This window comes from Liolophura sinensis, chromosome 6 (assembly GCF_032854445.1).
Source record: "Liolophura sinensis isolate JHLJ2023 chromosome 6, CUHK_Ljap_v2, whole genome shotgun sequence".
Taxonomy (NCBI): domain Eukaryota; kingdom Metazoa; phylum Mollusca; class Polyplacophora; order Chitonida; family Chitonidae; genus Liolophura; species Liolophura sinensis.
The window spans coordinates 36,312,185-36,373,324 of NC_088300.1; the positions used below are offsets into that span (position 1 = coordinate 36,312,185).

Here is a 61,140-nt window from a genome sequence, read left to right on the forward strand (position 1 = left end):
GAGGTCCAGACTCTGCTTTTTCTCAGGCTGGGCAAGGTGTGCACCAAAGCTTATTAGCCACGGAATGTTACAGTACTGAGCGATAACATTGTCGCTTATGGAAAATTAATAAGGCCTGGAGCCATATTAAACGATTCAACCAAAATTTCAACAACAACGGTATTCGCGAATCTGTCAGATCTGACTGGAATCAACTACACTTTGCGTCTCAGAACATGGACATTATGGGTACATTTTTTTCTATAAAATGCCACGGTAAAATTTGAGCTTAGCTATGAGCACAGGACAGGCTCATATTGTTGTTCATTTGCTTTTGTAATTTGTTACAGGCATATAAAACAATAACGGCATAAGAAGATTTCACGTGTTCACGTCAAGCTGATTGGATTCCGTGAAGCGAAGACAGAATCTCTTCTCGGTTGACAGGAACGTTGAAGAATAATCATCACCTTGAAACCACTCAATGGACGGCACAGAAACTCTTTCGATCGCCATTTCAGTGTTTATAGTGTGATATTATGTGCTTTATGTACACATGTATATACTGACTCCATTGAATATGTTGCAATTGCTAAAAATGAACAGATTTAATACAAAGTAACTCGGCACAATTTCATGTTGTGTTCTGCAGCCAGTGGAAATTATTCCGACTGGACGAACGCGACTAGCCAGTGGACATTTGCGACATATTCATTGCTTATTCAAGTATTCAAAAACTATTTTGTTTTGCGTACTATTTTAGATTACAAACGTAGCATTAGCTCCATATCCATTTAAATGCTTGGGAAATGCAACCCTTTACATATCTTGGTATGAAATTCGTTCACTCAAAATAAGAAAAGGTATATCATTTCGCACCAGTGGTGTATTTGATTTGACTAATTAATGCGAACTAATAATGTCGGAATTATGACAAAATGTTATTCCCACTTTCAGAAGGGAAAGGAAACTTCACGCACAGGTAAACAGTGTAGAACTTGGTCTTTGTAAAGAAAAGGTGTACATATTTGTATGAAATTAATACATTTAAAGTAACACGTGTAGTATGTTAATGTTATACTTAACTGTTATACAACTTAAAAATGATGCAATACACAAACCAACATTCCAAAACCACGTGATATTTACAGGAAGCAGGTTTTAGTACTGCTGACGGCAAGTTGCGATGTCAGTGAAGTACACATACTGTATATGGTGATGATAAAATTAAAACACATATCTGGTGCAAGATTAAAATTTGTTGCATTTATTTGTCATTATCTGGGTGACATCAATTGACTTTGAAGTTGTCAATCTTGATTCTTCCTCATTTGGCTCCAAGTCGGAAGACCCGTGATCACACCCGGGTCGGGTCACACCAAAGACCTTAAAAATGGTACTAGTTGCTGCCTCGCTTAGCACTCAGCGGTGAGAGGTTAGAGCAAGGAAACATGATTGGTTGGCCCGGTGTCATTATAATGTGACTGGGTTGGGTGTCATGTCTGGTGTTTTCAGTGGCGGCAGCACTTTGGCGGCAAGGACTCGCCCAGCCGCGAGAAAACACAATATATGTACACGCACCTACTGACTCCTCGTAGTCATATGACTGAAAAATTATTAAGTAAACCCCAAACATTCATTCAATCATTCCTCACTTGGCACCGAAGCACTAATCCGCCTGGTGTCAGTATGCTGGTGCACCAGTAGAGTGTTTTCCGCACAGTGTTTTAGTGAGTCAGGTCAATAAATGTATCAGCTTTGAAACCGGTCTGACTCACAACCACGGTGGTACTGTCGAGATATATCCGAAAAATGGTAAAAACGGTGATAAGGGAAATGAGCAGATAACAGAAAAAAGGTTTTGAAACAACTGGACTTTTCACGATGTATCTGCTACAATCACTTTGGTTTAAGACGCTATTGTAACTGAGCCAAAGACCGGAGCAAAAGATTACAGTATCCTGATGTATGTACTTAGAGTTATGTACCGGACTGAAAAAAAAATGTAGTGTAAGACTAGCCTCTGCGGGAAGTTGTCCGGTTCACACCTCAGTCAGAATCCATATATCTGAATGTGGTTGGTAGATTTCACATTGAAGCTTTGGACAGTGGCGATTTTCAGCTGGTTGCGTATCTACTGAACGCGGCGATCGCAAATTTTGCAAAAGACATATTAAAAAGAAATCTCAATATGAATATAATCTGACGTTTTACTTAATTTTTGGATGGGTGCTTAACTCCGCACAATTTTCATTTATACAGCATGTACAGGAAGACCAGCAAATGTGAGATTTGCGGATGGAGGAAAGTGGAATCCCAGGAGTAAAGCCACAGTTGATCGCAGAGTACCTGATAAATACCATGACTCAAAGCGAGAACAGAGCTTGCAAGGAGTGGGCCCACTTGCACGAATCCCTCTTAACGTTAAGAGCTCGTAAATACCGTGACTATCAGCACTGTAGGCATAACGTCGCCATGGTAGTTACGTGTTCTTAATGTTAAGGGCTTTGTGTGAGTGGGCCTGAACTGGAGGTCGAAATCTCTTCTGTCACAAGAACAACGCTTTGCAGACTAGCCAACGCCCCAGTAACTACATACAGCATCAGCGCTTCCCAAAGTCATTTATATGTTCAGTCCTGCAAAAGGTTTCCTGTTGAGGTATATAGCGATGTTAACAATGTGAACAGGCCGTGGTTCTTTGAAATTATTATACACATAAAAGGCAGGTCACAGATTTAACTATTCGTAGGTTTTGTAGTTTGTGAGAGGTTTAATTCATAAATGACATGGTTAGATTCATGGGTGGAGGGAACCTGCCAGGAGTATAAGAGGATGGTTACATTTATGAGTGGAGGAAACCTGCCAGGATTAACCACTAACCTGACAAATTACAGAAAAACTGTCCGACATACAGATATGCACATCACAAAGGACCTAGTATACACTAAGGTGGAGTATCGGCCCTGGAGTGCCGCGATAAGGAAGTGTAAATTTCTAAATCCCAGCACAGTCCTGTAAATATCCGAATCAGGAGTATAAAACTTAGTCAAAACACACACAAAACTTATGTGGCCATAATAGAGATGGTTGCTTATTAGTAATAACCCTCTAAACATGATCAAATCTTTTCGTTCAAACGAATTATGGTGTTTTTAATTTACAGCATGAAGATCAGCGTTAATATATCTTTACTTAAACTTTCATATGTGTATTTATAGGTGCTGTCAAAGTTTCGGTAGGGCGTAAAACACCAATCACCTAAGTAAAAGTTTCGTTTTGATTAATGATTGTCTTCATATGTTCAGTTGTTCAGTTTTACCATATTTTGGAATGTTTGAAATCCGTATTTCTAACGTAGACCTGAGGCATACTTCCCAGTGCAGTAGTTTAACGAAATCATTACTGACGGCAGGTTCCATCACCAGGAAGAATTCGAATCTTACATTTGATATATATTTATTTAATCCATTGGTGAATTTCTTTGTGCTTAAGAGTTTTTCAGAAAGTTACATTTGTGGTGCAGTGATTTTCCTCACTCTACGGGGTTTGATGCCAAAAAAAAAAAAAATTAAACATATTTGAGTGTGACGGGAGCAGGCTACCATTTTCCCACTTTATGACCTATACATCCCTTCACTGCATGTTTGAATCCTTATGAGTCGCACGTTCATCATATAACAGGAAAAAGAAGAGTAATACAAAAAGTGAAAAAAGAAGTAGCCTTTCGAGTGTGTCAGCAGCTGTCACCCAAAGCTATTGTCAGTTTCGCTTCTTGAAGAGCACAGTATCTTGTACTGGTGACCGATTCACCGCCTTACCATATCACGCAGTCAAAATTTTAGTCATTAAAATCGGTATGTTCCTTTTTTCTATTTTAGATCTTTTTTTTTACAGGGACTTGCAAAGAATTTGCGTTGTCAAGCAATATTTTGACCTTGTTACTTAAGAAATAACAATTTTAAAGTAATCTGAAATGTTGACTTAAGTCTAAGATCTCTTCGTGATCCCGGGGACTTGGTGCTTTTCTGGTACACCCGACACACAAGCAGTTAGAGCGGGGGAATCTCCAGATCAATGTCAACGTACCGCTTTGAACCCTCCCCATGTATGTCTAAGAGATTCATAACCAACCAGCGACGGCACACTCACATCAGTCACTGTAGAACACCAAAATGGTAAATGTTCATACAACATAGCGCTATGAAGTTTACGTTGTTACTTAAGTCGTGTGTGGACTTCCGACATAAGCCATTATCGTCCGGTCAGCTCTTTCAGAATACAGTCTATCCAGACAAGTAACATACCGTTAGAGCTTTTATACCACATCCTGAAAAATGCCTAAAAAGAACAGCCAAGGATTAAATGACCTGAGTGGAGAATATGTAATTCACATGTGTATCTCTGTCTATACCTGTTCTTTGACTACAATGGGAGAAACGGTTTTTTGCTAAAGCTAATGAATGTCTTCATGCATTAGTGGTGAGATGAGGTACGTCTATATCAAGGAACGTGCTAACAAACTACTATAGGGTTTACATGTACGCATATATGTCAAATGAAACGCTGAAAACAATGATTCTGAAAATTATCCAAGGCTAAGTGTAGAATTATAAATATCTGAAATCGTTCACTTATATGGCTTTCTTAAAAATTCAGTATTGAGAATTTCCTCATAAATTAAAGCACTTATTTCCTTACGTATGTATTTGGTTACGTAAGGAGTTTCCTTACGTAAGAGTATATCTCGATTCCTTAATCTATTTTGTCTCACAAACCACCGATTTCACTGAACAAACTTTGATCAAGGTAGATTGTCAATGACTAGAATATCATAGTCCGTACCAGGGACAATAAACTCTTTCATGTGCTAGGTTACAGGTCCAGATGTTTTTAAAATCCAAAAACATTTAAATCTTATGACAGCAGATATCAGAACTAATCACCAACGGAAGAATTTACTGATTTATTCCGTAATAACTAAGAAAATTTAGATTCTACTACATTAATGGTTGCGGTATATTCTATCTGCACAGCAAACGTCAGATTGTACGTTTGTTATTATCTGTTGACAGCAGATATCAAAATTAATGACCAATGGAAGAATTTACTGATTTATTCCGTAATAACTAAAATGATTTAGATTCTTCTACGGAAATTCCTTTTATTGGAGGCTACCACAAATGGCGCTAGGCATGAGATAAAATTAAGCATCGATCCTTATATCAACGCATTGTCAGGGAGGCTACTGTTGTAGAGTTGATTCTGAAAGTGAAATATATGCGGGGTGGGTCAAGTCCGAATGATTAAGATGCCTTCTTTCAAACACTTTCAGGGTAAACGAGGTGTTGGTTATATCCCAGATCAGAATCGTAGAGATTTCCCCCTCTCTAATAATGCTTTCTTTATGGGTGAAAACCTGTCTGTCACATTACGACGACCAGAAGGATAAACCTGAGGTGATTTCTTATAATTTAATAAATAACACTGTATGTTTTGGTGTTCTATGGAATGTTCAAGAATGCAAGAGTATATATGTATAAAATACAATAAAGACAAAAATTAATTCCCGAGATAAAGAATCATTACAAAGCACTTTTAGAGTTTTCGTAAATTTCTTAATAATTTACTTTCATCGATTAGGAATAACTCAGTAAACAAGACTTAACTGGAGTTACATGTAGGTGTAAATTTACTTTTAAATTGCTACATTCATGCAGCGTCTCTAAAACGAATAATCACTCATCACAAGAAATTAAAGAGTATATTGAGTCTTGCCAAATTTAAAAAAAAATGCTTGAATAATTTGGATAACGTAAAGGACCAAATCTTGAACAACGTAACAGATGGTTTGGTTTACACGGTCCTTAACAGCAAGATCAGGGACTGAAGAGACTCTCTCTATATATAGGCTAACCTAAGGTCAGTTGTTGCGTTAACTGAACATTTGGAATTTCAACATGTTGCTGTATTTGGGATTAGCGTTGATCCTGTGCCAATCTAATGCACTGTTCTTTGGTAATAACGGGGGTGAGTATACAATATGATCATATAAGGAACATAAGGATATAGTTTAAGATTGTGTAATTTCATATAATAACATTTTGTGTGTTTTAACTCGTGTATATATATATTATTATGTTTGTCCATGTTCAGGAACCTGTTTTGAAGCGAGCAGCCACATATACATACAAGCGTGCCCTGAAACTTATTTTCAATTTTAAACATAGGTTAACGATACAGATATAATTATGAAAAGAGGACGTGTTCTGTGTAAGAGATGAGAATTTCTTTTTCACCAGGTACCGTCCAAACAACCTGGTTAACTACTCTGGATATAACGCTGATATGTGTGACTCCTAAACATGGTTTATCGCTTCCATTCATGTACATGGATCAGTGCTTGCCCGTTTCTATATTTATACTACAGAGAAAGTCTTTGGTTGTATTTAATTTTCATCTAACAAACATATACAACTTACAAGTTTTACATTTATTGTACTTAAGAACGTAGATGTGTGTTAAAAATGCCTGAACATCCACTTTCTCCTTTTCAGACAAATGGGACGCTCTTAAGGGTAAGTCAATCCTTATGATAGTCAGAGAGATGTACATGGTATTGTCAATTTGGATGCTTTGAGTGACCTAATCTCTTTTCAGCCTTGGTCAAAGATTCACCAGAACCGAGTCATCTACCTGGCTAAGCTGTCTATGGAAATATTATGAAACCAGACGGACGATGATGAAAACACACAAAACTCCCTTGATATCCCTTATGTAGCCAATTCCCAGAGATGAAAACTGAAATAGCTATATAAACCTAGTTAATCCGCAGTATGCCTAACCTTGACCTTTTATACCCCGGGTAGATACAGGTAGATGGTAATGGATAAATAACATCACTGTCATTTCTCATCGTTGAAACTTCAGATGTTATCGAGTACTGTACACTTCGAGTTCGATGAGAGTCATGTGTGGCACTGGTCGATTCAAGCTTGTATCTAGCAGATTCAGTGTGCATGATCGAGGACGTGGAGATTTTTGAATCCTTTTCAGCAATGACTGAAGAAAAATGGAGATTACCTCAATTCTAGCCACAATGTCCACCCTTATCTGCAGTTGGCGCCCTGTGGCAAAGACAAAGGCGTTGTTGGACGCCATGGACAAAGAACTGTTCTAGGCGTGGTATAAATATAAGCGTCAAGTCCGACATTCCTAAAGCCGTCAACCAAAATAAAGGTTCCGGGTCAGTAATCGTGCGATCAGTTTCCAAAACAACGTTTAGCACAAGCCACATATATCAAAAGTATATATACAGTAAGAAATTAATATAAGACGGTTTCATGCAAAAAGAAGCTGTCAACAGTTTCCAATGCTCATGAAAAGACGCAAGGATTGTTCCAGGTGTATCTATTAAAGACATAAATTGTTAGAGATTCAATTAAAGATTCATTAGGGACAAATAATTATTTGATTTGTTGTCTCCGGGCAGTTACATGGGACATCAACCCTCTCAGCAGTTTTGCCTTCGCTAGCATGCCTAGGACGGTGGGTGAGGCGAGAAACGAGGGATTCACACAAGAGACGTCCAGATGTGAAGGTGAGTAACAGGATTCTCACAAGAGACGTCCAGATGTAAAGGTGAGTAACAGGATTCTCACAAGAGGCGTCCAGATGTGAAGGTGAGTAACAGGATTCTCACAAGAGACGTCCAGATGTAAAGGTGAGTAACAGGATTCTCACAAGAGACGTCCAGATGTGAAGGTGAGTAACAGGATTCTCACAAGAGACGTCCAGATGTAAAGGTGAGTATCAGGATTCTCACAAGAGGCGTCCAGATGTAAAGGTGAGTAACAGGATTCTCACAAGAGGCGTCCAGGTGTGAAGGTGAGTAACAGGATTCTCACAAGAGGCGTCCAGATGTGAAGGTGAATAACAGGATTCTCACAAGAGACGTCCAGATGTAAAGGTGAGTATCAGGATTCTCACAAGAGGCGTTCAGATGTGAAGGTGAGTAACAGGATTCTCACAAGAGGCGTCCAAATGCGAAGGTGGGTAAGATAGAATTCACACAAGAAACAATCAAATACGAAGGTGAATAACATATCCAAAAAATTCCCACGAAATTATCCATTGTTTATCTTAGTATAACTGTAAAATTGCCAGGCTTAGAAATTATTATACCCAGACCCAAATTTATTAAATAAATAAATGTATGAAATGAGTGTATGATAAACCATATTTATTAAAATAATAGCATGGTCTTAAAGATAACCACTGGAAGGAATACCCTTGAGCATAACAAGAATTAATATATGGAGTAATTGGTAACAAATCGTATTTTATGATCTTCGTTTAGCATCAGCTTCTAAACCCTTCCTCGGCAGTCGTTACCTGAAGGACGGGGACAATGCAGTCATGTTGTTATATGATCGCCATGGTTACATTGCCGGCATCCAAGTTGGTGTGAGTATCCACGTGATTTCAAAAGTAACCCACAGTTTATACATTGTGTTAATCACAACGAAAATGACGTAGACTAGACGTAGACTGCTTGGTCAGCAGTGGGTGAACAGATACGTTGCTTAGGTAAATATAAGGGAATTCCGAATGACTTAATGATGTCTTCTCATCGCATTTATGGCAATAACGCTCGACGCATATGTATACTATAGACAGTCTTCTATATCAGCTCTGTACTTTGGAAGGGGTAATCGCAGGTCAATTGTTTATTAAGGTATGGACGTCGCCTCTATAATTTCGTCTAGAAGTTTCATTTCGATAATTTTGAAAAGCTTCCACATAATCTGGATAGGAAAGGCTTTAACATCAGATCTATACTTTCTAGAGGTTAAAACATCAGCTCGATACTTTGGAAAGGCTAAAACATCAGTTCGGCGATACTTTGGAAAGGATAAAACATCAGCTAGATACTTTGGAAAGGCTAAAATATCAGCTGGAAACATTGGAAAAGCTAAAACATCATTCCTATGCTGTGGATAAGCTAAAAGATCAGCCTGATACTTTAGAAAGGCAAACATCAGCCCGATACTTTGGAAAGCCTAAAACATCAGCCCATTGCTTTTGAAAGGTTAAAATATCACCTGCTTTAGAAAGGAATGTATGATATAACGTGCAAAAATCAAACTTGTAACTAAGGTTTATGTTGAACGTTGTTTTGGAAATTGGCTTCGCTATTTTTGAATACCGGAACTTTCATTGTGGTTGACGTCTGGTACACGAACGTCTGTATCGATGCCAACATTTAAACCCCGAGACAAACCATCACAATACGTCAGTGTGTCGTGTTTCGCTCACTAAAACTGTAAGGAAGAATAGAGGAAGGCGTGTCAGCGGATCACGACCTAGTGTTATGTATCTTGTACCCTCTCTCTCACACCTGGTATTTGTTATACAGTAGACTGGCCTCAACATGCACAAAGACAAGAGGATTTTCTCAATTCACACCTATCTGCAACAAAATTTTCTTTATGGAATTAACACAACTTATTATGCCGCATTTTACCAATTACATTTGACCATTTGGCAACGAACACGTTGTTGTTGCTGTTCCGGTTTTGCTCTCCATGCATGTAATCTTTTACATAGACTAATTTGAGTATAACCCCATCTGTATCACACTATATGATATTTTCTAAATATCATTTCTCTACATTCTTTGGAGAATGCTTTTGATACTTTTAGAACTACGTAAGTAGATATTGCTAGCATAAAAGCAAACAAGTCTTTCTTACTCTCGTATAATACATTCCATTAACTGAGCCTTCTTGTTTTGGAAAATCTTGCGAGTGTCAATATTAAGTTAAAAATAAACCGCAGAATGAAGTTGTTAAAACGATTCTGACAGTTAAAAACAAATTATTAACAACTTTACGTGGGCCCAGTAGTTGGATGTTAATTCTTTTCCTCACAACTGATACATAAGTCACGTGTTTTGTTCTGTAAAACTATACGGAAAAAGGTAATTCAGTTCAGCACCCACCTTGTATTCTATTTCGACCCCCTCCCCCATCCCTACTTCTTACACCTGTTGTTTTTCTGAAGTCACGGGTCAAGCTACGGGTCAGAAAGAAGGCTGACCTGAAACATGCACCCAGATAATGTACTACCTGATATACTCCTACCTATCATTGATTATAGCACGAAAAACCGTTATTAGAAGACTATGTTTATTTCACAAAGCGAAAACATCTGTTAAATAGGTCATTAATCTAGATCATAAAATTACAGAGCACATTGCATTTTTAAGAGCCGTAGATTGATTGGACATAGAGGCATATGATGCTTTGTTATATAGTTTACTTATGTTATGAAACTCTCCCATTAACATACTACAAAACCAACAAACTTTTTATCTGAATATAGTTTCAACATTCTCCTTTACAAAAATTTATTTTCCTTTAATAAAAATCCTTTATTGGCAATATTGGGTTTGGAAGCACATTTTGAAGCCAATAGGACGCTAAAGAAAATATAGTCATTCCATCGAGTCTCCGCCATGGATGTTTCCACTGAGGTCTGCATTTATAGAAAAGGTCCGGATATAAACATCCAGTCTAATGACCTGGTCCTATATTCCATCTAAACTAATCACCAGTGTACTATTTTCATGAATAGGAAGTCAAATACTTGTCCACAGAGTATGAAAGTCAGTTTGCATTATATAGTCCAGTGTTAAATCTGTGTAGTATACTACCGCCGTAAACCATATCAAATCCAGTTTTCATTATATAACCCATTTGTTAAATCTGTGTAGTATACAATCGCCATAAATCATATCAAATCCAGTTTTCATTATATTGTTCAGTGTAAAATCTGTATAGTATACAACCGTCGTAAATCATATCAAATCCAGTTCTCATTATATAGCCCATTTGTTAAATCTGTATAGTATACAACCGCCATAAATCATATCAAATCTAGTTTTCATTATATTGTCCAGTGTTAAATCTGTGTAGTATTCAACCGCCATAAATCATATCAAATCCAGTTTTCATTATATTGTTCAGTGTAAAATCTGTATAGTATACAACCGCCGTAAATCATATCAAATCCAGTTCTCATTATATAGCCCATTTGTTAAATCTGTGTAGTAAAAAACCGCCATAAATCATATCAAATCCAGTTTTCATTATGTTGTCCAGTGTAAAATCTGTATAGTATACAACCGCCGTAAATCATATCAAATCCAGTTTTCATTATATAGCCCATTGTTAAATTTGTGTAGTATACAACCGCCATAAATCATATTCTGTTAGGTAAATTCGTCCTGTACCACACGGAATATCGTAAGCTCTCTCTTGTCCTTGGCCAAATTGGCAATACTTGATGCAGTGCCGGTCATTCTGGTATAACACATGTGTACTACCAAATACTGCTTCCTGATAATTTCCATGTACCTCAGAATAAACTTTATTGTAAATGTTCATATAAATGCTTACATAATGGCAACTTATACACCCCTTAGCCTCATGGCGTAAGCATTTCTATTACGTAGAAATGCTTAAATATGCGAATAATATGCCTTCAGACATCAACCTTGTAAGAGCGTCTGATATTTGAGGAAAGATTCGATATTCAGAGTCAGGGTTTTGTCATTGGTGATTTTCACGTGTTATTATATGAAGGACAACTGCATGAAGAGTTCAACTACAACAACGACGACACTGGGATAGCCATGTTATATACTGTACATGTATTTGAATTTTGCATGCACAGCCATGTTTCGACCCTTACATTAAAATTTCACATGGTTTTCACACCAAGTTTACACAAAGGCTTCATTTTTAGAACAACTGAACCTGTCAGTCGTCTAAGATTTGAAACCTTCGTGAATAACTCTTTTCAAAGACAGGACTGAACGTACGTACCTTGTACTATTTCCAGATTCCGAAAGGCCTTCCTCGTAACTACCCATCCTCCATGATGACTCCTCCGTGGATCGCTGAAGGGAACAGATATATCCTCACGGCCTATTTCGTTGATCCAGGTAGTTTAATCATAATAAATAACTATTTATTTATTTATTTGATTGGTGTTTTACGCCGTACTCAAGAATATTTCACTTATACGATGGCGTCCAGCATTATGGCGAGCGGAAACCGGGCAGAACCCGGGGGGAAAACCCACGACCATCTGCAGGTTCCTGGCAGACCTTCTCACTTACGGCCGGAGAGGAAGCCAGCATGAGCTGGACTTGAACTCACAGCGACCGCATTGGTGAGAGGCTCCTTGGTCTACGCTGCGCTGGCGTCATAAATAACAATTCAGGTTTATTATGATCGATAAAATATTACCGAAGACAAATTTGCTCGGTGCCAGTCTCTTTTGAAGCACCATTAAGCTTGAATTAGCTTTAGGTTTGAATCACACAAAAGGTCAACGTAATCAGAAGTAAGGGAAGAAACTCATTATGGATACAATGTGCTGGCAAATGTCAGTTACATACATATATGCATGTACATACAAAACAAAGCGCCAAGCATCTTCCAAAATCTGTGATTGTACATTGTAAGTACTGAATGGTGTGTTTGGTAAAATTTCAAATATTTGAATGGAGGCGCTTGACGTTTTATAACGTATATAGATTTAAATTCATGTCCGTGTTAATATAACTGGCTTATGTAACTAAAGACGGTTTTCTTCATTCCGGTTTGTTTATTTAGCTTCAATCTGCACCTCTGGTCGTACTTCGGCAATGTACGAATCCCAGGGCACAGGAACTGGACTTTACATTCAGAATGGAACTGACCCAGTACACAATGTCTTAAGCATACCCCATCAAGAGGCCGCAATAGCCAACACAAAGTGGACAAAAGGAAAATGCTTCAAGACGATGGGTAAGATTATGGTATTATTCTACACAGAGAATGAATGAACGATTATGCCTTAACGCCTCAATGGGTAATGGGTAACTTTACGCATAGAAAAGACAGCCTTTTACTTTAGTTCGTGCATGTACTTATAATTCTTATAATGGAATAGACAGTTATAGCCTTAAATAGAATAGACAGTAACAGTCTTACAGTCGAATAGGCAGTTATAGTCTTATAGCCAAATAGACAGTTATAGTTTTATGGTCGAATATACAGTTGCAGTCATATGGTAGAACAGACATATGGTCGGAGAGGCTTCCTCTCCGGCCGTGCATAGGAATGTCTGCCACCAACAGTCGTGGATTTCCCCATGGCTCTGTCCAGTTTCCTCTCACCATATTCTTGAGTCAAATAAACAAATCGCAGAATAGACACTTATAGCCCCATGTCGAATACACAACTATTATAGTCACACAGACAGTTATAATCTTGTGGTCAAATGAATAGTTATATTTCAGTAATAGTCTTACAGTCGAATAGACAGATATATGCCTATTGAGGAACAGACAGTGGGCTGTGACAGGGTGGTAATTGTGATGACCATTAAAATCGGTCGCCAAAGGCACCCGGTTTTCTCTAACCATAAAACTGACCGCCATCCTACCAGTGAAAAATTCTTAAGTGTTATGCAAAACATCAGTAGAATCAATAGATAGACTTAACAGATCAATAATATTAATAAATAAATATATGTGAAATATCCTTCGTGTTCCGCGTTAAATACCAATTAATAGATCAATAATAACAAAGCCTTACACTGAACAGCTAATTCTAATAATAAGCTAAATAATTTGGGCATGCACTGGTTTTGTAGGAATGCACTACTGGTACAATCTTCGTGAGGACATGAGTTGTGACGACTTCCAACCAATCTTCCTTCTCTATAATAACGGGAAATTGAACGCCTTCGGATGGGCCATCAATGCGGATCTCCAGTCACACCGCTTCGAGCATCCTCCACTGGCGTCTATTGGGGTATGGTTTTTAGCTGGATTCAATACGTTTGAAATGTTTTATTTATTTATTTATTTGATTGGTGTTTTACGCCGTACTCAAGAATATTTCACTTATACGACGGCGGCCAGAATTATGGTGGGGGGTGTGTGTGTGGGGGGGGGGGGGACCGGGCATCGCCCGGGGGAAACCCCACGACCATCCGCAGGGTGCTGAGAAACCTTCCACGTACAACCGGAGAAGAAGCCAGCATGAGCGGGACTTGAACTCACAGGGACCACATTGGTGAGACGCTCGTGGGTCATTACGCTGCGCTAGCGCGCTAACCAACTGAGCCACGGAGGCCCCGTTTAAAATGACAAAAAGAGTGCCAGAAAGTTATATACCACTTAATCATATAAATACTAAGTAAATACTAAGTTGTAAATAACACTTCTTTTCACTAGCGGTTCTGCAAATAACACAGTCTTTTATTATACTTAGAATAATAAAAGACTGAAAACATAGAGAGTAAAACCACAGCAGCGACGACAATGAACAGGTGATAATAGTAACAAATTACACGCTTCCCGCACCATGGCTGAATGGTGCGAAACAGACAAGGGAAACTGTGCTGGTTAAGGATTCAGCTGGAAAAAAACTATCAAGAGCATCACTAGCCAGTCAACGAATACAGTTGGAAAAAAAACTACGAACAGCATTACCAGTCAGTGAAAGAATTTAGCTGGAAAAAACTATCAACAGCATCACTAGTTAGTCGGGTTACTAAATAAAGGAACCTCACCCAGCTGAGTCAAACATTTGCTGTGACTTTTTATTCCAGGCGTTCATGGAGGTTCCGCCTAAGTGTCTGGCATCTCAGGGACGTTTGTCCACCATGCACATCTATATGACAGACAACCCTGTCCTGCACGACTGGTGCTAAGTCTCCAGATCGTAGAACACCGACCAGTCTGTATAAGACAATATCTCATGTAAATGAATAAAAATGGAGTTACCAACATTAAGTCGGCGTTTGTTTCATTTGTGCTTATGTTTGACCCTGGCACTTACATATAATACGGCGCCATGATCATAAACATCATTGTTTCATGCTAGAGAATCGTGATGAAATGTCGGGTTCGAACGATCTTCCTGGAGTACCTTTAAAGGTGAAGGTATAAATGAATTAAAACTGTTTTGAGGTAAACCAAGTACATGTATAACGTGTGCTTCATGTAGCGCAACACGCAATTCACGTGCTATCATTGGGCTTACAGCTATATGCTTCCGGCTTTAACCTCAGGCTTTAACCTCATCAGCTAGTCAGCAAGACTTCATCAATCTTTTGATCGGATTTAATTTCACAGTTAGGCCAAACATGTAAATTAGGGTGGAATTATTGTTTCAGCTGTTGTAGCTACAAGGACCCATGGCACTAAACCTTTTAGTCAGTTTTGCTGTAGCTAATTTAGATGTTTTCAGGTTAGACAGGTGTTAATATGTTGGCTTTTGCTCTGCTGTTAGCTGTGCCGCTGACATGTAATGCTGGTTTGTTTGGTAAGTAAAGGCTTTACTTACTTCAAATTCGGACAATATCTAGGAAGCAAGGTTTTTATTTTACCCTTGACTGTAAGGGACTTAAATTACGCATAGTATATACCTAATCTATTTTTAATATATTTCGATATTGTTTTACACCATATGCCATTTAATCACGTCCAGCTAATATTAGAAGGTTGATGACATAATTTTTTGATTCTTTAATAAGACAGAGGCGTGGATTAATAAATAAGTCAGAGGCGTGGATTACTAAATAAGACACAGGCGTGGATTACTAAATAAGACACAGGCGTGGATTAATAAATAAGACACAGGCGTGGATTACTAAATAAGACACAGGCCGTGGATTAATAAATAAGACACAGGCGTGGATTACTAATAAGACACAGGCGTGGATTACTAAATAAGCCACAGGCGTGGATTACTAAATAAGCCACAGGCCGTGGATTAATAAGCTAGAAACATGGATTAATAAGTTAGAAGCATGGGATAATAAAAAAAGTGAGAAGCATGGAGTAATCAGCCAAAAGCATGGATTAGTAAAATAGAAGTATGGGATAATAAATAAGTGAGAAGCATGGAGTAATCAGCCAAAAGCATGGATCAATAAGCTAAAAGTGTGGTGATAATAAATAAGTCAGAAGCATGGATTAATCAGCCAAAAGCATGGATCAATAAGCTAGAAGTGTGGGATAGTAAATAAGTCAGAAGCATGGATTAATCAGCCAAAAGCATGGATCATAAGCTAGAAGTGTGGGATAGTAAATAAGTTAGAAGCATGGATTAATCAGCCAAAAGCATGGGTCAATAAGCTAGAAGTGTGGGATAATAAATAAGTCAGAAGCATGGATTAATCAGCCAAAAAGCATGGATTAATAAGCTAGAAGCGTGGGATAATAAATAAGTCAGAAGCATGATTAATCAGCCAAAAGCATGGGTCAATAAGCTAGAAGTGTGAGATAATAAATAAGTCAGAAGCATGGATTAATCAGCCAAAAGCATGTGATCAATAAGCTAGAAGTGTGGGATAGTAAATAAGTTAGAAGCATGGATTAATCAGCCAAAAGCATGGATCAATAAGCTAGAAGTGTGAGATAATAAATAAGTCAGAAGCATGGATTAATCAGCTCAAAAGCATGGATCAATAAGCTAGAAGTGTGGGATAGTAAATAAGTTAGAAGCATGGATTAATCAGCCAAAAGCATGGACTAGTAAGCTATAGGTGTGGGTTAAATGAACAAGCATGGATTCAGTGACTTAACTGGGCACAACTACGTTCCATAAAATTAAAAATCTATCTTATGGACGACTGGCCTAAATCGGTCTCACAACAAAACATTGGTCAGTTGGGTCGCTTAGCCAGATCTTCTTTTGTATGGATTAGCAAGGATTCCGTTTTTATTTTAAGAACCTTTGTAGGGGACAGGATTATCCAATTTTAGAACCACATGCCCGGGCACATTTGATTGAAAAACACTATAGCCTCTGAGAGACAACAAGTTAGTTTGAAACCTGTTGTTGTGCAATGCTCGTCTGGTGGGAGTATATTGAAGAAAATATTTTGAAAAACTCTCAGCTAATCAAAAACTATGACTTTCTGCAATATTTTCTCATCGATTTCATGTATTATTTTGGTTCAGTCCTCAATTTGTGTCTGATTTTTGAAAGAATATCATTCACTGGTATGCATAAATTAATGATAAAATTAACACCAAATGCTTTGAGATTCTCCCTGAAAAGTTTTCATTTTGTTTAATTCAGACAAATGGAATGATGTACAAGTTAAGGATATTCTTTTATATGTAAGCTGTCATCAACAAAACGTTTGTCTGCAGTTTTTATGGCGCGTTAAACACGTTGAATGTTTGAGCATATACTGTGGGCAGTTTTATACTGTAACTAATCCAGCCCCGACAATTTTACTCACATTTGCAAGATATCACTTTTAATATAGACACACACACTTTCATGAACACACATGCTGGGAGTGTTTTACTGTGTGCCGACATTCACATGGGTTCCATTTAATGGCGTCCATTTTGACAGTATGCCCAGAACACACTAGGATGCTGTGGACGAGGGTTTCATACTGAACCCGGCTTCTTGCGAGGGTAAGTATAGAACGCCGTATCACGTTCACAAAGCAACAGGAAATATGGCGAGTCTATAAAACCCTTGTCCAAAGATAACAGTATTGAATTACACATGATGTAAATTTTGAGGAATTTTAATTCCATGAAAGAAACGCCTTGTCAACTTTCTGTTTTATTACATTCCGAATGTTACAAAGGATGCATATACATATTAAGCTAAAGGACCGCGTCTACTTGACGTCACGAACACACATGGCGACGTGGCGACGTCATGGCGACGAAATTGCACAAAGTGCTGGTTGTCATGGTAGTTACACGTCTTTAGCGACAAGTGGGCTTCACGCAAATGGCCCTGGATGTTGGCATACACGTTACTATACAAGTGTGTTTTTGTTGCTCTGCACAGTTGGTGAAGATCACTCACATGTTTATTGACCAATGTATTGGTGTTGCACATTTGGTAGACTTGGCAATAAGATAATAAATGGCTTCAAGCACAGAGAGTAGAGCAACATGAGTTTTACACTTGGAATATCCTAGCTCAATATAAAAAAAAACAGCAACGACAATGTGATAACCCACAAATGGTCTAACGTCACTGGTGAAGTGCGGCCTCGTGTCAATTTACCTCAGTTTGGGCTTTATTCTATCTGATAATGTAAATGTTTTATTAGAAGAAACTCACACGCCCGTTGCACACTGGGTTTAAAATATCACTTTAGAAAAAATGGACTGTAGTTCGAACTATCTTTAGACTAGAGGCGTTATACAGAGAAACATTAAAACAACATAAAGATGAATGGAAACTACAGGTAGTGTTGTCAACCTTTGCACTGCTGTTATCTCATCAGCTTCATCATCAAAGCCTTTCCCGGGACATCACTAGGTAAAAGATGAAGACACTTCTGTCATGTTGTTGTTTGATAAAAATGGATACATCGCCAGTATACAGGTCGGGGTAGGTCACAATTTCACAGGTAAATAATGGCAAGGCCTGGCGCGCTGCCCCACTTGAATGGTTGCGGATATAAAAGAAAAGAAGACAATACCAACAACTGTGTCTACATGTATGTATGTTTGGGTTTTTACATAGTATCTAACAATTTTGAGTCATATAACGATAAGATGTGTGCACGTAAACTGTGTCTTATTGGGGCAATTCATACCGCAAAAGTGCTACCAGCCCGTTAAGGGTTTAATCTCGGGCATGCCTACATCCAAGCCGGATATCCAACCACTAGACTAACGAAGCGGTTAGTCAACAAGTGCGCATGCATTTATCCAAAGAATTTGTACAGGAAATAACAGCAGTGCGGCGCAATGACCCAGGAACCTCCCACCAATATGACCACTGCGAGCTCAAGTCCAGCTCATGCTGGCTTCCTCTCCGGCTGTACGTGGGAAGTACATCATCGCATAAAGTGGCAAATACAAATCGATTAAAAAATTATGAACGAAATCAACTGATATATCAAATTCGGTACGAATTTATTTGGTACATTAGAAATACATTTCTTATCTTATGTGACGAAGGGTTATAGCTTTGAAGAAGACAGCGATTGTACTTAGTAGGAGTATAGGATAGAAAATGTTTTGGTGAAATACAATAAAATTAGACCAAAGCTACGGCTTCGAACGACCCTGTTCAATCCAGTTTTATGCACTGAAAAAGCGACCGCTATAGTATAAATGAAACAACTATGATGAATATGGCACTGAACAACAGTCAAATGAAAAAATAACAAATAAATTGTTTGAAGGACAGGTGAAATTTTAAAATCTCAAATTATGTTGTTAAAAATTTCGTTCAGACAAAATACATAGGGCCTATATCTGATTGCCATAATGGGCTACCAGTTCATATTCATCTTGAAAATAAATATTCGTTTACTTTACAGCGGAATATAAAACAAAGCCTTTCGCTGCCTTGAAAATTGTGGTTATTCTCATTGCTTATTGATATGTGCCTTGTTTATGTGTATGCATATAGACATATATTGTTGGTAAAACAGTGACGAAATGGCACACGTTTTTCTGTTGTACAACAATCTCAGGCTGGTTGATCCAATTGGATTTGACAAGCTCGGCATGCACGAGATACATCTGTGTTCACAGTTATGTAAGGGCTCGCGTGTGTGTGCGTGTGTGTAGGTGTGGGTGCGCGCGCGTTCACGCGTGTGTGTGTTTACGCGTGTGCGTGTGTGTATTTACAGTATGTAGGGATGTGCGATATGCTTAGGTTACTTACATCGTGCATAACAATTTTTTCATAAAACGACGAAGATTCATTGTGCTCCTATACTGTGTTTTCTTGTGGCAGGGCGGGTCCATGCTGACAAATTAAAGTGCTACCGCCACTGAAGTGTCATTCCGAAGGCATCAGGCACAAAATCTCACACAGTCACATTTTGCTGATAGAGGGCCAAACAGCCCTTGTCCTCACTCTAATCCCTGAGAGCAAAATCTCCGAATATCAGGATGGACGGTCTTACGACTGGATCATCGAAGCGGTTTTTACAATAACGAACAACGAATTTAATATTGGCACACTCAAACATACTTGTTTAGAGCGAAGTTAAATTGCGGTGACCGAGCCTGCGCTCCTCATGAGACATAAATCTCGTGGGTGTTGGGTTGAGTACATAACCGATATACGAAGAGAATCTATAGCATGCACAGCAACATGGACAAAAAGAATAGCAGAAAAACAGATAATTACTAAAGTGATCATATCTGTCCATTTCCGATATAGTGTGTTAATATAGTTGTCATCGCTCAGCATTCCCGCGTATACAATCCGGTTTGCAAACAGTGTAAAAGAAATGACTTATTTTAGGCGAGTATAATGTTGCCTATTAGTATTGCTGCCACATAGCTAGTGCAGTTCGACCTGCGTCCATTTTCACCTCTGGCAGGAGTTTATCTTCCCGTTCATGATAACGTACAACTTATAACGTCCATTAATCATATAGCCTCAATCAACTGACATGGACGGAAGTTTAATTAAGGTTTGTAAATTCCACAGATAAAAATCAAAACTTTCTCGCGGAAACACACCATACAAAAAGGTTCTGAACAACTGATGCATACAAATAACCAAACGATATGCATTACTGCTGCATACAAATAACCAAACGATATGCATTACTGCGCAGAATGTTTCCACACTGACGACCGCATACAAATCGTAGTTCAAAATATTCAATAAATTGCGACAAACTGAACGTTTGCTGTATTGCTTCTTGTTTTTTTTTTTGTTTTTGTTTTTTTTTTTTGTTTTGTTTTGTTTTTGTTTTTTGTTTTTTCATCTACATACGTCTCTGCGTGTTTTGAAGAGGGAAAGTGAGGGAAAATGAATGCACGGAGACATTTAGATCCCACCTTCGTGTTAAGCAGCATTTTACTCTGAATGGTTTTGTTAAACTAGAATATGGATGTATTTCAGGAAGCAGAACTTCCACAGACGAACAAATCATAACGTCAAAATAATTCTAACGACTGACGGTAGCCACTGAGAGGGAATCCCATTCAACCGAATGTTCTATTCGGTGGAGCAGTCATGCAAGATTTCACTGAACCGTGAAGTAAATGAGAGTGCAACTGACCATGGTCCGCTTTACTGGAGGCGTGACTGTGTACCCTTATTAATCTTAATCAAAACGCAAAAAAAGTAAACGTGATCGATGATAAAGACACAAACATTAATTCCGTCCACTGAATTCACAGAACCTGCCAGATCCTTCCCTTTTAATGAACAGATTTTTGCTGCATCTTCACAGCTATGAAAGGCCATCGCACGGAGTAGTCTTGGTCCTTCTTGTACGTGTATTATCCTAGAACAAAATCAAAACTACACGTCACTCAGCACGTAAATGCTATTAACGGGAACGTTTTAATCAGTTAAGATACGTATTTGTCCATTTTGTTCGTGTGATTTGCTGAACAACCGGTGAAGACCCTGCTTGGCCGATCGTATACGTCCATAACCAAGTGGTCTGATTGATCAAGGCCTGTACAGCGATACTACTTTAAAGAAGCTACTGACGATATGCCTCACCCTTGGTAAGTTGTAGTTGAATGAGTAACAAATAAGATGCAAGTTCCCTACTAGGATTTACGATAAAAGTTTCTGGAATTTCATTGCTAATAGAGAAAACAAAAACAGAAATGTAACATGAGATACGCATTAATCTAACGAAGATGGTGTTAAAGGCTTACGTTGAGGTGCACAGCACGCATACTAGCACTGAAGCAGAGATAAGAGGCAAAGGGGCATTTGTTAGACTCCGCGTGTTCTCACTGTTTTTATAAATCATAAATATATATTTCTGCATCCTGTCTCATTGTAAATAATGGAGGCAATCCTGTATCTTTCATTCAGGCAAAAGGCTTTGCCTTGTGTACCTGGTGCGATGCGATGCATAAATATTAAACAATATCTGATTCATCCGCATAGAATACAAAAACAGGACTGCATAAATGTAATGCGGTATTTCTATCACACATTATAGTTATCAAAAGATATACATGTTTTACAGGAGTGTTGGTCTGCGTCTTACGTGTCTGGTTGCCTTGGTAATCTCTGGTTGCTATGGGGCAATGTCGGAGCCGTCCTTTGAGACACTGGATACATTATTTGATGTAGAGGATAGGGTAAACATAAGATTTCTCAGAGGTAATGTCAGCGTGTTCTTCCTTTTGCAGCATGATGTTCTATTGTAAGTACACATGCATTCAACGATTTAGGCCAATAAACTTCCAGTTTAAATCTATTAGTTACTACCTACGTTATTGGTTTTGTTTTAACATTTTTCTTGGTTTCGTCCTGGGTGAAAAACAGTTTTCACCCGGGAAAAAACAATTTTCCCCTGGCGACAAAGGGCACTGTAACTACATGCATATTAATTAACAGCTTGGATATGAAAATATATGATATTTGGTCTTACAACACTTACCTGATCATCTTTCCCTTCATCTTTTCGACTCCTTCACAGTTTCAATCCTGATGATAACATTTATCAGTTCAGTGAAACTCTTTTCACCCATGAGATAACTGTTTCGACACAGATTAAAATTATTTTCACCCATGTGAAAAGCAAAGAAAAAATCTCGCACCTTAAGACTTAGATGTTGTGTGTCGTACTTTAGTCCTTGTTGATCACAAAATACAATTAACAGAAAACTTTTTTTCCTGATGTTTTAATTTTGCATTGTGCGTGACAAGCTGAGATGCATACCATGTGGCGTGCAGAGTAATGTCCCTTTGTCCCTATTCTCACTGCCAACAGGCTGAATGCCGTCATAAAACATATTCTATTTTGCCAAGTGTATAGCATTTATGAAATGTTTATTGAATGTCGCAGTTGTAAAAGAGGCATTTTTCATTCCCATTGTTTCAGATCCTGTGCCTTTACACAGGAAGGATCTTGGAGCTGATTCCATCTCTTACTGGCAGTTTACCGTAAACGACAACGAATACATCATCATATCTGCGTCCCCAAATACAGGTAACAACAGAACAAACAGTGAACTAATTCATGGAAGACGGATGAGGCAAATCTCCAGTAGAATTTTAGTCTCGCGTTTTTGTGCTCTCGAGTCCTGCTTAATACCGCAATTTACACCCTTACTGATATATTTGTTGTTGTTTAGAGAAAACTATGGGCCTTTGGCAAGTTACTGACGAATTTCCCCTCTTGTGACGTACAGGTATGCACACCACATTAGTAAGTGGCCCTCCGCGAATTTAAGACTGCAGAAACGGCCACACATGACACCCTTTACTGTCACTACGAACCGTCAAAAGAACTGAATGCAAAGGAATCTACAAATACGGGGCCCAGTACGGGGCTTGAACCCGCAGGCCTGTATCGTGTATCACCGGCATTGAAGGACAAGTACCTCTTACCCCAGACCACGGCCCGTGCCCTAACTGGCCCATTAAATTTATTTATTTATTTATTTATTTGATTGGTGTTTTACGCCGTACTCAAGAATATTTCACTTATACGACGGCGGCCAGCATTATGGTGGGTGGAAACCGGGCACAGCCCGGGGGAAACCCACGACCATCCGCAGGTTTCTGATAGTCCCCCGCCCCATTAAAGGAGCTAATCTTGCCAAATTTTAATGTAATCAGAATGTTTTTCTAATCACGATTACAGAAAGGGCCCGGGATTGGTACTTTTTTCAAGTTTTTCAGCTACCTGTAGCTTATATTAGCAGGTGCAACCAGTGAAATCTATCTTTTGACCTGGAAAATTCATTTGAAATTTATTATGGATTTCGTTCATGACATCATTTCCTTTTGTTGTTTTTTTCTGCAGTGTGCTAGGAATAAATCTAGTGTCTTTTGGCATTGACGAATGTTATATAGCAATGTTAAAGTCTATTTTGCTTAACTTTCTGAATGTTTGTATCTGTGTCATTTGCTATCAGTTTTTCTTTACATTTTCAAATAATTTTTTGGGCGACTTTTGCTTTTCAAAATAAGAGCAGTAAACTCCCAAAGAGTTGTTTTCGATCAAAGGCCTCCATAGTTTCAAGTTTCTGTAGTATACAAATAAATCGATACACCAGATTTGTCAGGTACCTGTTAAAAATTGGTATGGTCTGCACCAACCATAAGCCCATAATGAATACGGTATTAAATAAACTGTATCCTCTACTCTTCCTTTTTTATATTAATTTCCACAGGAGACTACAAATTGGTGTTTCAAGGTCCTTTACCCAGTATGACTGAGCTACTTGATCAGTCAGCTTGGGTGCGTGCGCAGAAATGTAGCAGATACTTCATGCTATCTCCTGACGTGACATTAGTGTGTGAAGATGAAAACAAGGAAGTCATTGCAACGACCAAGGATCACTACCTAGATTACAAGGTATATTCGCACGAGTACAAAAACGTGCTGGTTATATCTTGATTGCTGAAAAGGTGTTAGTTGTATAGTTGGAATATAATATAAGAGTTAAACAATAGAGAGTAAAACCAGAGCAGTGACGACAGTGTGATAATTGGAAAATGGTCAACAGTAACCGGTGTAATCTGGCCTTTTATAAGGGTAACTCAGTTAGTGTTCTATTCTAATTGATGATGTAAATGCTTGAACTACACATTATATCCCCCGAGCACTATTGCTTAAGTGGAATAAGGTAAAAAAAATACAGCGATGTTGATTGTAATTTATTAGGCGTCTCTGATGTACAATTACTCAAAACGCTGTATTGTCGTCACATTTAACATGCGATAACATTAAAACAATGCAAAAGTACCAGACATGCCAGTCTTAACCTGATTAAGTATGGTACGCATCATAATTATTGGAAATTATAATTATTTAGTTTATCATTTAAAACCAGCTTCTTTGTACCATTTTTGGTGGTGTGGGTTAGGGTGGGGTGGGATGTGTTGGGGTACGAGTTAATTGGTTCCAGTGAGCTCATTCATGTTGCCTAAATTTTTGCCTTCTAAGTTTTATTGCCACTCAGAGCTTTCCAGGGCTGACACGCATAATGACTTCTTCCAGAAAACGCCCTAGTTCTCCACGCTGCAATGAATTACATGTAGCATGTGAGAACCTAGCGTCTGCTCTGTCGTTGTCTTAATTCAGGGTTCCGCTGTAAAAACATATAAATGCAATCGTTCTGCTTCGATTTCAGTCAATGAATTCTCAAGACCCTACGCTACGGTACCGCTTTACTGAGGAACATTTCAAAAAGCTTGAAACTGACTGGGCAGACCGGGTTCGAGACATTGAAGAAGACGGTATCTGGAATGGCCTGAGCGTGATACCGGCCGAGATGATACCACATGTCGACCAGGAGGAGTTACAAGGGGGACAACCCTTCATCCTTCGCCGTGGTCAGACCGTCAAAATAGCATTCACTGGAAGAGAGGAGATCAGATTTCACAGTCTTGATCACGCGGAACAACAGCTTTGTAACATATTTAACGTTTGTACAAGAGACAGGGAAGGACTTGTAAAGACGAGCTTAGCCCAGAAAACTTCCTACGGAGTCTCGTACATTGCACTCACCGTTCCGGTGTCGCTGCGAGGAGAAAACATCCGCTTTAATGTTCACGTGAGGACGGATCTGGGTCTGGTGATCAAGCCCTTTATTATAGACCTCAGCAGGCGGTCTAAGAGGGCCACGTACAGCGACTGGACGGAAATTAGTATTGGTAATGAGGAGCTTTTCCCGGACTATCGTCAGTTTGATATTGACGGATGTTCCGTTGGTTGCGGGGCTGTAGCTTGGTCAATGATATTCGGCTACTTGGACAGGCGGTCTCATTTGCAAGAAAGCATATACGGAAACGGAAGCCAAGGTCTTTTCCGTTGTGACATAGACGGTACCTCCGGAGACAACAACTGCACGGCGCCAGCAAACAACAACAACGCTTTGGAACGGTACATGTATGTGCTGCGAGGCGTGCTTAAAACTTTCTGCCTGTTTGGCGAGGGAGCAACCACACAGGGTAACATGGATAACATCGAAGGCTTTTTCATTGATAGACAAACAACGGGCGCTCCTCGTATCACGTCTCACAAGCGGTTAGTGCTGAGCTTCCTTGGGGCTTACAGTTCTGACATCAGGGACACGGGTTTAGCAGCACTGAGGGCTGGTTGGCCAATTATTCCCGGCATTAAACTTAGTGGGCTCTTCTCTCAGCACTACCCCGTTGCCACCAAGTACAGATCCAGGGTAAAAACGTACAAGAAATGTTTCCTATGGATTTGCAGCGACAAGAGAACAACCGAATACGAGATGTACCTTCATATGGGTTTCGGAGGCATTCAAAATGGTTGGAGAGCTGGGAAAATGTTTTTTGTTACGTATGCTAAATACTAGCCCGCCTTTCGATACTTTTTTTTACTGCTAAGCGCAGCATGTACAACTCACTGCAGCAAACTGCATGTACTTTAAATTACTGATTCCTCCACATTCACCACATTACTTTTCTACTTTTCCATCTATGTAGTTTGTTGGCATTAAACATCACATACTTATGTTCAAAAGAAAAGTTAACCATTTACAAATGTATACGTAAATAAATAAATATGCATGCAATATAATCTGACAATTTAGTTGGTCATAAGATCTTGTCATTGTTTATACTTGCTCAGAAAGGCTTTCTCTGGGAGCTTTGAATATCTCAAAATAATCTCCTGGGAAATGTTTCCTTTCTAAATCAGTTTAGCATCTGTAAAGGCAAGTGAGAGTGTTCCGAACAAAGAAAAGACGAACTAAAACCGCCCAGTATAAGTCAGTGCTTTGTTTTCATCTTTATCTGACATATTGGTGTAAAGCAAAAAAAAATTTGTTGCTTGATCCTAGCTTTTGAGCCCTAAACGGGCATTCCGTTCCTTTTTAAATTATTCTTATTGCTGTTTCACGTCGCTCTCAAAAACTTTTCACTTGTACGACGGAGGACAGGTTAATGGTTGAGGTACGTGGAAAACCTGTTGACTTACAGCCGTAGTCGAACAACCCACCGCTGGATTCGAACTCGTGGCACCAATTGTCGGGAACCCCACTCCAACTGGTCCTCCCATTTTATGTTCAGAATAAAACCCGGATTGAGGTCAACACTTCAGAGGCTCGATTTCACCGGTTACGTGATATCATTTACTATATATATCACACTGCTGTCGCTGCTCTACATGGCTTTACTCTAGTTTTATCTGCATAGAGTTCGTTTAGAATTTGTCCTACGAAATACTGAAAGATATAGGTCACGCAAGTGGTTCATATTTATTCTCTTTCATGAACTGTTCGTTTATTAGTATATTCACCAAATGTACAACCAGACTGATATAGCATTCAGTATACATGCAACATTCAGTTGTACGTTGTATAACAACATTTCACTAATGGGATAGCAAGATCAATGGTAAAGAGTCCTTTATCCTGAAGGTCGTCTATGTCATGGAAAATAAGATGTATACATTCGTTGTAATTCTTTATCTTCTGCTATACACAAAAGATTTCCTGAAATCTAAACCACATCTGTAAGAATTTAAGCTAAGTACATTATTCTCAGAACTCCGTATTTTCAAGCATTTACTGTTTTATGAATAGATTTTTGACTCACTTGTTCAAAAATATGAAAGTCACGTTCTCTTTTTGATAGTATGATTTTTGAGAACGGTCTTTTTATTAATGAGAATTAATAAATCCTCGCTTTAAAATTATAAATGATGTTTCTGAATAACTGAATTAAATATTGTTCAAAAGATGTAAAGGTGTCAATATCTAAACGAATACAACGAGCCAGGGTCATTTCCAAGAAACATTGTGCTCAAAAGTTTCTGTGTAAACACTGTCCCTGTTGTAGACATGCCCTGACTAAAGAAATGCGCGTACGAAGATTAAAGTAAAAGAAAACATCACACAGACACCTGAAAACTATGTGTACAAATACTTCGATTTATTTTTCAGATTTTTTTTCTAAAGTGTTGAAAGACATTCAGATATTTCAATACAATGGTGGGCTTTATGAGCAATTCTAACGGTTTCTAGGAACTTTTCTCACTCTTTTTTCTGTAGGTAATGAAAGAACTGAAAGTAATTTCATTTCGTAAATTTTGCCTAGTCACCTACAGCAGCAGACGTTACGTATTCCTTCCTGGGTGATCTCCCTAGCAACATTGTTCCCTGGCTAAAGCATCCACTTGTAGCGCATGGCACACAAATGTGTTACTTCTTAGAACAGTGTTACTCGGTATAAGCTAAACCTTTTAAATTAATGTCAATAATGTAATGTTTCCTGCGCGATTTGCCCTTACTTAACTTACCCTGATCTAGCACTAATCAAAAATACATGGTCAATTTATTTTTTAATTTAATTTTGCCGTAGTCAAGAATTCACGGCCATCCTCAGGTTGCTGGTAGACCTTCCCACGAACGGCAGTGGAGAAATCCAATATGAGCTGAACTTAAACTCACAGCGACCGCATTGGTGAGAGGCTTTTGGGTCATTGTGCCATGCTGGCACAATAACCAACTCGACGATGTTTTCAAAAAATTTCCATTACCGAAGAAAATGATTTCAAAACATCAAATTTTAGGGTGGTCTGGAGGTAACCATAGGGTAATAGTGACGTCACATCCATATTTTTTTGCTTGAAATAGTTCGTTCCAAGGTTCATTCGGCGAATGCATTCACGGATCTATATGTATATTCAGTTTGAATCAACCTATGTGTGTTTCAGTAACAAAAACCTGATGTGATGTCACTGGTTCCAATATGATCACATAAGGCCACCGTGGAATCCAAAGAATCCGAGGTTCAAAAAATGAATTGAAAAATGAATTGAACTATTTTTTGAGAGTGTTAATGGCCTTTCATCTGACACATATTTCACGTTAGTGTTTTATTCACATTCAACAGTCTTACCTGAACTACATGTAGATTTCAGTGTATACAAATGTTAACACTGTAGAATAGAAGGTACAAGTAAATGTAACACCAACGCGAAGACGTACATTTATATAAGCCAAGCGTTTCGATCTCTGAAAGCAATGTCAATGTGTTATTTGGACTACATACATCTGTTTTACACAACATTAATGGAGCACAGCGTAACAACATGCCTGAATAAAGTAACGAGTACACAAATATGATTTATAGCAAATTTACCTGCAGTGTCCTTGACCAGATAGCAAAAACAAAAAAATTGCTGGTCAGATCGCCTATTTGTCCACCCATCCGTAACGAGGAGTATGTAATATATGCCACTCGCTACCTTGTATTTCATTCATGTCACTACAACCGTTACAACATGAAACTATCTCGTTTACTATTCTCACCAACCTTGTGGTCATGGTAAGCAGTGCTAAGGCATGCATATAGCAGACTTTCAAGTGTAAACATACTTTACCTTGTATATACTGACACAAATTTCTCAAGGCTTAAGTTTGCGGATGGTATTCTGACAATAATTATCGGAGTTTGCCACCTGTTACGACTGAAAAAGGAAAAGTATTAGAATGATCGAGGAAAGGACATTACAGAAGGAATCAGTAGATGTGAGATGTGATGGCAGTCTTCGATAGCAATTTAGATCTATCTACGGGCATTCTGCTCGCCAACGTTTCTGTTGGAGGTTGAAATCGCTCTCAGCATTATTTTGGCTGTAGTATGGAGGTATGTGGTCGAAGGAAGCCAGTCACTTATGCCCAACATATTTATACATTCGTATCAAAGCTCTTCCTCTGGGATGTTTGCACATACCCAAATTTATATATTTATTTATTTGATTGGTGTTCCCCGGCGTACTCACTCACAGCAGTATGGTAGGAGCAAATCGGATAGAGCCCACGTTAAACCCAGGGCTATCTGCAGGTTACTGGCAGACCTTCCCACTGCAGAGGAAGCCAGAACGAGACAGCATTGACTCAGTCGCATATTCCCCTTTAAAATCAGTTTAACATACATCTGTAGAGCAAAGTGGGGGTGTTGTGAATAAAGAGGAGGCGACCTAAATCCCTCTCTCATAAATTGGTGCTTCTTTTTGAAAACATTTGCTGAAAAGTGGGAAAAACAAGTGTTATTGACTTTGTTAGATTCTGCTTTTGGGTCACAGGTTGAAGTTAGTTCGCCTTTATACTGTTTTCATTCGTACTTAACGTCGCACTCAAGACATCTTCCACTTGTATGACCGAGTGAGAGCTGGATTTTAACACGCGATCTCACCGGTCAAGGACCGCACAGAAAGTCGCAGTTTGCCAGAGCGCTATCCATCTGAGCCTCCCCACTTTGTACTTAGTTATGCTATTTTGACGTAACTTCATTATTTGTCGTCATTCTTGGCAGATTAACCATTGATGTGAGTAGGTTTGCTCTTACTGGGAGAGGTTAGTTTACTGTAAGATTCACTTTTGTTTCAAATCTCCATTTCATTTCCTTCGTACAGTCATTGATAACCTTTGATAACCAAAAATATCCATTCTAGCGAGGGAAGAGCCTGGGCTACAAACGGACCAAGCTTATAGATGTGTACCTTTTTTGAGAATTTAAAATGCTAACTGTTTCCAGTCATTTTGATATAGATATATAAAGGCTTCAAACTGTGATAGTATGGCGTAAAACATCAATCAAATAAATAAGTAAATAAAAAGATAAATCAAACTCAGTTTATTATTGATAGGTTGTGGGACGCTTTTCCCTTTCTGTTGAGAAATCTGCTGTCATGCCTAAAACATCTCGTGCTTTGTGTTTAAAGCGTCGAGTTCCGTTTACATTATACTCATATCAAATGATGCATATATCGATATAATTAGCATATGAAATGAGTGCCCCTCTCAGGACGACGCCCGGTCCCACGCAGGTTGCTGTTTCACTTGTCTTGTTTGTGTTTTCACTCATTCGTATCCCGACTCTGAATGGCTCCCGCTCCCGACCAATCGTTCACTCCAATGTTTCTTTTCATTAGACATCCAAAGGCAAACACGGTTTAAAGACACTAAACAGTTCTGAGAAGAAAGAGCTCATTTCAGTTCTGGCGAAAGTTCGGATCCGGAATCTCACAGTGGATGAGTTCTTTTGTCCAATTCCAATCATCACTATTCATCTAAGGCTATATAACGTGATCCACAAACACCTATACTCAAATGCAAGTTCATTTCTACAACGGTTCGTGAAGCACATACACCACAGCATGTTTGGGTAAGTACTAATAGTACCTCAGTGTTAATAAGTTTGAAATTTGCAAGCTACAAGTATGTGTCAAATATTTTATGTGTTTGCTTAATTTCCGAGGCTCTTGTCCAAACTGTTTGAATGTTGACTGCAAAATTTACAAATTTAATGCGTAAAATAGTTGAAAACAACAATATAATTCCTTGTAAACTGAATCTCACACTCCTGAAATTCAAAGGTCAAATCACGTTAATACACTTCCAAAATGTAACTTTACGAAATTTACTTTAATCTTATCATAAAATCTGTTTCTTCTACCCATGTTGAGATGTTACATTCACGTTAAATTCACATTTATATGATGTTTGGTAATGAAGAATCTTTCGAGAGCAACCGATCGTATATTGAATGAATCGAACATGAAATTCGTAAACTACACAAAATAATAATTTACGGTAATATTTCTGCAGTAATCACTCTAATATTTCCATGGTATAAACGCTTTTGAAAAATTTTCAATTTTCTTTCAAACGTAAATCGTAGCATTATTGACTGTAAATTTATTTGTAATAATTGTAATATTTGTAAATTTACATCTACTAAATTAAGAAAACCTGTAAATTTACGCATGCAAGTATCTGCTTATTTACAAAATCCCTATTGTAAATGAGCGTATAAAATTGAAATATAAACATAGTAAAAATTGCTCACCCACAGTTGCAATATTTTGGATATATATAAACAGTGAATAAACTTTAAAGAAAACCAGACTTTTTTAAATTTATAAAAACATTTTACAATATACAGTACGCTCTCATTGGACGTGGGGCCATGGTAACAAAAAGTCATCAATGAAGACCACTTATTTTCCAAGTGCACACGTTATGACGTCATATGTGAAAACTTCGCCATTGTTTAGTTTCCTCCGTCCAAACTGACCCCGATCGAATTCTTGAGTACGGCTTTAAACAAGTATCAAATAAATAAATCCATAGAGCAAAGGCGATGAAAACAGATATTCTAATAAAAACAAAGTAACATATGCTTGAACCAGGAGATATGTATTGCAGAAACTTGGAGTATGGCATGAAGTGTTGGAAAGAACAGCAACATATACAGTTGGTATTCATACATGACAATCTGTTTTTCAGCGTAACTTATAGCGTAACTCAACATAGCCCGTACTGATCCGCCCTCCGTTAGTCGGTTTTCTTCACTTACGGCGATCTTGTATTTCAGGAGTTCGGGTTTGTTGTACGTGTGCATGGTTGCCTTGGTAACGAGCAGTGGTACTAGAGCGGAACCAGCGCCGTCCTTTGAAACCATAGATAACCTGTTCGATGTAGAGGACCGCGTCAAAGTTCATTCTATTAAAGGTAAACTATCTAAAAGTGTATTTCTGGCACTTGTGAATGCTTGTTTTATATACCAGGATGTAAGGTTAAATAGTTTGTATGGTTCCCAAAGGCCGCTATTATACAGCATTTGTAAGGAAAACTTTTGTCAAGTGCCCATAAATAATGTGCTTTTTGTAAGGGACTACGAAGTGACATTTCAATTCACACTGACCAATAGAGGAGACAACAACATTCGATGTTAAACGTGCAAAGGCGTGCTTAAATTAGCACCATAATGACTTCAAGAGTTAGTACACTGTATACGGTGCATAAACGCATGATCTGGGCGAAACGCAAGGGTATGCACATTTTTACTGGGGCCAGCATCAGATATGTAGTTTTCACTGCTTTCAAATGCTTTTCACTTGCATAAAGTACCAGAAAGCAGTGAGTGTTTAAAAAGGGTAAGCTCCGTGTTAAAAAAAGGAACGCCCATGCTGTGGGCGAATAGTGCAAGTTTCGTGGTTACCCTTAAAGCCTATTTCTTCTAAAAAGGACACCTGGTCTGCTCACTTTAGCGGGTATCTATAAAATTTTAGCAGGAATACTGAGTTTCTTGAGTTTCTCACATCGTTAGACCATCCAATGAACAACACTCTCATCTTTACTTTTCCAAAAGGCTGGTAAAGAAATGTAATATTCTACTTTCAACACTACTAATATCTGTCCCAAATCTTAGAAGGATTAGAGTAAGTGTTTAAGCAGACACAGCTGTGACATAATTACATTTAATTGCCCTGGCAACACATCTATATTTCTCTTGACATATTTATCAACATTAGTTAATCACTTATGAGTGCGGCGTAAAATAAATAAGTAAATAAATAAATAAACTGAAAGTTTTTTGTATATGTGATTTATCCGTGTGTTTTTTTTTTTGTATTTTTTTTGTATTGGACATGTAAGATATTGAAGTTGTAATGGATTCTCCTCGAGAAGTATAATATATAATATTTGGGTCGCACTATGATAAGAAGACTAAATGTTGTTTAACCTATGGCTGATCCAGCCATTACGACTTTATAATGGTCACAGTTTGATGAAGGTGGGCACTGACATCGTAACATGATATATATATTACCAGGATTTGATGATGACAACTTTGACTTAACTCAAAGCCTGCCAGTGGGGACAAGAGGGTTAAAGAGTTAATTCATCAGAAATCAGAATCAGAATGTGACGACACATTAAACTTCAAGAATAAAACCAAACTCCCTTGACTAGCGCTGAACTCACTACAGAAATTCCATGAGATGTCGCAGGATAATACTAAATTCTGTCAAAATCAAATCAAAAGCAAAAAAAAACATACCTTACTTTAATATCATTTTTAATCTTATGTTCCTGATTTTTGTTTCCAGATCCTGTCCCAGTGTATAGGAAAGATCTTGAGGATGACTACGTGGCTTATTGGCAGTTTACAGTGAATGGTGACGAGCAGCTTATTGTCTCGGCTGGCCCTCACACAGGTAACTACTAAAAGATACTATTCGCGCATTCTGATTTTCACAACAGATACATGCGCCACGATAAGTTCCTTAGAAGGGGATTTTCATTACATTTGGTGACCCATTATGGCGAAACCAGTGATAAATCCCAGAGACTTGATTTTATGGTTGGCTATTTCCAGGAGACTACAAACTGGTTTTCCAGGGTAAATTACCCACCATGACGAGCATACTTGATCACATCGCCTGGGAAGGTGGTCAGCAATGTAACAGATACTACATGCTGTCTCCTGACGTCACCTTAATGTGCGAGGATGGAAATGGTCGAGTGATAGCAACAACCAGAGATTCCTACATTAAACATCAGGTAATACATGTGTCCTTCATGTACATCTACATGTAATTCAATGTTTCACTGAGTCGAATCAATCCATACCAACGCTTGGGGATGTCATGTTTAACCATACATGCCATTTACTTGAATTTCCTGAAGACACAATGCTGGCAACAGTTTGAACTCAATAAGGGTTGGGGCAAGATCAAGTCACGTTCATTTTATATTTATACTGATTTAACAATCAGTATAAAGTATATTCAGCGCGTGCTGCACTCTTTATGATCTAGTGGCGACATCTGCATGAGAAATGCTAGGTGACTTTCCCTTTACAATTAATATAATTGCTAATTTCTTTTTGTTTCAGCCAAAACATTCGAACGACACGTCTTTGCGGTACAGATATATCGAGAAGAATTGTCATAAGGTAAAACAGGACTGGACTGAGAGAGCAAAGGAAGTGGGAGAAGACGGGGTTTGGGACGAAATGAGCTTCATACCTAAGGAGGCAATACATCAAACTGATGAAGACGACTTGGAAGCTGACGGACTCTTCATCCTTCATCGCGGACAGACAGTTAAAATTCCATTCACAGGTAAAGAAAGAGTTAAGCTTTTCAGTCCAGACCACAGTGAGCACAGACTTTGTGAACTCTTCAATATCTGTACAGCTGACAAAAGAGGGAACGTGGACACGACTATCGCTCAAAAGAACTCTTATAACATATCCTATATCCCATTAACCGTCCCTGAATCCATGCATGGGAAAGACGTTCGGTTTAGTGTCCGTGTGTACACAAGTCTAGGCTTGGTGATCAAGCGGTTTTATATCGACCTTAACACTCGATCAAAACGACAAACATACACTCCTTGGGTGGAGGTTAGTATTGGACACGAATCCATTTTCCCAGACTATCGTCAATTCAAAATCGAATCTGGTTGTGCGGTGGGCTGCGGACCTGTAGCATGGGCAATGATATTCGCCTACTTCGACAGGCGTTCTCATCTGCAGGCGGCTGTGTACGGAAGCGGAAGCCAGAATCTCTTCCGGTGCGGCGCAGACGGTACGGCCGGAGCAGCTTCGTGTGTGGCCCCGATTTCAAACAACAACCAGGTGGAGGAGTACCTTAAGGTATTGCGAGGCATCTTGAGGACCTTCTGTATAAGAGGAGAGGGAGCAACCCTTCAACGCCGCATGGACGACGTGGAGGGGTTTTTTAAGGCACGTCAATCCTCTGGATCCCCAGATGTAATTTCTCACAGAGTTCCCCTGATAGGCTTCTTTGGGGTTTACAATTCCAGGGTTAGGAGCAAAGGACTAGCTGCGCTGCGAGCTGGTTGGCCAATCATACCGGGCATTCGTGTGGGCGGCCTTTTCTCTCAACACTACCCTGTGGCCACGAAGTACAGATCGCGAGTAAAAACACAGAGGAGGTGCTTTTTCTGGAAATGCTGGAACAAACGGACGACCGAGTACGAGATGTATCTTCATATGGGCTGGGGGGGCAATCAAAACGGTTGGCGTTCTGCTAAGATGTTTTTTGTTACCTATGCAAAGTATTAACACGTGCAGAATTTGATCCATTATTTTGCTGTATTGGTTAAGGGAATATTTTCAAATTAGTAATTCATAAAATATATTGTGCAAGGAGTTTTGCTACAGACGTCAGATAACCACCAAGACTACCTTGATCGATCAACAATTTTTGTTAATTGGAAATTGGACATTTCTGTGAAGGTACTGTTTCTTACAAAAACGGCGTACTCATCTTTAAATAAACAGAAATATGCATGAATAAGTTCTTGTGTTTGAGTTTGATAAAATTTGAAATGATGCATTGCTTTCTAGTCTCTTCACTTCAATGATGTTTTGTCATGCCATAAATGATTAGACATTGCTTGAGAATCTTGCTGTCTGCCTGTTGTCTACCTAGGATATAGTGTTCTCACTTGGGCTTGTCACTAAAGCCTCTTCAAACTATAGTGTTGAGGGGTGACCCTGATACTACAAGTAAAGTTAAGCTTCAGGGAACCTATTTTTATAGGTTACGTTGACAAGAAACCAAGTATAATCTTTGTTGATCACGTGACTTTTATCACCTTTGATGTTTAAGATTGTATTTCAAAAATTAGTTTACCAATCATTAGTTTAATTTCATAACCAGTGAAAAGGTGTTGCTGAGAGAGACGAAAAAGGGGATAGGATGATAAAGAATGGTGATAACTATATTTATAGAATGCGATTGTAAAGCGTCAATGGTTTTTCAACTATGGGAACAAATCGAGGTTAATGTACGTCATGTTTTATGAATTATAATTTTGATTCCAATTTAAGCATAGGCATTACTATATTTTGGAAACGATCAAATAGTATTTCTAACACTACGGCTATGATTTCACAGTCGTATATGGTTTTTGAACCGAACACACCAAAAGATAGTGATAGTGATAGTTTGAAAACAATCAGACGTAAGTGGCGAAATCCAGTTTATCAATTTACCCATGGCTTAGGGCTAATGTTGTTGTAAACGCTTAAACAGTTGGGTTCCCTGAACCCCTTAACGTGTTTAATTAAGAGTGTTGACACACTTCCGTATTGCGCAACCTTTGCTGGCTTCGCCTGCGCTCTAAAAGATGCCCAAACTACATACATTGTATAAACCACTCAGAACTGTTTGAATTTAATCTAACTCTTTCAGGTTCATTCATTGTCAGTCGTTTTCACTTTGTATACCAGCCATGCATACATCAAAGGCAAAGGGCAAAATACACCAGAGCACAAAGACTCACCATCTCGAGTTTAGGTTTCACCACAATGAATGAATGACAGAGTTAGATTAAATTCAAACAGTTCGTGTAAATGTTTAAAAAGTAGAAACTTATATCCTATATCAAAGCCTCAAAGGAATTAGATTTAAAAATTCAGCGATGTTAAATGCATTTATTGCATCTACGTCTAGAAATACTCAAAATACTCTGTTGTCATCACATTTAATGAACATTTACACGAAACACCCAATCTAATGCTCAGTGGGGCCATTCTTACACGTGTGTACAATGTTATCTCCAATGCGATATCAAACATTTTCTTTTCGACTATGTATATTTTAACGATATTAGAAGAACTTTCTACACAGTCGACTTTATGGCATATAGTCCTGTCACTGGCGCGAGGAGTCCATATTAGTGATGTTATAATAAGGCAAAAAGATATAGGAAGGCCAATTATAAAACAATTTATTTGATTTATTTATTTGATTTGTGTTTAACGCCGCACTCAAGAATACTTCACTTATACGAAGGCGGCCAGCATTATGGATTTTTATCATTACGCTGCGCTAGCTCGATAACTATAAAACAATTTAGAAAGCTCACATCTGTTTATAAAGATGTTTATAAACATTAAAGTTTTTAATGACCCATGAACAAATTTTACAAACAGGAGACCAGGGAGATGAATTTGCATTTGAAAATTAATGTAAAAGTAGTTAGCCATCAGCTCATATGTACATGATATGCGTCTGATTAATATAATTGCGACTATTATACCTCTTGTTTTTCTTGGTTTCCATTGGTCAGTTCACTTTCACAGAGACATCTAGAGCCACTGCGGTGGAATACATAGTTGTGTATATACAGTAGGAAAGCAGCTAATAAAGGTCATACCTGATTGCACAAAATGCGTTGTAACAGTTGTTCATGTTGTATTGGTTTTTAGGCCAACTGCACTTTGCCTGCCAGAGTAGCCCCCCTTCATTTTCTGAAGTTTTATCCTCTTTACTTTTCATTTCAGACTCTAAGAAGAGTAGACTATTACTGTGTCTGTGATACAATGTGCCAAAACTTAAAACTATTTAAGTAAGAAAGTTTAGACTTGATTATAGAAATCAGTTTTATTGTATGACCACAATGCAAATACAGTAATAAATGTTTCCCGGGGTTATCTATAAAATAGATCACCACAGTTACTGTATGATTCATTGATAAATGCCAAACTGTTCTGTACTCTTTTCACATTTAATAAGGGATGAAGGCCTTTCATGTAGTGTCTTTGAAATTGACATTAGTTTTTAAACCAGAGGCATTTGATATATTTAAATCAGGCAAATTACTTTTATCAATATAAAAGACTAGGAGATTAAAATCAGAGAAGCAACGACAGTGTTGCTTTTGGCATGGTCATACATCACTGGTGAAATCCGGCCTCTTTAATTTAACTTAACTTAAACTTAACCTTTAATTTAACTTAACTGTTCATGTAAATGATTAAACAGTAGCAAGTTATACAACTACTTATACAAACTTTATAGCGCTATGGCTTAAACAAAATTAGGTTTTAAAACATGACAGCTATGTCACAATAATGTTGGTCGCCGCTGTATAAGTGAAATATTCTTGAATACTGCGTATTCAAACATCAATCAAAAAAATAAATAAACTATCTGGAATAACAAGCTGTATGCAAAAAAGCATACACGTTTGTGTTAGTAAGTATCAGTTCCAACTATAGGATTTAAAACCATTTTTAGTCGTATGTTCGTGATTTTTGATGTAGATTCTGTACCAGTGTACAGGAAAGATGATGACTACGTGGCCTGTTGGCAGTTTACAGTAAATGAGTTTACAGCAACTCATTGTGTCGGCTGCAGATCGTACAGGTAACTGGCCTTTAATCAAAAAGCAGGGAAGTTTTGAGTTAGAACTCTTTGTCACTAAAGGTGAAAATAGCCCTTCTGTATCATGTAAATTACCGATCACCTGTCTCGTTATTTTCTGGATAGACCACTGACAACGCTTTTTTCTTGAAAGTTCACAAAGGCTCAGTTCATCAAATGTTTCCATTGTTCGTTTTCAGGCACCCATGCTATAGTAAATGTAATCAAAAATAGTTGCCTAACATTTCTGACAGGTCACGTGGTACAGTAGAACGTTTTCTGCCTTTAGCGATAACAGAGTGCAAACTTTAAAATCCCATCTTGTAAACATTTCCTGTTGCATTTCGTAGGAGACTACAAACTAGTTTTTTAGGGTAAATTACCAACTATGACGAGCATACTGGATCGCATGGCCTGGGAAGGTGGGCAGCGATGTAACAAATACTTCATGCTGTCTCCTGACGTCATCGTAATGTGCGAGGATGGAAATGGTCGAGTAATAGCAACAACCAGAGATTCATACATGAAATATCAGGTAATACATCTGTCCTTCATGTACAGCTCATTCAACAACCATTAAAATGAATTTAGCAAATCGGTCATATTTGACCATGCAAGCTTCCTAGGCCGTTTAATAATCAATCAAAGGTTGGGAAGAGAAAAAAATATCTATGGTGAATAAACTCCCAGTGTTATAGCGAAGGTTTCCCAAATAAACATTTTACCAATTTTTGTGATTGTGTGGTTTGTAAAAGAACATCAATCTAAACAATGAGCAGTACAAAGTATATTCAGTTCTTGTGGCAATCAATACAACCTAGAGTTGAGATATTATGTTTGTAAAAGCATCCTTCATGAGGACATTCCCAGATCAAACTGGCCCTAATAACTCTCCTCTGACTGTCAAACGTCAAATATTGATGGGCATGCCGTGCTCTGTAAACATTAATTTATTGTTAAGTTTCCATTACCATAGTGATTTAAAAGAGGTCTACAACGCTTTTAATTTTTGCCAAAACTACTACCAAGAAGTTTCTCCTGTTGTTGCATAAGATTGTGGAATTTTCTAAAAAATGGTTCAAATATTATATATTTTAGTATAACTCTTCGAAACTCTCCATCGTAACGTATTATGGCTAATGTCTATAGCTTACTCCCAACTGTTTTCAAGGTGTGGCCGTTGATGATGTTTGTCATTCATGTTTAAACAAAACAAAACAAACAAACAGTCTTTGTGACGTTATTGACTGACAGGTGAATGGGCCAGTTTTATGTCACGGCGTTCTAAAACCCAAGCTATGACCACTTGAACAAATCACAGACTGTCCAAAATTTGTCCGATATATTCCTGACCGAACACGAGCTACAGATTGCATACCCTTCCTATAAAAAGTATAGATAAAAAAAATATAAAAAATGATCGCAATCGTCACCTTGTGCTTACACTGATAATTTTCAGTTCTAGATCAAAAGTTTTGGAGTTCACTTTAAAACTTGCTGAACCATCGCAATGACTTGACTGCCCGAGCAACGTTTGAGGAATAATATGGAGTTTGGGACAAAAGGAGCTTCATGTCCAAACAAGCCATTCAGCGGACTCTTCATCCTTCACCGAGGGCATACTGTGAAAATTCCATTCACTGGAAAAGAAAGAATCACACTGTTTTGTCCAGACCACAGTGAGCACAGACTTTGTGAACTCTTCAATATCTGTACAGCTGACAAAAGAGGGAATGTGAACACGAATATTGCTCAGAGGAACTCCTATAGCATGTCCTATATTGCCCCTGAGTCCCTGAATCCATACAGGGGAAAGGCGTTCGGTTTAGTTTTCGTGTGTACACAACATCAGGTTTGGTCATAAATCGTATTTACTTCGACCCAAATAGTCGATCAAAATGAGGTGTAGTAAATGCCCCTTGGAAAGTAGTCAGTATTGGGCATGAAGCCATTTTTTCAGACTATAGGCAGTTCAAAATCAGGTCCGGCTGTGTTGTGGGCTGCGGGCCAGTAGCATTTGCAGTGGTATTCGGCTACTTCGACAGGCGTTCTCATCTTCAGACGAATGTCTACAGAAAAGGAAGTCCGAATCTTTTCCGGTGGGAAAAGCCGCTTGAGTGGCCCCACGTAAAAACAACAACAAAGTGAGGCAGTACATACAGGTTTTTCGAGGCACCTTCTGTCTAACTGGGGATGGAGCAACACCACAAAGTCGGATGGACAACGTTCAGGGATTTTTTCCCAAAGAGCTCTGATGGGAGGATTCTTTGGGGCTTACAGTTCAAAGGTAGGGACAACGGACTGGCGGCACTGAGAGCTGGTTGGCCAATGATTCCGGGTATTCGTGTGGGCGGACTTCTCTCCCAACACTACCCTGTGGCTGCGAAGTATAGATCACGAGTGAAAATACAAAAAAGTGCTCTCCCTGCAAATGTTGAAACAAAGGGATCACCGAGTACGAGATGTTTCTCAATATGGGTTGAAGAGGCCAGGAGAACTGTTGCTATCCTGCTAAGATGTTTCTTGCCTATGGTAAAAATTAACCTACAGATTTTGAAGGCATACTTTTATGCATTGATTGAGGAAATATATATTTTAATTTATAAGCTATAAAATTTTCCGTCAAGCGTTTCTTTTACACCAAGACATCTTGTACTTGTCGACAATGTATATAGATGGACTTAAATTGTAACATTTCTGCGCCGATACTACTGTGTATAATAACGCTTGTACAGTCTATACCGAAACGTCGCTCTTCAAATATAAGAGATCATCATGAAAGTTGTTCAGTTTCCTGAAATTTTCCAAAAATCTTTGTTAGAGTATATTGTTCTTTCCCCTTCACTGCATGGGCTCTTTTTTCCCTCCACGTCTTGCTATCATACATTTAACACCTAAACTTGTCCTATTGCTTTTCAAATTTTAATTAATGGAATTGTTGTTCATGTTCCAAACGACCTACGTTTTAACTTAAAAAAACTCTTTGTGAATGAACGCCTTCAATTAATAACCAGTAAATAGCTGTTGTTGGCAGATGAAGAACAGTGGAAGGTTGATAAGGTCAATGATTCAAGGTTTCAGTTTAATTTCTTTTAATAAAGGAATTGTGTAACAAATCAAGATTATTCTGCAGCAGTTTGTCTAGTTTAACCTTGGCGTGTACTGCTGCTGTACACGGAATTATCTGACACCACGTACAAGGTTGCGCTCCAATGCAGAATGGGTTTTTTCTTTCGGCTTTTTCTATTTAACTCCAAGTTTAACATTGGCGCGTACTGCTTCTGTACAAGGAATTATCTGACACCACGTACATGGTTGCACTCCAATACAGAATGGGTTTTTTTCTTTCGAGTTTTTCTATTTGACTCCAAGTTTAACGTTGGCGCGTACTGCTTCTGTACAAGGAATTATCTGACACCACGTACATGGTTGGATTCCAATAGATACTGGAGTTTTTTCTTTTGGGTATCATGAATAATCTTCTCCTCCTATGTCTGCCCGGTTTCCTCCCACCATAATGCTGGCCACCGTCATGTGAGTGAAATATTCTTGAGTACGGCGTAAAACACCAATCAAGAAAAAATAGCAGTAGTAGCGCCCCTGCCTACGCGATATTTCCGAATAACATCAGTCAAAATAGCATTCATTTCAACTGCAAAATACAAGATCGCATTCTGGAAAGCTTCAATGGCGATAGTAGCTATCACCAGAGCACGGACACATATTGTATACAGGAATTGCCCATCCCCCTTAAATATTATAGCACAATCAATGGACTCAAAGATATTTTTGTTTTCAGGGTAAAACCCACATTTGTCTAATAAATTACTTGATATGGTTACTGGTTTTACATCTTACTATATTTGGTCAATTTCAAACGCTGAATCTATTAATCTTTTACTTGCATAAAAATCTACTTATCCTGGTGTCTTCTCTGATGAGACCGGCCAGGATGGCACAGTTGGTAGAGCGTCCGCTTCGGGACCGGTAGATCCAGGATCAATCCTTGATCGAGTCACACTTAATACTTTAAAAGAGGAAGTTGTAACTTCCTCGCTTGGCGTTCAGCATGAAGGGGATAGTGCAATGACTGGTTGACCCGTATCAGTATAATGGCCCGGGCGGGGCGGCTTACTTGCCATCGGTAAGTCGTCTCAGTGAAGCAGCACTAAATAAAAGAGCGGTGGAAATCCGTCCTGCTACTAGGGGGTACATTACACGTACATGCACCCTAAGTCATATCGTCGTCATATGACTGAAAAATTGTTGAGTACGACGTTAAACCCCAAGCACTCACTCACTCTCTGATGAGCATAGCGCTATATTTGACCTGTAACAGTCGTGTTGTTGAAAACTATTATAAACCGACACACTGAACTAAACAAATCACTAATCGTGTTTCGACTGTTCACGTTTCGATGTCTTTCATTTTGTCACAAAGCTGAATTGAAGGCCCGAGAAGTTACCGAAAGGTATATAAATAAATATGGTGTTTGAATCAGCAAATCCTCTATTACCCCAAATTACATGTATACTGGAGATATTTGGTAACATTGGTGAGGACAAATGCTGCCCTTTTTTGTTAAACGTGTGTGCGTTTTCGTATGAATACGACTCTCTATTATTTAAGATTAATCTTTATCAAGCTCAATCTCTCTCATTCACTCGACGATGTATTGCTGATCTGTTAGCTTTAAATAATCCTTTTTTAACAATGGCTGGGAAAGAACTGCGTACACCCTTACCGTCCAGGCGCTACTTCTTGCTTAGACATATCTGGACAAAGGCAATGTCGGTTTCCTATCACACTGATTATAAACAAGAAACAGTTTCAGTTTTGATATTTTTAATTATCCTTATTTGAATAGTATTGATATATCGAAGGCTCTCGTGTGTCATGTTTTATTTATTTATTTGTGTCTTACGTCATACTCAAGAATATTTCAATTATACGACGGCGACCATCATTATGGTGGGAGGAAACCAGGCAGAGCCCGGAGGAAACCCACAACCATACACAGGTTGCTGTCAGACCTTCCCACGTACGACCGGAGAGGAAGCCAGCATGAGCAGGACACGCACAGCGTCAGCATTAGTGAGAGGCTCCTGGGTCATGTCATGTTTTGATATCTCAGCTTGCAGCATTCCTTAGAATTGCTCCTATATGTTGTGTGACAAGCAACGTGATAAGTTAGCTAGGACAATTACACAATAAATATAAGTGTTTCGTTTTAAACACATTTCTGTTACGGTTTAGAAACGCGCCCCAATGTTTAGTCATAAAATGTCGATATTTAGAAACTAAACACAAATAGTCCAATAAAGATATGTGTATATTGTGCGTAAAATGCCGATGAACATGGAAATGTGTTCATGTAGCATAGGTATGAGGCTTAGAAACGTTGCGCTAAATACGTGTAGTCATCGCTGTTATACTAGTGGTTACTATTGTATCAGCAGGTTTTTGATCAGCTGAACTTTGCCTAGGAGAGTAGCCCCCCCCCCCCCCCCGCCCCACTCTCCCGCCCTCTTTTTTTCGCTCAAATTTCTTCTGCTTTATACATTTGCTCTCAGACCCTCGGTATATTGGCCGATGAGTTTATCTGTAGTATGGTTGATTAAAATCTATGTAAATAGACAAGGTTATATTGCGTCAGAAATTAGCTGACAAACATGATGCATATACATCACTATTTCTTCCCGCGCTGATTAGTGGGATAAAGAGTCTTCTATATAAACGGATCACAAGAGTTTCCGAACGATCTGTTTACAATCAGGAACAAACGTCGTCTAAACGAAGTCTATCTAATTGATTTCCCTTTTTTCTACGGGTTTTCTTCTACGGGTAACTGTTATTTTTTGTCTCTGATCTGTTACAAGGTAAATATTACCCTCAGTCAACCTGAAAATACTTTGGCTAGTCCTTCTAAAATTTATTTACACCGGGTCAATCCACAACTGAACCACAAATATAAATAATATTGAAGGCCCGGATATCCTCTCAGGCTGTACCTCCGGTAACCTCTCTGTTACGCCTTGACACTAACTAGGAAATCCGAATCTACAGTTTCATTTACTTTGGCATATTAGATACGACTGAAAGGATTTACTAAAGGAAGATCTTTTGCCGATACCTTTAATTTAAGTATATCCACAAAATATAAACGACTTATAGACAGCAAATCCAGAGCAGCGACGATAGTGTGCTAGCTGGCAAATGGTGGATCTAACACGTAAAATATGACCTTTTGTCAGTTTACCTCGGTTAGGGTTTTATTCTAACATGTTCATGTAAATACTTGAGAGGCAAAATACGCGTCCCTAGCACCTTGGCTTAAGCAGAATTAGGTAAAAAAAATACATTGGTTTAAGATGCAATATCTTAGACGTTATTGATCTAGAATTATTCAAAAATGCTGTGTTGTTACCACATTTAATATGCAATCACATTAAACAATGAAAAAGGGATGCTTGAACCACCAGAAATATACTGGCGATACTATACAATACTACTATATACTATACTACTATACAATACACCACGCTTCTCCATTTTAAAGAAAATAGCTCTACACAGAAATATTTAGGCGTACAGAAAGTCCATTCTGTTTGCATTTGTAAGCAGCATCTCAATTGCTTAACAATCATTCTTGATTGACGTTGACAGAGGTAGAACAATTATATCTCAAAATAATTTTCCATTGTTGATATTAAAATTACAAAGCGTAAAAAAGGCTTAGAAGAGCACTCAAGAGCTCTCGTATATAAGTTGAATGTTGATGTTTCAAAGGTTTGTCAGATTTAATTTTAAATGAACATATTCCTCAGTGTAGTTCCATCTAAAGGGCAGTGTCACAAAACTTAAGAACACAAAAAAGTTAAATGTGTGTAATGTATCTTCTTTTTGAACTTGCTTTAGCTATGGGAGTGATGGTTGTATATATAGGAGTGAGTCACTTTTAATTTTTATATACCTTTGCTTTTCAAAGCCTTGAAATCTTACATTTCGCTGTGATAATTATGTGATTTATCATTTTCCTCAATTAGAGCGCTGTTCTAGAGTCTAATTTCATGCTCTCGGTGTGTCTAACGTAGCCGTTCTCCACAGTCGAACAGTTTACACTTATAGTTTTTGCATCTGCGTTTTATTTGAAAGTAAGACATGTTGTTTATCATGACATCACCAGAGACTATGGTGGCTTCGCCTCGAAAACAAACTTATGAAGTTCACCATTATTCAATAAAAAGCAGTCAAAGCGCATATTCTTTGCAATAACATGAACGTCCTGCATATAGATATTTAGATCTTATAGGCAGCTTTTGTTCATGAGCATAAGTGATTTGACAGAGACGAATATAGGCAAATCGTTGAAACAAAGACTATTGTGTGGTAGCTTTGGCTTTGAACCAGGTTAGAAGATTATGCATTTTCATTTTATTCACTATATAACAGTAGTATACACATGTACACCAGCTTCCAGAGAGAGTGAAGTGAACTTGTTCTATCCAAAACTCAGGAAGCTTTACATTTTTTTCATAATTCTGATATGCAATAATAACGTAGGATAAAGCACAGGAATCAAACCGTTAGTTAAGAAGTAAATGACCTGTCACTTTAGATTTGAAGGGTGATGCAGAATTGATAGATTTTATGCACAAGGATATCATCTTCCTTAAGATGCTACACTCTTCACTTTTTACCAGCAACATGTCAACGTACATTTGGACAAGAGCTCTCATGCAAAATATCCCCGATCTTATAACTGGGCTGTCATTACTCATATTAACTTGGATATTATAAAATCAAATTGGCAGTTTCAGCTGCTGTTCATTTTCTTGATAAAAAGCTCTCTCTAAAATTTCCAGATAATCGCTAACTTACACAGGTGTGGCTTTGTTATTCCCTACTGGATTCTAACCTAATTTCTTGTATAGTACTTAAAGTGTCGAGTTTCCCTTTCTTTGTCAATGTTTCTTTTAGGACTGTGCAGGATACATTCTTCCGCCGAGGCGAGACATAAAAGGGCGTTATTCCGAACAACATACAAAGATATAGATACAATATTCCTCTATGTGCTTTTATTCAGCTCCTTGCAGGTTTCACGTGATCATAGGAGTAGATTTACCCAAGCTGTTTATCTTTTCATAAAACATCCACGGGGGTTTGAGTGGGCAAAGTTCATGTGGGTCTGATAATAACTGACCTAATTCAGTTGGAACTTGGGTTTGTTTACGTCCGGGATCTGACGGTAGATGTCCCCCTTTGTCGTATAGTTTCAGAAACAACCAATCATTTCAAGCTTTGTAACGTAGGCCGAGACTTTACAGTCTTTTACAGTCTTACAGAGACTTTTTCAGTGTATGGCCTGTACATCAAGCACACACAAACAGAATCAACATGTTCGGGTAAGTACTTAGCTTGAATTAGTTGGTGAAACGCCGTGAATTTATTTCTTACTCAATATTTCATTATGATTTGATTTATTTGAATTGATTGGTGTTTTACGCCGTACTCAAGAATATTTCACTTATACAACGGCGGCCAGCATTATGGTGAAGGTAAACCGGGCAGAGCCAGGGGGGAAACACACGACCATCCGCAGGTTGCTGACAGACCTTCCCACGTACGGCCGGAGAGAAATATTTCACTTTGTATTACAGCATCGTTAATACAGGTTAAGTAATGTATTTACAATAAATGCTGAAAGGTTGAGTAACAAACTGACTTCAATTCTCGGAGTTTCACTCACTAATATGAGGTTTAACAATAGTTAGCTTTTACATGTCAAGATCATGAAATCAACGATTCATTAAGACCTTTGCCTGTCGTTCAGTAATCAGTAATACTTCGACAATAATCAATCGAACACATATCCAGCCATGCGTGACCAAAGTAATGGTTTCCAAATTTCAAGTTCATGAATATTAATCGCACATATTGGCGAAAAAATATCGAAAAGATATGAAGTGTCTTGGTGGCACCTGAGAGATACCCGAGAACATCTATACAGTTAATCCTCAATGATGTCAATATATTTCCAGTGGTTTATTTCTTCTAAATTTTATGGGAAAGGAATATTTAAAAAGTATAAGTAGAAAGACCATTAATATTTTGTCCCATTTTTATGTTTGAATGGTAATGTGCGACAAGGCGAATCTTACTTCAAATTCCTGTTCTGTGGATATACAAAAAGCGGGTGCAACATCAGTGACGACATGCGTTATCAATATGGCTCATAAAGCCACCTTAAATATGCCAAATACTTGACTGGATTTATTTCAGTGAAAGAAAAATACAAAAAATATAACTAAAGGTATTTTCCGTTACAGATTTTAATGGCCTTTCTACTGATGCTTTCTAATGAATTTATAATATTTTTTCTCTTTAACACTGCCTCTTCAGATAAGAGGATAAGGTATTATGCCCTTGTGTTTTCATTTATCACAATTTCCAGGAAATCAAGTCTGCTTTATGTGTGTCTGGTTGTCGTAATTACCATCAGTTTTCTTGCTGCGGAGCCACACATGTCCTTCGAGGCAATAGACTCGCTGTTCGATATAGAGGACCGGCTGGAAATTCATTCTCTGAAAGGTAAACTCTCAGTGGATGAATGTGGCATATTGTGGAGGCTTAACTAAATAATGTGATGCCTTTGGTTTAAATACATGATGTGCCGGCTCAAATGCGGCTCTGAACGGAGAACTTGTATAATCTACCGCTCTCACTGTTTGACAATAAACAGTTGACGACATATGGGTGACGTTTTGTGCAGTTTGACTTTTATTGAAGACCATTTATCAACATAGTGTGTATATCAAGATATTAAATATCCACTTCAGGGCCAGATTTATGTTTGTTCTGTCCTGCCGATTTTATTTCTTGATATATAAGTGTATTTTTCTTCCAACAATATGGTGCATGTGTCTGTACATCACAAGTGAGAAAGTTGGTCAATAACTCAAAGGTCAGTGGTTTAGCCGCGGACTTCGGTTTCATCCACTCAGTTCAAGGATCTACATTGTATAAGTGAATAACTCTTAACTCCCAGGAATTCTTAACTCCTGATGTAAAGGGCTTTGCTCTATAAATTGGACTGTTTTTCGTTGGGTAAATAATCGTTGTAAATAATTATCCGGTGCCGAATGAAACCTTTTTGAGAATAGTTGTGAGTAGTAGAAACCCTGGCTGTTTCGGCTGTAGTCTGACCTTCAGACTTTGCCAGGTATCCGGTGAAGGTCATTGACTAACTTCATGCACTCCAGATCCCCATATCCATCGACCTGACTGCGCATAATGTATTGGAAGTGAAAAAGAAGGCGTTGAACACCTGTCAATTATTCCCTGTAAACGGTGACTTTTTATATATTTGCCAGCAGCTTCACCTTCTTCTAGTCGTATGTTTGTGACTTCTGTTTCCAGACCCTGTTCCACTGTATAGAAAGGATCTCGATCATAGATACGTGGCCTACTGGCAGATTACTGCAAATGATGACGATCAGCTAATTGTGTCCGCTGGCCCTCAGACAGGTAATTGGAAAACTATACTTTCGTTCACATTCCAAATTTTACAGCTGTCTTAATTCAACTTTCGCGGAAATGCACTCAGTGTTTTGAAAGCGTGAAAATCACGATATATTGTGAATTTGGCGACATGAACTAATGCTGCAAAAACGAAAACTTTTTGAGTTCGTTGTGTTGCTATTTTATGATGATGTGGTGGTGATGATGGTGATGATGGTGGTGTTCGTTTTCATTTTGTGGCGGCTTCATTCTGTCTGGTGAGCAGTCGTGTTTTCCTGTCAGTGAGTGACCCCACTGTTATACGCCGAATACTTAAACATTTCCTTTTCGCTTTCCGCAGGAGACTACAAACTGGTTTTCCAGGGTAAATCACCCACCATGACGAGCATACTTGATCACATCGCCTGGGAAGGTGGGCACCGATGTCAAAGATACTACATGCTGTCTCCTGACGTCACCCTAATGTGCGAGGATGGAAATGGTCGAGTGATAGCAACAACCAGAGATTCCTACATTAAATACAAGGTAATAATCTGTCCTTCATGTACAGCTGATTCAACTGGGACTGTTGTATTTGACCACCCGAGAGTGGAATGTCCTGAAAATTATTTACCCACAAGAGCTTGAAAACTTGTTTCATATGACAATTATAAACAATTATACTTTTTTTCAACTCATTGTCTTCTCACCTGCATTATAATACACGCCATTTCCAGGATGCAGGTTTGTAATTTTTTCCCCTTTATTTTAGCCAATTTCGAACGACACGTCTTTGCGGTACAGATTTATCGAGAAGAACTGTCACACCCTGAAAATGGACTGGACTGAGAGAGCGAAGAAAGTGGAACAAGATGGGGTTTGGGACGAAATGAGCTTCATACCTAAGGAGGCAATATATCAAGCTGATGAAGACGACTTGGAAGCTGACGGACTCTTCATCCTTCATCGCGGACAAACAGTTAAAATTCCATTCACAGGCAAAGAAAGAATCACACTGTCCAGTCCAGACCACAGTGAGCACAGACTTTGTGAACTCTTCAATATCTGTACACCAGACAAAAGAGGGGTTGTGGACACGACTATAGCTCAAAAGAACGCTTATGGGATGTCCTACATCGCTATAACAATACCTGAATCCATGCACGGGAAAGACGTTCGGTTTAATGTTCATGTGTACACAAGTTTAGGTTTGGTGATCAAACGGTATTACATCGACCTGAACAGTCGATCAAAGCGACAAACATACACACCTTGGACGGAGGTCAGTATAGGGCACGAGTCCTTCTTCCCGGACTATGGGCAGTTCGATATTGAATCTGGTTGTGCGGTGGGCTGCGGACCTGTAGCATGGGCAATGATATTCGGCTACTTCGACAGGCGTTCTCATCAACAGACATCGGTCTATGGAAGCGGAAGCCAAAACCTCTTCCGGTGCGGCGCAGACGGTACAACCGGAGCGGCTTCATGTGAAGCCCCGCCTTTAAACAACAACCAAATACAGGAATACATCAAGGTTTTGCGAGGCATCTTGAAGACCTTCTGCCTAGCAGGCCAGGGAGCAACACCACATTTTCTCATGAACAGCATCGAGAGCTTTTTCCAGGAACGGCAGACCACTGGATCTCCAGATATCGTTTCGCATGAACGTGGTTTCCTGAGCTTCTTAGGAGTTGACAGCTCAACTATCAGAGACAAAGGCCTGGCTGCCTTGAGAGCTGGTTGGCCAATAATTCCGGGTATTCGAGTCAGCGGAATATTCTCTCAACACTACCCCGTGGCCACGAAGTATAGATCGCGCATGAAAATACAGAGGAGGTGCTTTTTCTGGAAATGCTGGAACGAACGGACGACCGAGTACGAGATGTATCTCCACATGGGCTGGGGAAGCTTTTACAATGGTTGGCGTTCTGCTAACATGTATTTTGTCACATATGCCAAATATTAACACCTCCAGCTATTCTAAATAAATGCTTTGTGAAAATAAAATAGTATAAAACAATGGTCCAGCAAGATTAAAAACTGCATTTGTCTTAATGAGATGTATTTCAGTGCATGAAATGTATTTGGCTACCAGTAAATGTCTGCTGCACAGTCGTTCTGGACGAAGAGACTGAGAGTATGAAGCTCACACGTCCATAAAGCCTTGTCTACATTAAGGTTCATACACGGGTATGGAGCTCACACGTCCATAAAGTCTTGTCTACATTAAGGTTCATACACGGGTATGAAGCTCACACGTCCGTAAAGCCTTGTCTACATTAAGGTTCATACACGGATATGAAGCTCACACGTCCATAAAGCCTTGTCTACATTAAGGTTCATACACGGGTATGAAGCTCACACGTCCATAAAGCCTTGTCTACATTATGGTTCATACACGGGTAAGAAGCTCACACATCCATAAAATCATTTAAGGTTCATATGTATAAAGCTCACACAGCCATAAGACCTTGTCTACATTAAGGTTCATACAGCTTGTAATAAACTTTTTCTTATCGTTTGGGCTCTTTTCTTTCAAATTTCCTGATTGTGATAAATAAGTTTTTGCTAAAGACAATCTCACTTTGTCGCGTTAAATGCAATAACGTTCAAATCCGTCCAGATTTTTAATGAGCTTGCTTAACGATCTCATTACTGCCTTCTGTCGTAGTAAGAATCGAATCTTTAGATGATTTATTTTGAACACGATTCAAATGGTGACGGTAGCAGGTTAAGTGGTACTTTACTTCTTTGAGACTCATGTTGTTTTCCTACATGAGTGGACATATATGTCTAGAATACTTTCTCGATGGTTTCAGTTTACCACTATACCTATATTAACGTCGTAATCAACAATTTGAGTCATTCGACGACGAGGAGTCATTAAGTGTGTGCATATACTGTGTCATCTTGTGGCAGTCCTGGCCCCATTGATGACTACACCAGATATGATCCCCCCCCCCCCCGCCACTCCCAGTCACATGATACTGACACCGGGTCAACCAGTCATGTTTTCTTGCTCTAACTTCTCAGTGCTCAACGCCAAGCGAGGCAACAACAGCTACCATATCTTTGGTAATACCCGACCCGGGCAGTGGTATAGATAAAATATTCTGTTAAAAAGGTAAATATGTAAGAAAACATCTTACACAGGCCAGCTTGACCAGCGAGTTAAATGAAATGAGATTCACTAATCAATTAAATGCCGTCAAATTAAGGCGTTTTTATAAGAGATTGGGTAAATAACCCTCCTGTTATACCAATGTACCACAACGTTTAATTGGTTCGCACAATATACATAAAATCGCCATTCAAAAATATCTTCCTGGTTCAAAGAGGCACACAACCTGAAGTCACGTGGCATAGCTGTACGCTTTACAGGATAGCTGTACGCCCCTTATACAATCTTGTACTAAGAAAACAGGCGACAGTATCACAAATGGCAGGGGTAAAAAAAACACTCTAGTTCTCAAATGTTTCACTGTTAATTTAATAGCAAGAATTCATCCGTGGCCAGTATGGGGCCGTCCGATCGTTCCGATATTAATCTGTGCTGACTTACTGAAACGCAGTATAGATATTCTTATATATACATCCGATTCTGGATTTATCACAAGTTTAGGTACCTAAACCAACACATATGCTTGAAAACCACAAATATAAAATGACATTTATTTGTTAAAAAATATATTTGATACAGTGAAATTTCTAAAGATTCGAAGACACTCCTATGGAAATGAACGGTCGCGGTTTACTAAGTAATAGGGTGCATTTCTCGGTTCCAGTACGTGTAAAACGCACCTCTCTCCTCTGTCACGCTACAGTGCTTGGGAACTACCGCTTTGCTTTACAAGCACAAATACACAGAAACGGCCACTTGTTACAGAACAGAACAAATGGTTACGCCTCTTACCACCGGCGAGTAGTGACAAAACCTGTTTGAGCTGTATATCCAGGTAGCGCTGTCGCCTTTGACCTCATTTTGTATGTCTATATCGTATAACGACCGCAATCTGACCTGTGATCTGCGGGAACGGATTTCGTGAACCTTCTAGTAAATTACTTGAGGAAGCGGCATTTTTTTTATCCCAGCATGGAGTGTTTCGCGAAAAAGCTTTAGTCAAACACAACATAGAACTGGAGTTCAACCTGGTAATACACACGTGCTCACGTGTTTGCACATAAACATAAACCTACCTATGTAACACAAGAGAACATCGAGAAGTACATCAGGTACCTGGCGAAGATGGACGGTTTACTGCGGCCACACCGTTTTTCTTCAGGCATTCACATGAAGGTCGCCATATACATCAGAGAACAATTCTTGAGCATGAACCACCATACAGTCAATAAATCAAGAAGACATTCGCTGGATCACTGAGTTAGAAGAAAATATAGCACTAGACTAAAGGTACATATGTATCGATACAGTATCCTAGATCAGGGAATACTTTTAGGTTTCAAATAATGCATCTAAAACAGGCAAAATTCTGATATATTTTTAACTATGTACAAAATAACACTGCAGACGTTTATAGTCATGATAATCAACCAACAACTTATTATGTCTGTGTGGCAGTATTATCCAGTCAGTGCCCCAACACTTTTCGGTTCGGAGGCAAATGAATATCAGTAATTATAAAATATCGTATCTTATACACCGACCGTATCGGACTAAAATAACCTATATACAGTGACAATGACATAGTCTGTCCTAGTAAAAGTGTGGAGATAAGCCTGTGAGGACATAGGCTTATATAATTCACATTCAGTATTGTACATTATTGTATATATTGTATCTCATGGGCTCGAATCGGCAAGTTCAACGTCGGCTATTATTCAGAAAAATCATACTTTTCATACAGGTTTATGAGCCTTTGAAAATCGAGGTATTCCAGATAACAGATGCTCCACAGTGCAAATTTTCCAATAACAGTTCGGAGTTACCTCCCCTGTTCCAAGGACATTTTAGGTCCAGTGCAGTTTACCGATTTTGTACTACTGCTCCTGTTTGAGTGGATGAGACATTTTCATGTCAGATCCCATAAAGCTGAAGCTGTAAACTTATCCAGAGCACATTATTCTTTGAGAACAATTCATACAGTATTATACCTATGCTAAGAGAGTGTGGACGGGAATCCTGTCTGGTTAGAAATTCTGCGCTCTTGCTTTGTTAGCGAAATGACAGTCTTTTTTTTCTGTTCTAAGGACAACATTAAAATCAGGCAATGCCTAGGTCGAGTGAGTCCGATAGTGAGAATGCCATTATATGTTTCATGTACAAGCACGTAAACCTGGCTAAAAATATAAATTCATGTGGCAGATCTGTTTGAGGACAGCCAGTAAGAAAACGACATGAGCATAACACGAAGAATAAACATTACTGTACTTTTGGCAGATGTTTAGTATATATCGATAATAGCGACAGTGATGAATACACTCTCAAAAAATAATCTGATTAAATTTAACGGACAGGAATTAGGATGGAGAAGCGGTCAGCAGTTTTCAATAATGCTGAAAGACAAAATGATTTAATTCAATCAATAGCTATAAATCGTACATCATGTTGATTTATAAGTTGTTCACACAGTTGAATCCGTAACATATATCCAATATGGCGGTATTAGTCAGCACTTTTTTTCTAACCGCATAAACCCCAATATGTTTCCTTGGCGTAAACCATAACAGGGGTGTAGACGCCAGAGTATATATTTTATAGATACTTCACATAGTTGTATCACTTTTTATGAGACACTTGACAATAGACACTTGTTCAAATCAAATTCTGTCTAAAACCCTCGCCATTGCTTACTTACATGTCTATGTGGGGAACGAATAGCAAGGTAAATGAGTAAAAATTAAAAATACGGATTTGAAAACTGTCAAAAATCACATTATAAAGTTTATGTTTTATATATGAAGACAAACGTTAATCAAAACCAGACTTTGACACCATCTGGAAATACATACATAAAACTTTCAGTAAAAATATTTTTTCTGGTTAACGTTGATCTTTATAATTTAAATTTCGATTGAACGAAAAATTTTCGAGTTTTTCATCGAGAGTGCATTTATATCGGGTTATTACATCTCTTTTATGGTCATATAAGTTTTATGGGTGCTGTGATGAAGGCTTATACTTCCGATTCGAAAGTGTACAGAATTGTGCTGGGATTTTGTAAGGCGGGGAATCGGCGCCAGTGCAAGAAACTGTGGACCTCGAGTAGCGAAACTGACTATAGCTGTGAGTGACATCTGCTGGCACACTCGTTAGGCTACTTCTTTTTTTTGCACTTCCGTTTTACTCGTCTTTTCCTGTTGGGAAGCATGCGGCTTATAAAGCTCCAAACATGCTCTGAAGCGATGTATAAGCCATACAATCGAAAAATTATAGCCGGCTCCAGTCACACTGAAATATCTTTATTTTAAATTAGACACTTTAGAGTTATGAAAATCACTGCACTACAAACGTACATTTCTGAAAAATTCTTGAACACGCTGTTATGCACCAGTCAATTAAATATATAACAAATATAACTTTCACCCTTACACTTCCTCTACGCATAACACGCTGAAGTTAATGATAGCTAGTGGAAAACATGTGTTCTCAACCAGGATTCTCGTCCCCATCAACGAGATCACGTATTCTATCTCGAAGCTAGCAACTTAAATATAATTCAGTTTGAAAATCATTAGAGTGATCAAAATTGATGATCTCGTCATCTCACGAAAATGACATTCTCCTGAAAGGACAAATTAGTCAAAAAACTTAAAATTTCGCCATACAGTTGACATGCATAAACAAATCAGTATATTTTTAGTTTTCGATAGGATGATAAATATTGTAATAATTAAGGTAAAATTCCAGTAAAATAAAATCTTTCGGCGCTGCCAAATGAAAATGTCATTTTGCCCCAGATGTGACTTTGTAACACTTTACACAATTCTCGAGAAGTCGATCACCAACGACCCGTAAGCATTTGCTTGCTCTTTTACCGGTGTAGGACAAGCTTCATAAGCCTAGGGCAAGAACTGGACGACGGCGACATAACTTGAAGAAGAAATTTAACTGCACTAATATTTCAGTGCCGCGAGAAGAGAACTCTCATCCACTCACCACGTAGGTTAGTATAGCTGACGATATGACAAAAGTGAAGTCAAGAAAAATTAGATGTCTTGAGAAAAAAAAAAGGATGTTCAGCACAAAAAGCGAGGCGGTGTCTATGATAGGTAATCGATGGACTATTGAGATATTGTCTCAGAATATTTTTACTCCCCGCTGTAGGGTCTTCTGACAATTATTCGTTCAACTGTTTTGTTTTTATTTGTTTTATTTTTTTGTTTTTTGCTTGTAGTGAAAGCAAGTTTTTCTCACAACCATGAAGATATTTTTCATTGTGTCCGTCTAATAGGACAGGTCACAAAGATGCGAAATCATTTTTTGTTGGTCACGTGTGTGGTAATTTTTGGATCAAATCTTTTATAACAATGTATACCAAATGACCCAAATATAGTGGATATACACTACACGTGATCACGTGATCTGCCTTCGTGCATTTTAGTGGCTCTGCCGTGTTTCGTATACCTACAAATCTTACAGCTGTAATATAAGGTGAACCTCTGACTTGTTCATCACTGAAACATACACTGAGGTTAGATCGAACGGAATGATCAGTTTCAGTTTATTACAGTTCGTCGCGGATATTGATTTTGACATATCAAAATTATTACACGCAATCCTTCCCAAACCCTGTCTTTTTTATTCAGGTATTTAGTGATGATTCATTTAATCTCAGACGAGTAATTCTACAGATTGTGAAATAATTTTCCAAAATAATGGTATCAATATCAAGACAAGTTTGTATGACTGCCTCGAGGATTACGTATACATGTGTATATGTGTGTGGTTGAAGTTTTACGTTGTACTTAACAATTTTTCAGTCATATGACTACGAGGAGTCATCCGATCCATACCATCAAAATGCTACCACCACTGACGCATCACGCCAAAGACACCAAACATTGATACCTTACTCAACCACACTACATTGACCGGCTCCGCTAGCACAGTTGGTACAGCGTCCTCTTCGGGAGCGGTAGATCCAGCGTCAATCCTTGCTCGAGTCACACCTAAGACTTTAAAAGAAGTTTCATCTTCCTCGCTTGGCGTTCAGCATTAACGGGATAGTGCAACTACTGGTAGTGTAATGACTCGGGCGGGGCTGCTTACTTGCCTTCAGTGAAGCAGCACTACATACAAGAGCGGTGGAAATCCGCCCTGCAACAAGGAGTCACATCACATGCATTCTAAGGATTCCTTCGTCGTCATATGACTGAAAAATTGTGAAGTAAGACGTTAAACCCCAAGCACTCACTCATCTCACATTACACTGACACCGGACCATCCTGTCCTCTTTCTAACCTCTCAGTGCTGAGCAACACACGAGACAGCAACAAAGAGCATTACGTATGTTCTTGTATATACGGTTGCATAGATGTTAATCATGCCGGAAATTTAGTCAGCTGCATGAACAATATAAATACGTTATAGAACTGGATATGGCCTTATTTTCTTGGAGATACTGTAACTGTGAACTGTTTAAATAAACAGCGATGAAGAGATTCCCAAATTCCTTGTTAGTAAAGGTAGAGAACAGATAAGTCTTTATTGTTTTCCACATGTAAACAGAAGAGAGATAAATACCCGAAGCCATACACAACTCGAATGAGAAAATTAGCTTGGGTAATTTCCCCAGATACTTATGGATTTGCCTGGCACCGGGATCACGAAGCGAACTTTGCCCTAAGCCAAAACTTCAATCATTAAACATGTCATGTTTCTTTCTGTCATTTTAGTTGAAGTTTGATTTACAATAACTTACCCAGAATTTTGGTTGTCAAGCAATAATTTGAAAGAATAAATAACAATTTTAAAGTGATCCGAAATTTTGACTTCAGCCTAAGATCACTAAGATCACTTTGAGATCCCAGGGACTGGAGTACTGAATAGTTCATGTGTGGCTACTTCACTCGCTATCCTTCTTTGTATGTCAAAGTTGTCGCCCTTTGTTCATTTGCATCTCAAATCGAGTATAATGTGACAATACATATCGTATTCGGAAAGTGAATCAGCAGCGTTGACCATGCAATTGAGGTACATAGCCTCAATTGCTAGCCTCAGTCTCTGGTAACGGCCACCATAGGCTGTTCTTTGTAAATAACGTCTCACTTTGTTAAATCTTTTATATTTTGCTCAGTAGTACTCTATGAAAAAGGCTGTGTACAAATTTGCACATCCACTGTGACAAGTGTATCAGCAGAACACATACATAGGCCTACACAAGTCACTGTGGATGTGTTACATAAATTACACAATGTCTGTACTGCTGGTACACAAAATGGTGTGGATGTGCATTTTTGCCACAACACTGTGTACCACTAGTCCACAGAGTATAAGTCATCTGTCATGAACATAATTTTAGTGTGGATATACATTACACGTGATCACGTGATCTACCTTCGTGCATTTTAGTGGCTCTGCCGTGTTTCGTATACCTACAAATCTTACAGCTGTAATATAAGGTGAACAAGTTACCATTGTAATATAAGGTGAGTACTTTGCCGTTGTAATATACTGTAATTTAAAATTGGCAAAACATTGTTGTAATCTAGTAACGTGAGTGACATACATGTGTAATATAAGGTTAGTATTAACTTACTGCTGTAATATAAGTTGAGTAAGATACCTATGGAATATAAGGTGATTAACTGACGGTTGTAATATGAGGTCAGTAACTGACGATTGTATTATGAGATCAGTAACTCACGGTTGTAATATGAGGTCAGTAACTCACGGTTGTACTATGAGGTGAGTGACTTACCATCGAAATATAAGGTGAATGACCTACCGTTGTAATATAAAGTGAATGATCTACCGCTGTAATACGGGGTGAGTTACATACTTTTGTAATATAAGGTGAATAACTTACCGTAAGTTGTAATATTAGGTAAAGAACTTACCGTTCATTGTAATATAATGTGAATAACTTACCTTTGTAATATAAGGTGAGTAACTTACAGTTGTAATATAAGGTGAATAACGTACCGCTGTAATATAAAGTGAGTAATTTACCGTTGTAATATAAGGTGAGTAACGTATCAAGCATGATTTACCTTACACCCATATACATAATTCAGTCAATCAGTTACTTCATTGATTACATTCGACCATATGTTGTCAGAAATGAACGCTGTAATTTCTTACCCTTCAGTTGCACATTTCAGCTCGTGCCTAACTGACCTTTCAGTAACTGACCTAATTTGTCCGGCAAATCTCGAGCATTCCCCCCTCGGCGTTGCAGATATATCGGAAACTCAGAGCGTACACACTAAATACCCTCAAGCCATATGACCCGATCAGGTGGCCAGCCTTCTGAAAGTGATACAAAATGATAGTTATTTATAAAGCCGTTCTGATTGTGCGGTTCATTTACGTACATCGATTTTGGACAAAAAAATATCAGTGACTCCGTGGACAATCCTCTTGTCCGGGTCATGCATGTGAAAAGCCCACCTTAAGCAGGTCGGAAGACTTTCCTGCTTGGGAGTGATTTCAAATTTGGATAACATCTTTATCTTCTTTAGATCAAAGTAGAATTTATCAGAGTTTGCAAATTATTTGTCCTACTTCCCCGAAGTCGAATAAAGCAGTCTACCATATAGACCGGACGTCATCTGTGCACATATGTAGGCAAATTATTTCGGTTGGAGGGAAATTAAAGTGAAATTTTATATTTTCAGAGGATCATTTTAGCTGATTTTAATTTAAAAGATTCAATGGTACGGACGAAAAAAAGAAATTATAGATGTTAAATTCGACCATTTAGTTATCACGTTTCCGAGTATTTGGGTACTACATTAAAACATAATTAGCAAATAAATGGAATTCATACCCTTAGAAAAAGGTTTGTGTGTTTAGAGAAACATTTTCACATCATTCAGAACAAACTGAAGACCCAAAACAGCAACATATCGTCGAATTAACAAGCAGGGTTTCTATCGTTCGTCTTCAACATCTTCAGCGAACGAAGACATCACCTGTGCTCACAATATGTGTCCTGGCTGGCCGATTGTTAAAAAGCGTCGCTCTCGAAGAATCAGATAAACTTTTTGACCAATGAATTGTATGCTGGAAACCAACTTTCGCTGGTTCCGCTGCAGTTTTGAGTCAGGAGTTTGCCAGATACCTGACAAAAGGGGTAGTTTACTCGAGGTGCCCCTGGTCGAGGTCATAAGCTCATTTTTACAGTTTTGATACTATAGCTATATGTACATTTACCCGAATCGCTTTTGGCTTTAAACTCACTAGTTCAAAACACTAGGAGTAATTAAAATACAAGTTTTTAATCAAACACTAAGAATAGGGCATATAAAGACAGAAAGAAAAACAGAATCTAGCAAAGAAAAACTTCTTTCACGGTCGCGTCTCCAGAGCAAGACAAAAACACTATGCATACATGAAATTAACAAATTCCTCTGACTTTTTGTCACAAAATAAAAAATTATATGCCACACATATGGTAAGCCATATCTACCTTTTTTTTTAGAAAAAATACTATATGGAATATGTGTTTCTCTTCACAAGGCAGTGCCCACGGGGTATTTAAATTAGCTCACATCAGTTTTCACAGCCAACATTT

The 61,140-nt window shown here is 38.5% G+C and overlaps 3 protein-coding genes across 3 annotated transcripts; all 3 read left to right on the plus strand.

Moving 5' to 3' along the window:
• Positions 1-5,920: 5,920 nt before the first annotated feature.
• Positions 5,921-14,823, plus strand: LOC135469143 (uncharacterized). The gene is made up of 8 exons (XM_064747681.1): positions 5,921-6,006; positions 6,534-6,554; positions 7,469-7,576; positions 8,336-8,442; positions 11,884-11,986; positions 12,663-12,836; positions 13,687-13,847; positions 14,650-14,823. The coding sequence occupies exons 1-8, from the start codon at positions 5,937-5,939 to the stop codon at positions 14,749-14,751; spliced, it is 846 nt and encodes a 281-aa protein (XP_064603751.1). The 5' UTR covers positions 5,921-5,936; the 3' UTR covers positions 14,752-14,823.
• A 16,275-nt stretch (positions 14,824-31,098) lies between these two features.
• On the plus strand, positions 31,099-36,077 carry LOC135469032 (uncharacterized). Its single transcript, XM_064747549.1, has 5 exons — positions 31,099-31,133; positions 32,346-32,482; positions 33,865-33,972; positions 34,134-34,318; positions 34,653-36,077. Exons 1-5 carry the CDS (start codon positions 31,126-31,128, stop codon positions 35,847-35,849), a joined length of 1,635 nt encoding a protein of 544 aa, XP_064603619.1. The 5' UTR covers positions 31,099-31,125; the 3' UTR covers positions 35,850-36,077.
• Positions 36,078-47,224: 11,147 nt separating this feature from the next.
• LOC135468652 (uncharacterized) lies at positions 47,225-51,940 on the plus strand. Its single transcript, XM_064747020.1, has 5 exons — positions 47,225-47,346; positions 48,396-48,532; positions 49,361-49,468; positions 49,803-49,987; positions 50,214-51,940. Exons 1-5 carry the CDS (start codon positions 47,339-47,341, stop codon positions 51,405-51,407), a joined length of 1,632 nt encoding a protein of 543 aa, XP_064603090.1. The 5' UTR covers positions 47,225-47,338; the 3' UTR covers positions 51,408-51,940.
• Positions 51,941-61,140: the final 9,200 nt, after the last annotated feature.

Bases quoted from the DNA above. Each gene is read 5' to 3' on its own strand.
- LOC135469143 (XM_064747681.1), top strand. From the start codon at position 5,937: ATGTTGCTGTATTTGGGATTAGCGTTGATCCTGTGCCAATCTAATGCA. The intron at 12,837-13,686 runs GTAAGATTATGG...CTGGTTTTGTAG, and splicing joins AAAATGCTTCAAGACGATGG to GAATGCACTACTGGTACAAT. The intron at 13,848-14,649 runs GTATGGTTTTTA...TTTTTATTCCAG, and splicing joins CTCCACTGGCGTCTATTGGG to GCGTTCATGGAGGTTCCGCC.
- LOC135469032 (XM_064747549.1), top strand. The intron at 33,973-34,133 runs GTAACTACTAAA...GGCTATTTCCAG, and splicing joins CTCGGCTGGCCCTCACACAG to GAGACTACAAACTGGTTTTC. The intron at 34,319-34,652 runs GTAATACATGTG...TTTTTGTTTCAG, and splicing joins ATTCCTACATTAAACATCAG to CCAAAACATTCGAACGACAC.
- LOC135468652 (XM_064747020.1), top strand. The intron at 48,533-49,360 runs GTAAACTCTCAG...TTCTGTTTCCAG, and splicing joins GGAAATTCATTCTCTGAAAG to ACCCTGTTCCACTGTATAGA. The intron at 49,469-49,802 runs GTAATTGGAAAA...CGCTTTCCGCAG, and splicing joins GTCCGCTGGCCCTCAGACAG to GAGACTACAAACTGGTTTTC.